Below are 60,948 nucleotides of genomic sequence, written 5' to 3' on the forward strand. Positions count from 1 at the left end.
TGCTCCGCAAACTTTTTTTTTTTTAATCCAAAATTGCCCCATGTAACAAAGTTTTTCTCTTTTACGTAATACATAACCCAACTTTTAACGTGTGGCACTTCTCTGGGCCCACCATGATTTGTGTGTTACATCCACACTGTCCATCAACTTTTCTATATTATTTTAAAGCATGATCCCAAAAATAGGCACATCCAAAGCTCAAGTCGACCACACCATAGAAAGTAGTGGGAATGGAACGACCATGGTTAAAACCTTCCCGAGGTCCACCATGAAGCTTATTTGCCATCTAACCTCTTCATAAGGTCACACAGATCTATACGAAGGGAAAACACAAAAATCAGCTTCGTCAAGGCCTTCTGTGGCCCCAAGAAGTTTTCAATTGTAGGCACCCAATTCCCAGTGTTTCTTGTAGTGTGGCTGACTTAAGCCTTATATTTGCCTTGTTTTTTTGTCTTATTTTCTAAAATGATATGGAAAAATGGATGAATGGTGTGGATAAAACATATACATCACGTTAGGCCCCACAAAGCCCTTCACTGTCCGTATCTAGCTAGATCCGGTGGAGGCAGTATACAATCCCCATATCTGGGGTGCCGAATTTTCTGTGAAAGCCTTTGGCAGGAAGTTCCTGCAACTTAGGTGGGGCCCACCATGATGTTTGTGATAAATATACACTAGGAACATACAATTTCTATATGAATGATGATAAAATACAAGAATCGTTTGTGTTAGATGTGTCCAACATGGGTGTTGGGCATGGAGATTTTTCAGAAAATGAATTGTCCTTGTAGCAATGATTACTCTATCTCCGTACGCTGCACACATGTCTCAGATCTTGACTGTTCATCTGTTTGAGCCGTATAGAGGATGCGACACATCTTGAAAATCACACCACGCTGTTTGTAGGTTCTCTGAGGATTACAAATGTACAGTTTGAAAAGGCCAATTCAACAGTCGAAATTCAATTGGAAAAATACCAATCAGAAACTAGTAACGCCCAATTGTTGTATTTTTTGCATATGGGTCCATCCGTCACAGGGCCCAACAAATGAATGATCATACATGTGTTCCCAGTACACAGATTGACTGGGTAACTTAGATATTAGTGTTAGCACATCATTAAAAAAAGTTTCTAGCACTGTATCCTTATTTGTTTGTTCTACAATTATATTTGAAATTTGTTAATATTATTTTATATAGATGCTTCCTAAGGCTCCTGCTTCCTGACATTTGAGAACCGATTCTTCGCCTCTTCAGCACTTGAATCCACTCTAGCTCCCACTTTGCGCAACTATGGTGTTGAGGGTAGCACTTATTGGACAAGCACACCAACCTCTAGAAAGAGAAGCTTTAGGTATGGATAAAGTTATTTCTCTTGGTAGGTCTAAACAGAGGAATTATATGATCATCAGCCTGAGGATATCTTTCATATCCTTGAAGCCTTACATCTGTATGAGTGGTGCCCATGGTTCGGAGATCTAGGCTATTGCCTCCACTATGAATGGACCAAACCCTACAAATAACAGTAGTGGGTAATCCTGTATCTTGATCTGAGACGATCATGGATACATACAGGTGGCCTTCTAAATTGTCCTGAGAGTTTTTGGCCATTTTTCCTACTGATAGGATCAACCTAGCAGATGCATTTGAAATAAAAACAGAAGGCCAAACAGATCTGGCTTGTTAGAAAACTTGGGGTATTTGTTTGTGATGCCGAAACAGCCAAAACATTAAAAACATTTAGGTGGTGGAGATGATTTGTTTGACTGGTTGGAAATGATTTGATCAAACATTATAGCATCAAGATTTGGACCATTCCCTTCTCCCTTATCCATGGTCGATGTGAGGAATCATTTTAGATTCAATTTTAGTATGCTTAAATAATAATTCTGTTCCTACTGATGATGATATATTAACAAGCAGAAAGCATTCCCCTCTGCCCCAATTCATGCGCTATTCCAAATATGTCATTCAGTGAAGTTGAATTGTGTAGAGATTTTGCGCCCCGCTCAAAGATTGACAGGCGTGCTCCAATTCTGATTTGCTTGTGCCCCTGAGGATTGTTTGAGAGCTTTTATCCCTTACAGAGTTGATTTAATATTCTTTTCTTGTTGAGATATCCAGTTCCAAGCTTTCTTGTTAATCATCATCATCAATCATCATAGCCTCTCTCAGCACTTTTGGTTGCCTTTACAATCAGCTGCCCACCAGACATTAACTTTCCTCTTTTTCCCAGGTTCTTGGAACTGGTCATTGTGTTTTGTATATTTATAGGGTTTAGGAAGCCGGTGTTCACTCCCTTTTCTGCTCAATGACGATTCCTTTTGTTCTTCTTTCAACATTGATCATTTATATACTATTCCAAGTCTAGCAAGGTGGATGTATGCTTAAAAACCTTGCTGTAAATATCGATTTTCTTCAATGATTGGTGCTGTCTATATTAGGTGCTTGTAGTGAACTTATCATTGATGTTTGCTTATTTTCTCTCCTGTAAGTTCTAGCTCTGCCCTTCATTTAAATCATTTATGAATTGATGGTCAAGAAAATAATGAGGAAAAAAAAAAAACAACTTTCCACATTCAGCTAAAAAAGCATTGAATGGCTACCATCTCCCAATTTTTAGCTCTTGGGGCATGATCCATCTACAGTGGGGCACATCAGATCAGTGGTAGGAGTACCAAATCATGGGCTTGACTTGTACGTCCTCGAGGCCTGAGCATCATATGATTCTTCTTAGAAGGACGCGTACGCATCCACCACAGCTAAACACCTACTTTTGCCAAATTGCACAAAGGTGCATGCACCCACTCTAGAATGAGAAATGGAACAGTAAAGGTCTGACAAGTTATCATTTCATTTTGGGGCATACTTCTTGGACAGGAGCATTTGGCCCATCACGCCATCTGCATTTTGTGTGACACGGCTAACTTTCTTAGAGCACAGATGGTTTGGGTGTATTTAATTTCTCATTCTGGGGTTCACCCAAACAAGTCATTAAAAAAAAAAAAAAAAAAAAAACCAATGTTTTGGGACATTAATTAATAATAATTTAAAAAAAAAAAAAGAGTGAACATCACTATTCCTTATGATGACTTAAGTCCAAATTTGCACTATGATAGCCAGATGAAAGAGATTGAAAGCATGATTTATGGAAACCATATATAAGTCGCTAGTCAAGAGAAGGAATGACATCATGTTTTGAGCCACTAAGATTGAGGTATGTAGGTGCTTGTTTCCTAGTCATATTAACAACCTGCCTTTTTTATGACTAAGCTGCCCTAGAGAGAGGCTTATCCAAGTGCATGCTGAGCTTCTCTTAATTAACGATAGGTGTTTTAAATGCAACCATTGATTTGAAGTTTTGATATGAACATATGTTCCTTTTACGTTTGTAATGTATTTTTCATTGATTGGTATCAGGATGCTGCTGACAGGAAAGGAGTCGCTGCCAGATGATGAATCATACGACTTGGTTATCGGATTACTCTTTTTAGTAAATGAAATTGATTCTGCTTTGAAATATTTAGATTTGACTCTGAAATCGGGTTATATGGTGTCAATAAGGGTGTTTACTGATTGTGTGTGGAGTTGTGTAAATGCTGGCAGGTTGGATACTTTGGCATCCATCATAGAGAGGTGCAAGGTGTGATTTTATTTTTTTTCTTTCTTTCTTTTTAACATTCTGTTCTCATTTCCTTTTTCTGATTCTCCATCTTGATGGGCCTTTACTCTCTGGCTCTTTCTAGGCGATGGATCAAAATAAAGCCTTGTGCCCAAGCTGGAATCTATGCAATTTCATTGCAGATGTTGCACTGCAAGCAGATAATAGCAAGCTAGCTTTCTATGCCTTGGAATTCTTGGCTAAATGGATTGCTCGTGGTGAGAATGCTAGACCCGCTGTTCTTCTTTCTGTTGATGAAGGATTGGTTGCGTCAGCATTTGGAACTGCTGGCAGGACGTACAATGCTACTCTTTTGGATGCTTCTTGGGCAATTCTACGGCGTTCTTTGCGTCAGAAAAGGGCACCAAACCCAGAATCATACCTTGGAAAAATATATGCTCATGCATCACTGGGGAATTTGCAACGGGCTTTCAGTACACTTCATGAATTTGAAAATGCATATGGAAATTCTACTGAAGCAGAAGAAGACGTATTATCTCCATTTACCTCTTTATATCCATTGGTTGTAGCATGCTCCAAGGATGGGTTTGCAACATTAGACTCCCTCTCCCTCTCCCTCCGTCTCTCCTCTCTCTCTCCCTCTCTCTCTCTCTCTCGGTGAAGAAAGTCAGCACCATTTTTTCTAGTTTTTTAGAATCTCTTCTTTATGGTTAGGGTTTCATAGCCAGCTCAATAAATAAAAAGTCTCTTGTCAATTTTTCATGGCAGAATTTTGTAATTACAGTTTCACAAATGAATTTTCCTTTAGTAAACACACAAATGCTATTTAAATTTTTCTGTGATGCTTTTGATGGATAAGAACTGTTCAGCAATCATAGGGAAAGTATGTCAGGATAATGTATATTCAATCCTGGACATAATGATGATCACAGCAAAACCTCTTTAGCTAGGGTGTTAGCTATCCTACTTAAACAACCAAGGTCCTTGGCATGGAAGTTAGATTATCAAAATTGTATGAAAGACTACATATGTTATTTATCGAAACTCGCTTCACTACAAGACTTTTGGAAAGTATGGAAGATTGTCAAACCCTCTAGAATAACTGCATCCACCTTGTCAGAATCACCTTTAGATGTACGACTGGAAAGCTTTATTTGGTGTTGACATTGCCATCGCCATCACCTGGAGGACCATGATTGCCAAGGGTAACTGTCAAAATTCAATTTCTACATCCTGTATGGCGATGGCTTGCACCTTGTTATCTTTATACTCTTGTTTTAAGCTTTCAATAACCAGTTACTATTATCTCATTAATTTTGACATTGTAACTAATTGGAATGACTTTATAGACAGATGCCACTTAATAGTTATTGGATCCCCCTTAAATGTTCTACCACTTCCCATTTCTGCGTGTTTCTGAAGGAAAACAATTTAAAGCATGATAGCAAGAATGTGACAATTACATATCAAACGAAATTCTATCTTCATTATTTTCCTGATAGAACAGCAAAGTCCAGTGCATTGTACAGCCACCACATTTGCACTAAACAATATAATAGTCAGATTGCACATGATGACATCAATGTCTGCCGTGTCGATTTTATTTGTGTGCCCATGTGTAATCAGCCAGCATGTTTCTTTGTTGGGATGCATGCATGCATTTTCTCCTATTGTTTCTCTTTTTTCATGGCTTGTTGGTAAGTCTATACTGTTAAATTTCTCAGGTGTATTTTCAATTGGAGAATTTAAGTCGTGCAGATCCTCCTTACAAGTCTGTTGCTGCTCTGAACTGTATAATATTAGGTTGTGCAAACATATGGGACCTTGACCGGGCCTACCAGACTTTTGAAGCCATCAGCGGTGCTTTTGGATTGACACCCGACATCCATTCCTATAATGCTTTGATGAGTGCATTTGGAAAGCTCAAGAAGGTGAGGATTTCTGAAATCCTTGTTATAAAGCAGATCACGAGAAACTATTCAGTTTTCCAAATGTTCTCTTTTAATGATCCCGAGCATCCATTCACACTCACAGATTCACGTAATTGTGTTGAAATTCTTTTTCTGAAAATTTGAAAGAACATTTACTGTGGCAGACATTTGAAGCTTCAAGGGTGTTTGAGCATCTGACTAGCTTGGGTGTGAAGCCAAATGCAATGTCATATTCATTGCTTGTTGGTGCACATCTTATCAACCGGGACCCAAAGGCTGCTGTCTCTGTGATCGATGAGATGGTATTTACATCTCTCCCTCCCCCTGCTCCCTCTTGCTCCCTCCCTCCCTCTAACCCGGTGGTCATCATTGGGCAGGTGAAAGCTGGTTTTACTCCCTCAAAGGAGATTCTTAAAAAGGTGAGAAGGCGCTGTGCCCGAGAATCTGATTACGAGAGTGATCAACAGGTGCAGTCTCTGGCCCAGAAGTTCAAGTACCGAATGGGCACTGAAATCCGTAGAGAAATGCTGTTTGGGCTCGAGTATACCACCAATTACCCTTAGGAGGTACCTCATACTCTTTAAACACAATGCAGTTTACTTCTGTGACTTGCTGCCAAAATTAAGATAATGGCCTTCAGTTTTTTTTTTTCTTTTTTCTTTTTTTTTACTAATGCTAGTTCCTGGGTTTAATTGCAGTGTGGCCTTTGGATTTGTTTACTCTTGGGTCTTTCTCCCTTTAATAGCAAGCTTCAAATTTGACATTTTGTTTCGCCAAGTAAGCTTGCCATTTTCATCATCTGTTCTCCAGCAAATCCATCATCAATTCTTGTAAATTACCTGATTGTACTCGATTTTTAGATGTTCAGAGAGTGGAATCTAGGATTAAAGCCTCCTGTAGTAATTTTTGTTCTTCTAGTTTTTGGTATGTTTTCCTGGCACTTCCTTGAGGAAATCTTGAGGGTAACTGAACTGCTGTTGCTTAACATAAACGTCTGATCAAATTGCATGGATATCAGCCAAAAAATTATTGGACCTGCTAATAATGGATAAGTCCAGAGTAGAATATTTTTGTTTGTTTCATCCTCTAACATTTGCTGTGATTGATGTTGATGTTGTTGTTGTCACGGTTGTTTAATTATACAAACTCTTTCCAGATGGTTGATCTCAGGATGGTTAAAGCGAATGTTTCCATAAGTGCAGTGTCCAAAATATTGTTATCATATTTCTCAACATTATATATATATATATATATATCGGAGACCCGGTATATGGAAACATGTAGCAATATCGTTGATAATATCACAGTTTCTATCTATGTCTGAGGGTAACATTAGGAAAGGGTGGAAATTTTCAATGAAACTAAAGGAGATGTTAAAGGTACATGATTACACACTTAGGACTTAAAATATTACCGAAAACAACTATACATGACGGGGTTTCCATTGTATTGAGGCCCAAACTACGACTCTCTTGCAAAAGAAATAATTAACAAATATGATTAATGAAGTATTTTTTAAGAATAATATAATAATTCAGGACAAATAAAGCACTAATTTAAAACACCCCTAAGAAGTGTCACCCTAAAATTTTTTGAGAAATGGGTCTGTTTTCTTGTTTTCTCCCTGGAATTTTGCAGATATTAATGCTGTTATGATTGATATTTTCAGTAATATCAGCTGATGTCGTTGCATGTTTCAACAATGCAGTGTATTTATCACGATATCAAAAAATATCATGCAATATTATCAATAATATAGAAAGATACAGTGCATCATGCATTTTCTATGTTACAAACTGACATACCAATATTACTGATAATATTGGTCAATACCTGAAACACTACCATGGTGAGTTGCAATCTCCGAAACCATATAGAAAACACTTATTCATGAATCTGTAGGATTGGAATTGTGGTGATTCCATTTTTGATTTTTCTTGTGGGTTTGACTCATTGACTGCAACCAGGTTTAATTCTCAAAGGTTTGCTAATTAGGACAGTATTGACCATAGATACTGTCTAAATTATGGGTCATATCTCAGGTTCCCATTTTGTATTGGCAATGGTGAATTGCTTGGTGTGTGATCTACTAGTGAAGAGGTGGCCGCCTTGGCGGAGGTATTTGAATGCAGTCGGGAACGCTTCCGTTGATGTATCTCAGTCTCCACTTGTGTATTGGAAAGCCTGTCAGACATCTATGGGATGGAGTTATAAATAGGGTTGAAAGAAAGCTGTCTAGGTGGAAGAGCTTGCTTCATTCGTTTGTTCAGCTTTTGGAGCAGCTTCCTGATCTCAAACTGTCTCTGGGTGGGAAGATTCTATGGTGTGGACTTGTTGGGTCAACTCCTCTCAAGATGATTGCCTTCAGAAAAGATCATTAGTGACTCCCAATTGTTGTGTTAATGTGTCTGAGGGAGGCAGAGATGGTGGTTCGTTTATCCATTAGCCCTTTATTTGGATGGTGTAGGAGAAATTCCTTTCTTTCTTTGGAGTATCTTGGGTGATGCCAAGGTCCATCGTAGGCCTCTTTCTAGCTTGGACCAAGGGAGGGACGGGAAAAAAAAGGTAGGGGTGTGGCATGTATAGTTTGAGTTGGGGTGGGGGGTTGCGAAATGATAGGTTCTTCCAAAACAAGAGTGAGATGGGCGAATGTCTATGAGAGGACTAAGCTAAATGTAATAGGATGTGTGTAAAGTTACTTTGACCAACGTGATTGGTTGTTGTAAAGTTATTTTTGTAGCTTGAGCATTTTGTACTCGTTTAAATAAAAATTAAAAATTAAAAAAATAAAAAAAAGAGAGAGACTGGCTTTTACTACGGAATTCTACAGAAATTATGGTTATACCAAAAAGTGCATGGGTGCTTTGAAATTTACTAGAACATGCATTCTGGAGGTTGAAATTACTAGAACACTTCCAGCAGGTATACCCAATGATGATGATCAGATAGATAAAAAGTTCAACGTGATCCAACATTGGTAGGCCAGGACGATTAAAAACAAAACAATTACATCATCCAAAAACTAAAAATTTACGTGTGGCCCACCTGATGTTGGATCCCCATGGTTTTTGGTTTATCTGATCATTATGATGAGGTGTACCTGCTGAACGGGTTGGATGTCACACAAACCACGTGATCCCACAATCCACTATTCCAATAGATTTTAGATTAGTAAAAGTAGACTGCGCGCGATTGGTCATTTCATCCCCCCGAAAATCAGAATTCATTGGCAAAAATCCCTAGGTTGATTACATGACCACCAGAGCAGTGGGTGCCCTAATGGATGGCAAAAAATGAAATAAATTAATAAATCAGAAGTAGCCATTTCAATAACCGCATATTCATGAATTAGAGCTTAGGATTCCCCAACCAAACTTATTTTGCCATTGTGACTCAGCAACGGTGGATTCCACAATTCTATTGGTTTGATTTGAGCTAATGCATGATATGACTAATTGTGTATCAAGCTTCATACTCTGGAAGGAAAAAATGTTATCTTGTGACTCCCTGTTTTTGTTAATGCAGAAGGGCAACAGTGGGTAACCATACTGTGGAGTGTTCTTTGGGCCCACATTGATATTTGTGCCAATTCACACCGCTCATCATTTGTGCCCAAATCACTTTGATTGAATGCTCCTAGCCATCCAATCAATGTATATTGCAACGGATGATTCACATTTCTGAATTTATCATACATCACAAGGACGGTTCATTTTGAGCTGGTGAAACGGAAATAGTCGAGTTACATGGGAGAGTGTTTTATCGGGTGGTGGGATGTGATTTTTTTTGCAGTCCTTTATATAGACCATGTTTGTTTTTTTTTCCTGTGAATGCACGCAATCACCCGCCAACCACATGTTCGGTAATCCGACTCAAACTCACGTCTGTGGGGAAGAAGCTCACAACTCAAAGCTGTTCGCCCATACTGTGACAGGTTAATAAGCACTGTTGATGGACTATCCACAAAAAGGTTTTCACTAAAATCATACATTGATGCTCCGACGTAATAAAGAAGAAAGTATATCAATGGTCCACATTCAGCGTTTTAATTTTATTTTAAAAAAAAAAAAAAAAAATTGGTGGATGAGATCTTCCACTTTGAAAGATGTTTGAAGAACCCTCCATGGTGGGATTCAACAAAAACCAATGCTATGGAATATAAACCATGGGCCCAAGATAAGGAATAGAAATTGGTGGATGAGATCTTTCATTTTGAAAGATGTTTGAGGAATCATCTGTTGGAATATTTGGTTAAATTAAATAGACTATTAAAAATCTAGAACTAAAAAAGAAAATAAATTTTGAGAAAGAAGACTTATGAACTGAGTCTAAGCGTGACATGAGTCACTCGGCTTGAAATCAAATTTGCTCCCCTTAGACAGCGTCCCAAGCGTAGCTGGTTTCCAAAGCAATCGACCTCCAGGATACAACGACTATGACCCGGTCTCAGCGGTGCACTCACCATATGTGGGCTCGAACACTTGCAGTTTAACCCAAAAGTGTTGAGTTAACTTAGTAATGAACTCAGCAAAATTTCTTAAACCAGAACCAGAATAACAAAGAGTTTTATAAGAGAATAAGATGATTTTTGTACTTTAGAAACTAGAACGGAAGTCCTTATATAGACTCCGAAGTGGTGCATAAGCACCCTTTATAAAAGGTTAGGTCCGTTGGGTTTAAACCCAACAGGTGCGACCAACCGGAAGGGACGCATCTCTCTGGTTTAAAACGAAAAGGAGCAAGTGCAAGTACACTCCCGCACATACAGTCCTGCGAGTACCCATATACACATCCATGCGAGTACAGACACACCGTACCCGTACCTGCACCCGCACCCACGCCCAGCCCGTCCCGTCGCGTCGCGCACACGCACACGCACACGCACACGCACACGGACTCGGACTCGGCTCGGCTCGGCGCGCGCGCGCGCGTGTGGTCAATGGCATAGATTAGAGCTATTGGCATAGCCCCCCCACAGGACCAAATTCACATGCCCCCTGAAAGGGGCTCAAGCCCTAGGCAAAAAGACTATCTTATATACAAGATAGTTTACCTTTTCAAATTCGATGTGGGACAAAACCCACAACACAAAAGTACCAAAGCTTTTCAAATGTGGAGGGAAATCACCGAAAATTTAAAAATTTAAATTTTAATATTATTTTAAAATAAAATATAACAATCCCCCACATGTTTTAAAATAAACACTTTCGGATTAAAGCGTAATAGTTGTGCAATGGTGCCGGTGTCACCATAAACTTGAACCGACATTAGAGTAAGCAAGACAGGTTTATAGGAATCAGGTGACACCATAGTCTTGAACCTGAATCCTTTTAATGTAGATCACAAGTACATGCCACTCATACAACTCTTCCTCTGCAAGTGATTCTGTGGTTCAGTGTGTTTCGGTCATACACCATCACCTGAATTTCATGAGTGTTCTAGAGAATTCGCCCAAATTCTCATAGAAAGCGGCCTCCACCTTCACAGCCATATAGGTGACCTCGATCAAGTGTATGCAACAACTATATACACCACAAAATATATGGTTATGGATCCATTAAGAGTTTTAAAAACTCATCCTTCTGCGTTGCTACTCGCACTGTACACCATAGAAGGGGCTCATAAAACTCAGTGTAATCGTTTACCTCGTATCTTGTTGTTTACCCATTGAACCTATCTCATGGGATCTCCACTTATATAGGTTGGGTTGCCGACATTGGCAGCTCATATATTAGGCTTAACCCCATTCCCTTCGATGTATCATCAACTAACCTTTTAGATAATCCTTTAGTCAGAGGATCTACCAAATTCTTTTCTGACCTCACAAAGTCAATAGATATGACTCCATCACGCAATATGTGTTTCAATATGTTGTGTCTCAGTCTAATACGTCTGCTCTTTTCATTATATATTTTACTCTTTGCTTTCGCTATAGCTGCTTGACAGTCACAATGAATAACTACGGCCGATACAGGCTTTGGCCACAATGGTATATCAGTTAAGAGATTTTTAAGCCACTCGGCTTTTGATCCAGCCTTTTCTAAGGCAATAAACTTGGATTCCATAGTAGACCGAGCGATACATGTCTGCTTGGTAGACTTCCAAGAGACTACTCCTCTATCTAAAGTGAAGACATCCACTCGTGGATTTTGTCTCATCTGAATCACTAATCCAGTTAGCATCACTGTATCCTTCTAATACAGCAGGAAAACCATTATAATGTAAACCATAGGCTATACTGCCTTTTAGGTATCTCAAAATCCTAGACAAAGCATTCCAATGCTTTTTTCCAGGGTTATGTGTATATCTACTTAGCCTACCTACTGCAAAAGCAATGTCTAGTCTAGTGCAGTTTGTTAGATACATAAGGCTACCAATTATTCTGGAATACTCCAATTGAGACACACTATTTTCTGTATTCTTCATGAGAGTCACACTATAATCATAAGGAGTACTGACAGGTAAACAGTCAAAATGGTTAAACTTTCTCAATATCTTCTCAATGTAATGAGATTGAGATAATATAATAACACCATTTTTTCTGGTTACTTCAATACCCAAGATTACACTAGCCTCTCCTAAGTCTTTCATGTCAAACTTAGATGACAAGAATTTCTTAGTTGTATTAACTAATTTAATATTAGTTCCAAAAATAAGCATGTCATCAACATAAAGGCATATAATAACATAATCATTTTCAGAAATTTTACTATATACACATCTATCTACATCATTTATATGATAACCATTTAATTTTAAAACACCATCAAATTTTTCATACCATTGTTTAGGAGCCTGTTTTAAACCATATGTGATTTAATTAGTCTACATACTTTATTTTCTTTTCCCGATATCTTATAACCCTCAGGTTATTACATATATATTTCTTCTTCTAAGTCTCCATTTAGGAAAGCTGTCTTAACGTCCATTTGGTGTACCACCAGTTTATATATGGAGGCTATCGCTATTAAGACCCTGATAGTTGTAATTCTAGTTACAGGAGAGTATGTATCAAAGTAATCTATTCCTTCTTTTTGTTTAAAGCCTTTCGCTACCAACCTAGCCTTAAACTTATCAATAGTCCCATCTGGTTTTAGTTTCTTTCTAAATACTCATTTACAACCTATTGGTTTATTTTCAAGTGGTAGGTCTACAATTTCTCAAGTGTTATTAGATATAATAGATTCTAACTCATCATTTATTGCTTCCTTCCAAAAGGTTGCATCTGGAGAGTTAATTGCTTCTATATACGTTGTAGGATCATCTTCTACTAAGAAAGTGAAAAAACCATCTTCTAGGTTAGTTTCTCTTCTAACTCTAGTACTTTTTCTTGGTTGTATCTCTTCTACTACTTTTTCGTATGCATTTTTACTAATAGATGCAATATCTGATTCATTGACTTCCTCTATTTCTATAGATTTAGATTTCATAGGGAATATGTTCTCAAAGAACTCTGCATCCCTAGCTTCTAATTGTATTAGGATCTAGAATATTATCCTTAGTTTTTAAAACTAGAAACCTATAGGCCGCACTATTTTGTGCGTAACCTATAAATACACAGTCGGTCGTTTTAGGACCTAACTTTCTTTTCTTAGTTTCAGGTAATCCTACTTTAGCAAGACACCCCCACACTTTAATATATTTGTAACTAGGAACATGATTCTTCCAAAGTTCATATGGTGTTTGTTCAGAAGATTTAGAAGGAATCCTATTTAGAATATAACAAGCAGATAGAATTGCTTCTCCCCACATATTTGAGGGTAAGCCTGAACTATTTAACATAGCATTCATCATTTCTTTTAGAGTTCTATTCTTACGTTCTGCTATTCCATTCTGTTCTGGTGTATAAGGAGCTGTAGTTTCATGAACTATTCCATTCTTTTCACATAATTCTCTAAATTGAGAAGATTCATATTCACCTCCTCTATCTGTTCTAAGTCTTTTAATTTTTATATTTAACTGATTTTCAACTTCAAGTTTGTATTTAGAAAAAGCATGTAAAGCTTCATCTTTGTTTCTTAATAGATAGACTCTAGTGAACCTAGAGTAATCATCTACAAAAGTTATGTAATATCTTTTTCCACCTCTAGACATGTGATTTCTAAAATCACCTAAGTCACTGTGTATTAACTCTAATAGAACAGATGATCTTTCTATTTGTTTAAAGGGTTTTCTAATGAATTTTGATTCGACACATGTTTCACATTTGTCAAATTCTTCATTAGATATATTAGGTAATAAACCTAATCTTTTCATTTTCTTCAAAGATGCTATATTCACATGACCTAATCTACTATGCCATAGATAAAAAGGTTCAACGATATAAACAGAACTGAATGTCTTCTTATTATTATCATTGGATACATTTATAATGAATAAACCATCGCTACAGTACCCCTTACCAACAAAAGTTCCATTCTTAGTCATTACAAGCTTATCTGAATCAAATACTAACTTAACACCAGCCTTATTAAGAAGTGAACTAGAGACCAAGTTTCTTCTAATGTCAGGCACATGTAAGACATCATTCAACATTAGAGTCTTTCCAGATGTGAGTTTCAGAAGTACTTTTCCTTTCCCTACAACTGGAGACGTTCTAGCATTACCCATGAACACCTGTTCATCATCTCTTGATACTTGGTAGGAGGTAAACATGCTACGATTCTTGCACACGTGCCTAGTTGCACCAGTGTCTAGCACCCACTCTAAGTTGTTTACAAGGAAGACTTCTGACACCACAGCTACCATCATGTCAGACTCATTGCCTGTTTCTGTAAGATTGGCCTGCGGCTTATCTTTGTTTTTCTTAAGCCTGCAGGCTTTGACATGATGCCCAAGCTTTCCACAGTTGTAGCAGTTTCCCTTTTTCTTGAATTGATTGTTTGCATTCTTCTTTTTGAGCCTGCATTCATTTGCATAATGTCCAGGTTTGCCACAGTTATGACAGTTGCCATTTTTCTTATTATTTGCCCGACTTGATTCCAAAATATTCGCCTTTGAATCTATCTCATTTTTATTTTCTTTTTGGTCTCTGATTCTATTGGTCTCTTCTATTCGTATGTGTACAATAGTGGTTTCCAAAGAAACATCATTTTTTTATGTTTCATTTTATTCTTATATTCTTTTCAGGAGGGCTGTAGCTTTTCTATCAGTGCTCCTAACAGAAACACTTCATCCAACTTAATTTCTTCTGTTGACAGTTCATAAACTAGATTTTAAAAATCATGAATCTGATTAGTGACAGGTTTATCATCTATCATTTCATAATGAAGAAAATTAGTAATTGCATGTTTCTTAGCGCCTGCATCTTCCAACATGTACTTCTTTTCCAAAGCAGTTCATATTTCTTTAGCAGACACGTAAAAAGTATACACGTCATATAGTTCGTTGGATAAAAAGTTTAGAATATAATTTTTACAATTATTTTCATCTGCTACTTTGGTTTGATATGCTGGATCTATAATAAATGATTCGGATAAAATGTATGAAACTTTAAGGGTGGTTAATATGAACATCAATTTCTGTTTCCACCGTTTAAAGCATTGTCCAGCGAACGGTTCGATTTTGGCTAACTCAGTAGAAGCATTTACTGTTACTGTAGTCATAGTCTATGTAATTCAACAATTCGATTTCAAGATTGTTGGAATATTTGGTTGAATTAAATAGACTATTAAAAATCGAGAACCAAAAAAGGAAAATAAATTTTGAGAAAGAAGAACTTATTGAATTGAGTCGAGGCGTGACTGAGTCACTCGGCTTGAAATCGAATTTGCTCCCCTTGGACAGCGTCCCAAGTGCAACAGGTTTCCAGAGCAATCGACCTCCAGGATACAACGACTATGACCCGGTCCCAGCGGTGCACTCACTGTACACGGGCTCGAACTACTTGCAGTTTAATCCGAAAGTGCTGAGTTGACTCGCGATGAACTCAGTAGAAAAATGCTTAAAACCGAATATCAGAGAGCGTTTTATAAGAGAAGAATTTTTCGTATATATGAAACTGGAATCGGTTGTCTTTATATAGACTCCGAAGTGGTGCATAAGCACCCTTTTCAAAAGGTTAGGTCCGTTGGGTTTAAACCCAACAGAGGCGACCAACCGGAAGGGACGCATCTCTCTGGTTTAAAACGAAAAGGCGCAAGTGCGAGTACACTCCCGCACATACAGTCCTGCGAGTACCCATACACACACCCACGCGAGTACACACACACCGCACCCGCGCCCACGCCCAGCCCAGCCCAGCCCGTCCCGTCCCGTCCCGTCGCGCACACGGACACGGACACGGACTCGGACTCGGACTCGGCTCGGCTCGGCTCGGCTCGGCACAGCACGGCACTATCTTATATACAAGATAGTTTATCTTTTCAAATCCGATGTGGGACAAAACCCACAACACAAAAGTACCAAAGCTTTTCAAATGTGGAGGGAAAACACCGAAAATTTGAAAATTCAAATTTTAATATTATTTTAAAACAAAATACAACATTCACATCAAGAAATCATGGGGATATTTTCTTAACGCTGCAGCATTTTTTGTTTTGTTTTGTTTTTTTTTTTTTTTTTAAATTCCCGCAACCTGTCGCGTAAAATATGGGAGCCATATAGAAGATAAACTGCATGTTTAAATCAATGGGCGATGGAAGTGAACATTCTTGGTCCAAAATTATTATACTGGAAATGTCTTATAATTGATCTAGACCGTTTATCATCTAGGCCTCACACTTGATTGACAATGAATCTCAAGAGCCACTTTAATTATGTGACACTATCAATGACCAGATTGATTAAAAAAATTTCTAGTCATTGATATGGACTGTCTTAATGTAGGCCACCTTTGATTGACCGCAAGTCTCAAGAATCATTTTGATTGGATGTTTTTTGTTTTTTTTCACACCCACCCACACCACGTGGGCACTCAATCCCTGGTCTCCGTATTCAAATAGAGTGTCTACCCCTGAGCCATGGAGCCAGACCCAAATTGTGGTCAATGTCCAAGAAAATGGATGGTCCAAGTTTATTTTATTAGAAAAGGACTATCGTTGATCTTGACCGTTTATCATGTGGGTCCTGCCGTTGATTGAGTTTAAGGATTCACTTTGATAAGGTGATTTTGACCCTCGAATCAATGGCCAGGAAAATGGATGGTTTAGTAGAAAAAGGTTTGATAATTGATCTAAAAGGTCTGATGTCCATGTTGCATTTGAGTGACCATAATCTTGAGAACCACTCTTATCATGTTATCATAACCATTTGATCGACTGTCAATGAAATGGAAAGTGGTGATTGATTATACTGAAAAATTGCTCTAATCTAGAGGAAAATGGACGGCCTAGATGTATTACTGTGAAAAGAAAAAAGTTTGCTAATTGATCTGAACTGTCTATGATATACATGTTGCATTTGGTTGACCGTGATCTCGAAAACCACTTTGATCAGGTGACCATAACCATTTGATCGAATGTCAAGAAAATGAACGATCAGGTGACCATAACCTCTCCGCTTCTATCCAGCACCACCTTGTTGTAGTAAGTCCAAATTAGTTTTAATTTAGTTTTCACTTTATCCAGAGCATCGCTGCAACAAGCCAGTTAGCTTAGGTTAGGTTAAATATCCCAATCGTCGGATACAGCAATCGTCTCATGACCGTTTGAATTTCTCACGACCAACTAAGTTGGGAAAAGTGTCGGGACTGCAGCCATTTCACCAGATTGAACTGTTGTTGGTAATTTATTATGCTTTATTTATTTTATCTGCTAATTATACTTTATCTATATTTAAATTAATAAAATCCACGTAGCCTTCTATTTTTTTCCTTCTTTTTTAAATATTTGCATTGTTTTTTTTTTTTTGAACATGACTAAGCCATCACCGTAGTAGAAAAAGTCCTTATCTCATGGCAAAAAGAATCCATTTAAAGTACTAACACTCCCCTTTACCAATCGTCTGATCATTTTATCATCAATGGATGAATAGATGGTTGATCCTCACAATTCTAGTCTTAATTCGTCTATCACGGCACATGAGGTCACTGTTCTTTATTTTGATTCAAGTCGAATATAACTCAGGCATGCCTGACACTTGCATACTCTCACACGCATAACTGAAATTGAGCCATTCATTACACGTGTGGTTGCATGTTCGAATTGAACAACAACACCTTTTTTGGTCACGCCTAATGGGCGCGATATGTTAAGTCGCAATTCATCTATAATGCAACATGGTTAGAAAACAGTGAGGCATGGCCAATAATCCTCTTGAGATCATGGAAGAACCACGAGATAAGGTTCCTCGTATAGAACCCATTAACGTGGAAGCAAGATCTTTCCATGGCAATGCTTCACTAGATGATATTGCATAAACCTTGCGTGATGTGCCAGGAACCCTACGACAGATGTATGAAAGCAACGGGAAGCAAGCAGAAATTTTCACTAGGTTTCTAGGGATGTTTTTTGAAAGATTCTCAACACCTATGAACTGCCAAACTATCGATAATTACCTAGTGAATTTAGAGGTAGAGAGACCGACTGAACTTCCAAGCGTCAGCCGGGTGAAACCTCAAGGCTTCCCTGCACCACCTCAAGTGGTTGTGAGAAGGGAAGACTGAAACAACCGTCCTCAAGAGTTGAAGTTAAAGAACTAAAGTATTGAAGATCAAAAGGAAACAAGTAACTGAGATGGAAGAACATCGATCAAGAGTTAGAAATCAAATGAAGAAAATCAACAATTTTCGATGCAATCGATCAACCTTCGATTCGAACAAGTGACCATCGATTGGACATTGATCGATCGAGAAAACCATGAAAATCCTAATTTGGTTGCTGGATAAAATTGCACATCTTTGATTCAATTAAAGAGGAGTTCGATTTGATCAAGAAAACACCGAACTTTTGAAATTACTTGTTTGACAGTTTCTGACACTTTTGATTTAATCGAAAAGTTGTTTTGTTCGATCAATGGATTTCAATTGGAATCAATCAATTGAATTTTTCAAAGTTGGTGGGAATTTTTCTTGTTTAAGAAGGCCCTCTAAACGTGTTTAAAGACATCCTAGAGCTTGGAGAGAGGGGGGGGGGGGCAGTCTCTTGTCGTTGTATCCGACATCCCTTTTTGCCTTCCTTCTTTAATTTTCATTTCAGTTTTAGTTTGTTATGTTTTTTTCTGTTTTAAGGTGTTAGCTATATGCATGGCTAATCTCTTGGCAAGGCTAAGGAGTAACCTTTTAATAGATTCTTATACTTATTTCGTTTTAAATTCAATGACAATGGTTTGATTAATGAATTGATATTGTTTTGATTGAATTCTTAGTATTGGTGAAAGTTTTAATCTATAAAATCCCTTGATCTATTATTAACTCCAGGTAGAATAGACGCTTGGAATCCCCTGCAATCAAATACTTAGTTCTTTATGTGAAATCAGTCAATTGAGATTCATATCTTGTTTGGATATTCTAAATTGGTTTAATAGTTCTATATTTTTATTGGAATTAATCATTATTCAATTCCAATTGAGTCATCAAAGTTGAATTCGCGAATTACTATAAGGGTTTGTTAAAAGTGGATCCATGAATCCTTAGTTTGCATTTATTAATTGTTTCTACATTATTCCAATTTCCCCTAACAAGAAAAGTCATAATCATATTCGCTTTCAGTTCTAGTAGTGTTTTTAACCAATTCAGTCCCTATGGATCGGCCTCTATCTTACTAAGTATATGTCCTATTTTGCAACCTTATACTTAGGGTGGTTAAACAAGTTTTTAGCGCCGTTGTTGGAGATTGTGTGTTAAGAACACTTCAGGTTAGTTCCTAAGGTTTTTGTTTTTAGAATTTGTCTCTATGTTAGTTTATTTTTGTTTTTAGAATTTTTGTTTCTAGGCTTTTTTTTTTAATTCATTATTTACCAACATTTTCTATATGTTCTGTATGATTATTTTTTACTCAAGTGTTTTCCCCACCGATGACATCATTCTCTTATTCCCTCTTAATTGCTTTCTTAGTTGGCTATTCCTGCGTTTTTATTTTTTTTAGGGTTAGGTTTTTAATTTTAGTATTTTTGTGTGTTCATGTCCAAGTAGACACATGATCACACACTTCGTCTTTTAAGCGAAGGAGGTTTGTTTGAAGGACTGTCCGTTCACAGTAGAACTAGAAAACACTCAAGAGTACTTGTGAATCAACTATGATTAAGAACGAACCAAACCCTGATGAGAACGGAGTACAATCAAATGGCCAGCTTAAAACATGTTCTTTTAGCCATCTATTTTGTTCAGCACACTGGCCCACCTGAAGTGGGTACAGCCTGTATTTTGAGCCCGAGCATTAACATTGCAGGGATCACCCAATGGGCCCGGCTCAAAAAAAAAAAGAGAGGCAGAAATAGCAGTCCCGCACGTACCCTCAATGGAGCTTTTGTAACCCCACAATTGCGTACAATGAATACCACCTACATGGCCAACAGATGCAATATCCAAGCCATCCAACTGTGTGGATGTTCTTACGCAAAATAAATCTGATCCACTTAGCCATGATTAGTATTTTTCAGCAATACATTTGTTCCGTAAACAGTGGCTTGGACCTCATTCATGGGCCAGAGCATCTGCATGGTATGTTAGCACATGTAGCGTGCACAAGCGCTTCAGCAAAGCTTTCATCGATGTACTCGAATGTAAACCACCAAGGTTCTTACATCCCTTTACAGTTGAGATCAGCGACCTTGGTACGACATTAAATTCTACTAAAATGGAAGCAGACAGTGCAAACTGTTCGATAAAATTCATGCATCATGATACAGACATTCGTACCATACCACCAGATGAATTCATATACGGTGATCGGCAACATGGTATTGTCAAACTACGAGTAAACACAACAGAAATGGATTTGTACTTTCATTCTTTCTTTCTTTTTTTCATTTCTTTCTGTTTTTTTTTTTCTTTTTCTTTTTCTTTTCCTTTTAATCCATGGAGTGTTTGATCGTTTTAAAGGAAAATGGAGTGCTAATACAAACACAAAATGTCAGCTTTTTCTGATGCAAAAATTCACATGCACCATACCTCCGGGCCTTGTTATCACACCCTTTACCAATGGAAAGGGGGTGTGCAGAATCAATTTTTATTGCTCTGATTTGCATTAAGATGCAGTGGTTGCAGCAGCCTTCTGAAAATATCAAAGATAATATAGTGAGCATAAGCTAACAATTATTCATAAGCAATTGCAAAAAAATTGGCTTGCATTTAACCGCTACTTGTTAGGAAGCTGTCCAGATCATAGTTAAAAAACCCAAAAACCCAACTTGACTCAAATGTTTGTCTGAGTCAAGTCGGACTCGAAAACTCAACCTAACTCAACTTGATAGTTAATAATTATGAATTGAAAAATATTGGCAATAATAGAGACTACTTGAAATAGTTAATTTATATAAGTAATATAAATACGGAAATAGACATCAAAGTGTAGCATAGTTTCTTGGTGTAGAACATCCACTTACGTATTTATTTAATTTTAGTTTAAAAATTGCCTTGTCACTTTGATGGAAAGTGAAGAGGAGTTGGCCCGGATCAGATTTCAACCACACGTTTGAAAGTGAAGAGGAGTTGCCCCAGATCAGATTTCATGATTGAAAGTGCAGAGGAGCGTACCACACTACATAAAATACTGGAGATTGAATGCTAACCATTTAAATGTTCTTCCCATAGTGTGGTCCAGTTGAGCTTTGAATCTGTATCATTTTTTGGAGGCATGCTCTACAATGATCTGGCCAAATGAATGGACAGCGTGGATAAAACATTTACATCATGGGGGGCCCACAGAGTCCATCTCGTTTTCTATACCTAAAAGTTGCTGCTGTAAATGACATACAGCATCCTTTCCATCACAAATTCCTGTTGCATGTAATTAATGCTTAAAAAAGTGTAAAATACACTGCAATTACCAAACAGGCCCTTAAGTTGATCGAGTTAGCAAGTCAACTCAGTGAGTCTTCCTGAGTCAGGGTTGAGGCTTTATCATAACCAAGTTTCCTGGTAGCTCTCCCCAAAATCTCACTGAGCTGAGATTGAAGTCCAGCCGACGAGTTTTAGAATTTGGCCTACATGAGCCAAGTGAATCTTGAAGTCCATGGGTTGGACCCGGGCTCGATTTTAGGGTGCATCTTCCAAGTGGCCCATCAACTGGGACTGGACCTAACTAATCTAACATTGTTGTCTTAGTGTTTGGATGGTGGGCCCAGCCCAGCCCTTTTAACATGTGTAACTTTTTTGAGCCCCATAATGATTTATGTTTTAGATCCACACCATCCATCAATTTTTACATATCAATATAGAACATGATTGCCAAATTCCTTCATTGCCAGCTGAGCTGGTACTCAGGTAATTGGCTAATGGGCCAGACACGAACATGCTTCAGACCAGCAACCCCGACTGAATTTACTGCTTAGATATAAGCACCAAAACATAGCAAACATGCTGTGTAGTAGTTGTAGTGTGAGAGGAAAGGGTTTTTACAGTTGTAAATGATACTCATTTTTCTATTACTGAGGCTAGAAAAGGAAAAAGAACTGGCACTTGAATTGATATTTCAAATAAAGTGGAACAGAAAATGAAACCATACTCGTTTTTCCTCTTCTATGTTTGCCTTGATTAGGGAATAGATTGCAACACCCGCAATTGCTATGATGGTACCGATGCCAGTCTGCTTGGAGATCCTATTGCCTGCATGGTTTTACAAGCGTTAGAACAGACGAGAAACCTGAGAGCACAGATTCATGTTTCAGTTGTTGGTGTCCAGAAGCATAGCATGGGAACAGTGAAAATGGATACGTTAAGGGTGAGTTTGGTTGCCCCAAATATAATGAAATTTCACGATATTTGGTGCAACCAAATGCACCCTAAAGAAAACTTATATATATATATATATATATATATATATATATATATATATATATATATATATATATATATATATATATATATATATATATATAGAAAAGAAATGTGGGAAGTGATTGCCTCAGCTGCAGGTAGTCAATTCTCAATAAACATTACCGGCTACAGGTTTCAAATGGACATCCGCTACAACATGTGGTGTCCACTTTAATTGAAATACAAGCAGCATCTGTCAGAAACTTGGCTAATTGCTTACAACGGATGCAATGTTATTCAAGTAATCTTTATTTATCAAGCATTCACCCGGTCACTCGTAACCGAGTTGTGATGCTGTGCTACAGATATGTCTACATTGATGTTTGTCAACCAAGTGAGTTCACTGTAATGAAATCCCAGCATATTAGATGAGCATGTTTTATTTTTGATGAACTTAGTTTGGGTTTTAGGTCTTTATAGGTAATAAGGTTTTAGTGGAAGATGGAATACAATCTAAGCTCCCAAGTAAATCTTAATGGGTTCATAACAAGATCACCATGTGTCACTCTCTAAAGTAATGAAAATATTCACTATGATGTCAAACTAATGGGACTGTAAATGGGCTGGGCCAAGGTCTGTCCAAGCCAGCCTTAAAGAAAAACCTAGGCCCAAGCCTGGACTGGACCTGTGAAGGGGCCAACACATACATTTACAAGCCCGACTACACACTTTTGTGCAGGATCTGGGATGCTCATTAAGTACTACTCCATCATGCATGATGGATGAAAAAATGCCCAGGCTCAGTCCAGGCTGACAAGCTCTTCAGCAAAGCCTGAGCGCAACTGGTAATTAAACAGGCTTAAGTTTTAGGCCTCAGGCCTAGAATTCCAGCCCAATCCCAGCCCTAGGCAAGCCAGGCCCAAGAGCCCAACATGCCAGCCCAGCCCATCGACAGCCCTACTAACAACAAGCCAATGATTCAGACTGATAGGGTGAAGACAGGTGTCAGAATTAAAGTATCTGTAGAAGGAGAAAAGGGGATCCCATGACATGAATGAATAGGCAAGAGAGATCACAAAGGCTGTTAAAGCTAGCCTTTTGAGAGTTCAAACTGTATTAGTGTTTTCCGTTTCTGTTAAAGTGGCCTCGGTATTATTTTTCAACTTGGCTCTTCCTTGTAAAACTGTAAGGTCCTTACCTCTTCAACAAGCGTTTTTTTCTCATGTCATTCTTCTAGAAAGTCTCCTGACTTGGTTCCAAGTCAAAGATTGCATCAGAGTTGCTTGTCATCTCAAAGCGGAGTTGTTTCTTCAGCAAATTTCTGGAGATTAGTTTTTGTCACTTTCTGTGCTCAAGTTGTATGACCCACTGATGCTCAAACAAGCAGCAACCGGCAAGCATGTACAATATCTCATGTAGGCGCTACACATTGGACGGGCCACACCCCAAAAGTTTGACTAGTCAGACAATTCTAACATCGTATTGGAGAACTTTTAGTAAAGAAAATGGACATTATGGAAAGGTCAACTAGAGTTTCTCTTACCCTCCATTTTTCCTGAAATTCAGACAGTGGGTACGTGGATAAAGAGAAGACTATTGTCTTCTTCTCAAAAATAGCCCTTGAATCCACAAGGAGAGAAATCTCTAAAAATAACAGATGAAATTGATATTATTGATGAAAAACTGTTTACAAGGCCCTTTCATATGATTTATATAAGCCCTAAACACTAAATTTGTAACTTTCCCAATATAGTAAACTTCCCAAAAATAGTCAACTTAGTAAAAATAGTAACTTCTATACTAACTTATACTCGTTTCCACGACTCAAACAAGGACTTTAAGCTATCATAGGACTCTCCAAACCCTAAAATACCTGAAAATAGCTATTATAGGAACCAACTCTAGTAAAATTTAACTTATAACTCAAAATTTAACCCATAAAATAATTGAATTTTGTGAAGCTGTTTGGGGGCCAAGGTCTAGAGCTTATTGATAGCTTTCCACTGGTATATTATACTCACGGAACAGATAACAGGTTGCAAGATTATGGCTGTCAAAAGATATAGTGTGCATTTAGGCCTTTTTGCTCAATCGGGCCCCTCCAGCCCGAGCCTGTGCAATCTCAGCCCTCCATTGAATCTTCCTCTACCCGTTCTACATCAGCCCCCTCCACTTGAAGAGAACTCCTTGAGTTAATCAGTGGTTGCGTATGACCCATTGGTGAAAGATACTCGAACAAGTTTGCAACAAGAAAGGTTTGCGATATCACCATACCCTCAGGAAGATCAACAAAATAGACATGATCATTGATCTTCGTGAGTATATGATACAGTCTAATATTCGTGTTCTTCCACTTGTTGTACTCCTAGGAACTACTCCTTTCTTAGGTGAACCATCACTAGATTGCTGTAACACCCCGTATCTTTGATACTCGGGTGTTACCCCTGATGACCCCGATTATTGAAATAAAAGGCGATTAAGAAAGATAACTTAAACTTTACAAGTGTAGGTCGGGGCTCCCGTTCGACGATGAAGCCAACCACCACGGTCCAAATAAGCCAAGTCGAACCCAACACCAGCCGAAAGTTAAAAACTCAACAAAACCCTTAGATTTAAAACAGGCTATGAACAAATCAACTGAGTCACTTTGACGCAATACACCCATTAACAACCTTGGGAGAATAAAATATGACCAACAAGGTACTTAAAACCCCTTGAATCCCGATTCAACTGTCAGACCGAAACCTCGGACCTATCAAACCTTTAGATCACGATATATGGGCAAATGAGGCCCTGAATAGTATGATATGGCCCACTTGGGCCTCGGCCCCGCCCCAAACCGGGCTAGGACCTTTATGACTGGACCCCAAGACAGTTGATCGGGGCAGATCAAGCACCAGAGTCATGGTGGGCCCCCAAAGCCAGGTGCACGTGCACCCCAACCACTAGTGCACGACGTGCACGGAACATAGAGGATCGGTCAAAGGTCTTGTTTACCGACCCTTTTTGCAAATTGAGAAGAATCCTCTCCCGCCATTTTCATCATTTGAAACAAATGGCTTCAAACCCCTAAGTGAGCCACCCTGATCGTTTTCCGAGCAATCCAGACCATCCATTTTGTCGGTGGGGCCCACCCCAACAAAACCATATAAGGATGAGGGGCCCCGAAAACAAACGAAGGGAATCGATCCCTGACCGTCCGTTCTATCATGAATAAACAGAAGGCGAACAGACCACTGAAGTTATGGGGAGAGCCGCGTCGGTTGGATTTCCGATGTGCAGATGCTAGCTCTCTCTCTCAAGCCAAAAAATAGCCAAACAGGGAGAACTTACAAGCCACATTTATCTATTTTGAGAAAAACAGAGGTAGCGACTGACGGCCACTACCTAGGGATTCGCAGGACCCATCCCAGCCACCGGATCTTTAGCTCCATGCTTATAAATGGGGAGGTTCAACCCTCCCAAACTCCACACAGGAGAGAAGTAAGAAAGGAAAGAAGGAGAGAAAACAGAGAGAGAGAGAGAGAGAGAGAGAGAGAGAGAGAGAGAGAGAGAGAACAGTGAAGGAAGGTGAGCTCGGCTCGCACTGTCCTCACTCAGTCCGTGAGAACGGACCAAGCCGAGTCAGTGTAAGTCTGCAGCCACACCACTCCTGTGGAAAGAGAGAGAAAAGAGAGAGGAAGGTGTAGGGGCGGTGGGTGCGTACAAGTCAGCTCAAGTTCGGACCCAACTGTGGAAGGTAGAGCCCTTCCCTCCATTTTTCTTAAAGAGAAACTCTAGAAAACCTACACTAAACTCCATTACACCTAACCTTGGCTGAAAAACACCCATCAACAAGGACCATTCAGGGAGCCAAAACAGGCTCTGTTTGAAGGCTGAATGCGGCCAATGAGTAGGACCCTGTTTTAAGGACATGTTTGGGGCCAAACAACGGCATGAAGATGGCCCCAGCCGAGGGCTGAAACCCAGTCCAAGAACAGCTCCCAACACGAGCTCGGTCGGCTGCAGCTCGGACTGACATAAGTCTGAAACTGAAAGAGATAATGTCCCATTTTGGGCCGTCCCTTGACTGAAAAAGATGGCTACCACCGTGCCCCGTTGTGCATTGAGATGGGTTGAAAAAACGGCATGGAAGTGTGCGGTGATGGAGCCAAAACAAGGGCCGGAAGTAGCATCAAAAACATTGCACTACTGGGGAAGAAAGCTGTGCACCCTAACAGTGAAAGGAGGAGCAGACTTTGGGCCTCACTAAAGTTCAACTGGGCCTTGCCAAATGCAGGTGGGGCTCACAAAAGACTAAGGGGCTGCCTTGGTTTTGGGTCTTGCACACGTGCAGGTGGGCCGCACCCTACATCAGCAGGTGGGCCTCACCTAACAAGAATTGGTGGGTGACCACAACTTGATGACGTGGCACATCCTGGCTGTCCATCAAAGGACGCCAGGCCACTGGACGTTTTTGTGAGGAAAAGAAATATATATATATATATATATATATATATATTTCATATATGCATATACATATAACACGTACATGTGAATATTTAAGTAACATTATATTGTAGTACCTCTGGTATATGAACAGCATGGTGTATGTGGACTGCATCCTGGCCGTCCATTCCAGGTCATCCATCCATGGGAGTCCAGTGATGGACATTTGAATATATATATATATATATATATATATATATAAAAGTACAGGTACATGTATGCATATATGTACACCTGTACATGCATGCAAACTTTAATTTATATTATATAAGGTGCCTCTGGTATATGAGATCCATCAAAGCAACGTGAGGTACGTGGATTACATCCTGACCGTCCATCATGGTCTCCAACGTTAGGCCTTTTATAACATATGCACATGATGTGCCCATGTTGGACCCACGCTAATATCATGCTCAAATAAATATCAGATGCATGTGATATATATAATATTTAAATATCAGAAGTATGTGATATATATATAATATTTAAATATCAGAGGCATGATATAATATTCTAATATATCTTAGATGCACGAGACGTTGAATATTCATATATTAGATGCATGTGGTTGGCCCCATGTGGGACCCACCTGACACCATGTTGAATCCAGACCGTCCGAGGTCTGGACATAGCCCACCTTAATACATTTATTTTATCCAGACCATCCACCTGTGGACGCCCAGCTCTGGACATGATCACTCAGATCCATAGCTCAATCGGCAAACTGAGTGGAGATACCTCATTTCAACGCTGGAGGTCTTGGTATCGATCCCTAGTAGGGGGTGGCTAACAGAGAATCGGGTGGGCTACTCCTCGGTGCTCCGTGGGCCCCAACCTAACGTATGTGCTTCATCCAAACCATCCATCCATTTGGTGAACTTGCCCTAAGCCTTGAGGAGAAAGATAAAGGCAGACTCTTGTCAAATAGACCACTGCCTATTGAAATCCCTTGGGACCACCTTGACTGAATAAATATATGGTGGGCCTAATGCAAGCCTAAATGGCCTTATTGTTGAGTTCTTTTGAACTTTTGTACAAGGCCATAGAATCACCTGACCAATATAAGCTATAATTTTTAAGAAATCCTTTGAGTGAACCCAGACCACAAGGAGACTCAGACCAAGTCCGTGAACTCTACCATTCAGGTGATGACTTTCCCTTTGGGCTTTCCATTTCTAAATTAGCTAAACCTAGTTTGTACTAAATCACCATTATTGTGATACTTGCCCACATGCTAATTAATCCTTGATCACTATTCACATGACTTAGTAATATATCCTCATCAGTTATTAATTCATGATGCTTCCTGACATGCCTTATTTGAAGTCATATATTGTCACATGTTAACATGATTTGCCTCTGTACATAACCTCTTGATGCGACACATGGAAGATTTCATGATTGTATGCAAGCCACAATTGGGATGTAATTAGACAAATGTGTGGAAAATAGGGACCTTGAACTAGTGTCATTTTGATGAAGGTATCCTATTAAAACATCCCAAGGTGAAGGACCTCATGAGCCGGGGATGGTGGTAATGAGACACTATGCTCGAGTTGTCGGTGTACACTGGGTGACGAGCCCCCCGTAGTGACCATTGAGTAACCTAAATTAGCTGATTATAACTGGATTAATAACAGCTGGCTAATCATGCATTCATAGCATATTGGCGATAATGGATGGCTATTCTGGATGCTATAGCACGTGCCCTAAGGTTGTTGGGGCATCGTTTCGCTAGCTCCCAGACCATCGACCATCGACTATCAACCCCTGTCCGACTGGATGATCATTCTCAGGTCGATGATTGCATGGGTGACGAGCCCAAGTCCAGTTGGATGTGCATCCCTAGGCCGATGTGCATTCATGCATCCATACATCTAATAAGACTGCATATTGTATGTTTTGGATTATTGTTTAGTTTCCTTTTAACTATATTTGCTAAGGCGACGATGTGTAATCTTGAGGAGAATTTACACTGAACTAGCCACTCATCCATCAACTATCCAACCGTACAGAACATGCGGGGACGGATGTAGAGGGCATCGGTGTCGGCCTTGATGATGTCATCATGGAGCAAAAGGAGGAGTATTATGAGGACGAGCCGCATCAAGTCGTAGCGGCGTATTTTGGTGTTAATTAGTAGCTCTATATTTTGTTTTCAATGGATTAGTATTTTGGGAACTTCTGGAATTTTGTAACTAAGACCCCCAGCTGAGCGGGTCAAATATTTGGGCTCTCATGGATATACATGCTTCTTTTGGCTATCGCACTCTGAGTTTACATTCCGTTGTTTCTCTAATTTATAAACTCCCGGATTTCTAAAGACAAGTCTCGTACTCAGGTTTTAGAAATCGAGGTGTTACAATTACCTTCTTAGAACAATTTGAAATGCTAATCTGTCTAAGGGGTCTTCTGGAATAATCTCCTTGAGTTCTACATTCACATTGATTTTTCTGGACTAACATAGGCTCTATGCCATCCACCAGTAGGAAAGACTATCATTCCCCTTGGGAAGCTTCGGGTGGGTTTTCCTCACCCATAAGAGCAAGGATAATCTTTCCCATCTTTCGAGAAGATATAGATGTTGTCCCTACCTCTATGGGTAGAGTCAACGTCATGCTACCATAGCTATCCAAGTATCATATGGCATGCTTCCATAGCAAACACATCGCATACAACTTCATCTTTATAATTCCATCAGTTGAAAACGGAACTAAGCATCGCTCAATTACCATGGTTTTACTGACCTTCTTAATCCAACCAATTATGTATAGAAAAAGGTGTTTTTCCGTCTCCAATTGTACCTTGTCTACCACTGCCTTGGACATTATGTTCTTGTTGTTGCATCCATCTATGACCACATCACAAGTATTCATCTTTCTCATACTTTAGAGTGTACATCGCAAAAAGAGGCGCCCATTGATCTTTATAAGTTCACTCCTCTTCTGTCTCTGTCATGGGTTTGTTGTCCCACTCTTCTTTAGAATTTGACTGATCCTCACCTGCCTCCCTTGAGTTAGTGGTTGGGTTAGCCATGTCTTTAAGAGTACTAGTTAAGATCGATGCCCGGGTTGACTACACCTCTAATACTTAGTCGGCTTGGGTGGAGCATAGGGGTTCTAGGATGTATTTATGGTACTGGTTTGATGGGGATTAGCCCCCCTTAAAGTTTAAGCAAGAGAGAAAACTAATGAGAATGATGTGGGCCCCATTAACAAAGACATGCCCATAAGCTTTAAGACCTATAGCTGCAAGCCCAGGAAGACCCATGATTGTCCAAAAGCCCATAGATTGGGCCCATAACTCTACTAAGCCAGTAGGTCATTCAACCTGTTCAAATCTTAATTGGAAATTATTTTCATTCAAGGATTCTCTAGAAAGTCAAAGAGACTTTGTTTTGAAAGTAGAGTTCTATAAAGATGTTTTCAGGAAAATGTTGTTTGGGACTAAGGTTTTAGTTATTAATTCTCCTTGAAACTAAAGTGACTTTTAGTTTTCCTAAGTTGTTGGGTAAATGTAGGAAAGTTCTATTAAGTCTATAAAGCAAGAAGTTCATGCCATTGTAAACCATTTTAGATTTGAGATTGAATGAATAGTTTGTTAATGGTGAGAATCCATTAAATTTTCTCAATGAGACTCCTAGAATACCTTAGTGACACCCTTAAGGTATATCATCCACTCTCTCTTTTTGTCTCTTCCTGCCCAATTTTACCTCTCACAAGTTACTATCCAAACCTTCAACACTTGACTTCAAGCCCTAAAATCTTCTTCATAAAACCTTCTAATGCAGGACACATGATTTAATGATAGTGTGCAACGTGGAGATTATAAAAGAGTCCATAAAGTAATTAAATTAACAAAAGATACTAACCCACTACATAATTAAAATTAAGCAATAGGAAATAAAATCTGATTCAACCTAAATCACATGCCCTCATGTTAAAAAATCATATAAATCAATTAAAACTAGGCCCGATGGAAGGATAGAACTTCCAATTTAACATAAGCATGTTCCACACTCAAGGGACTAACTTGTAAGTTCTATGATTAGGGTTAGGAAAGAAAAAATCTGAATTTTGAAAAATTAGAGTTCATGGGAATTGGGTATTTTGGAATTAGGATTTTTTAGAATTTAGAGAAAAGATGAAATTAGGGATAAATTGGGTGAATTGGTTAAGGGGATTGATGGATTTAGGTATTGGTAGAGGGGAATTAAGGTTTTGGATGAAGGGAAGAAGAGAGATGAAGTTTTGAGGAAAATACATCTTTTTTTATAAAGGGGAAGAGAGAAGGAAGATGATAGATGGAAGCCTCACGCCTCCATTGAATAGAGAATAGAATCACACCACACCCAAGCTCTAAATCACATGGGAGTATTCTTCAAATCACATAAAGAAGAGAAAACACAAAGCTTTTTTTTTCAAAATAATGGCATTAGGGCTCCACACCACCCCCTTTTCTCTTTTATAGTCTCATAAAAGACCTTTTACAAAAAGGCGCTCTCAGATAAGATTCTCGACATAAAGACGCTTAATAAATTAAAAGTTATTTTTAAATTCCTAATCTCAACACAAATATAAGCTATACCAAAAATAACAAAACATGTAAACAATCTAAAAAACTGAACTATATTGTGAGCCATGAGGGTTCACGATCAAGATGTCCTATGATGATGATCCAACAGCTTGATCATTGTGTCCACCCGATCCAACGGTCCGATGTGTCCATCAAGCTCTTATATGCAGCCTTTGTGCATCTTTCCAGTGTAGGGGTCTTCAAAGATGCACGAACATGCACATGGGGTTTTCAACGTAGCTAAGAATGTGAATTGGGCAAGTGGACCCCATGTAATAGTCATCTAGCCATAAGGAGACTAGCTTAACCCTCCTCTAGTATGGTGCTCGGATGTCCTCAACACCTTCCCCTATTACTCCTTTAAACTCTTCATTCCACCCTTTACCACCTCCATCAGCCCCTCTTAACCCTCTTCAACTATAACAGACCTCTTTGGGTGCACATCAATGGAGGTCATTTAAGAGGTCTGTCCTACATCATGGTTGCTCCTCCCTGTTGCTTGGCTTGTTCACTTCCTAAATCTCAATTCGCAACAACGGAAGGCCAAGAACATCCCCTGGCAAGACTTTTTCCTTGGGCCTGCATTGTAGCCCATGAACGTTCAACAATGACGATTTCCTCCATTACTTGTGTCACGCCCCGGTTCTCAATACTCAAGCACTCAAGGCTCTACAACCGAGTCGTAGGCAGGCATTGTCAAGCCCATGTCCTAGTGACCATTCCATTCCGTAGGATTTCGTGATCCTCCCAGTAAATTCTGGCGACCCGCGGCCCGTAGACTGCATTTGTGCGCGACCCTAAGTCACATCCTTTAAACCCGAGTCGACTCAGCCCGAAACCTGTGCCACTGCAACCACGCTATCGCCGCGGTTCTGACGCCACGTCTCGTGCGCCAATCCGACGCTTAGATCATAAAATGTGGCCCGCGCATTATTATGGTCGTTGATCGCTTGATTGCAGGACCCACCTATCCCAGATATGATTTTTCCCTAGCAAGTAATCATGATGATGACATCACCCTAGCCTATCTAGGGTAGGATGATGTCACCCTAGCCCATGCCTCTTACAAATAATGATTTCTTTTTTCTTCCCCATGACTTACACAAGTCATTATGGTCTTACATGTAATCATTGCATTTCTCTCTCTTTTCTCCCTCTCTCCCTCTCATTCTCTCTCACTCCCTCCATTGCTAGAGCTTGGGACGTCCAAGCAACCCCCAAAATTTTAGCCCCTTTCACCCATTCAACCCATCAATCCAACCATCAAGACCCCATCTTAACCATTAAAAGATCATCTTAGGAGCATTGGAGCATGGTGGTGGAAGAAGGACATCAAGATCCAAGGTGGGTGCTCTCTAGAGCTAGATTTCATCATCTCCCTTAGATTTCTTTCTTTCATTTGCAAGGAGACTTAAAGGGCCCACTAATCCATGGTGGAGATCCTCCATGATCCCCTTGATGTGGCCTTTGGCCCATCTTCTTGCATGCATGAGCCATGGAGAGTCCATTCTCCATGGACCCCACCATGATGGGTTTTTCTTTAATCCACCCCTCATTTGCATGGTGGGGATGGCATCCCCACCTCAGATTTTTATTTTGTTATGATAGGCCCGTGCATGCATGGGACCCATCTTGATGTATGTATTGATGCTTGTAACAGAGGGGCCCATAGTGGCAAGGCCCCTCCATCGCACATCTCTCTCTCTCTCTCTCTCTCTCTCTCTCTCTCTCTCCTCATTTCATTTTTTTATGGTAATGATGTGTGTGGCACACCTGATGTGATCAACAATCCACACTGTCCAGATTTTTCTGGACGACCAGTTTATGGGGCCACCTTGCTGCCCATTTTTGGGCCAGCCCGGATGAAGGAAAACACAAATACCGACTCGATTCTGGGGCTGCGTGGCCCGCTCTGGTGGACCCCGCTGTGATGCATGTATCTTAAATCCACGTTGTCCGACCGTGGGGCCCACCTTATTGCCCGTCCAGCGACAGGCCCATTGGCCTGACCGCCTAGACAGGCCCAGATGAAGAGAAAACGCAAATATCAACTCTATCCAGAACTGGTGGGCCACACATGTGGACCCACCTTGATGTATGGGTCCAATCCACCGTCCACGTGGGACGGTGGGTCCAACGCAGCAGCAGCTGCTACTACTTAACGTCAGCAAGTTCTGGGGGCTTGATCGTGAGGTATGTGATATATCCCAACTGTCCGTCCGTTTTTGGCTGGACGTGGGACCCACCCCACACGTGCTGGGGGGGGGGGGGTGCACCTTGATGTATGTATTCAGTACCCACACCGTCCATCTCTGGGCGGTGCTGTGTGGGGCCGACCATGATGTATGGGTCTCATCCATGCCGTCTGTTTGCTGGACGGGTGGGGCCCACCTTGATAATGTGTTGTATATCCAAGTCATCCGTCCACTGCTGGGACGTGAGGCCTGCCATGATGCATGTGTTGTATATCCACACCGTCCACGTAGGGACGATGGGACCCACTTGCAGTACGAGTGGGGTCCACCAGGATGTATGTGATCCACACCGTCCACGTGAGACGTGGACCTCGCAATGATGTATGTGTTGTATAACCACACCATCTGGGCATGGACGGTGGGCCCCACCTGTTGTGTAAACACAAGGCCCACCATGCTATGCGTGCTTCATCTATGTTGTCCACTTGTGCGGCCCACCGTGATGTATGTACCCCCCTTGCTATAGGCATTGTTTATCCTAGTTGTCCATCCGGTGGGGCCCATTTGGAATGTGCAGGGCCCACCATAATATGATGTATTTGTGGCCTTTGATTAGGCCCAATGTGATGTATTTGTGGCCCATCTGGAAAGGACCAATCTGATATGTATGTGGCCCATTGTGATGTATGAGAGGCCCATTTAGTGGGGCCCATTGCGAAGTATATTAGGCCCTTGAGTGAGGCCCATTATGTTGTGTATGAGGCCCTTGTGTGAGGCCATGGGCCCACTATATGTTAAGCTCTATGTGGGCCACTCCTTGGGAGCAATGTTGGTTAAATGTCCACATTGATGGGCAATGATGGTTAAATGTCTACATTGTAACCTTCCCATAGGCCTTTGTTAGGCCCATTCTCATCCTTTTCTAAGTGGGTAGACCCTAATCATTGGGCCCCATTGATATTTGCATGATCCATCTATTCGTATCGGGCTAACCCAAATTGTTGGGCCCTCATTGGTTGCTTGTAGAATTATTTCTTTTAATCTTGGGGTCCATCTAGGACTTATTTGGGCCCCCTAGGGCATCTAGCAGGCCATATGATAGTATGGTGAAGGAAGCCCGTTCCAAATCCTTAGGATTATTGGTAGGCCATCTAGGCCCAACCTTGATATGAGGAGAGTTCATCATTACCATAGACGGAGGCATCCGTGCTATCGGATTTGGTATATTCCACAGTTGAGGACCGATCTTTATGTTATGGTTTAGATCGGCTGTCCTTCTATGTACCCCACCTTGTATATAGGTCGATTATCGATGCCGATTATGAGTATGTGATAGCATAGCATCATGATACATGCACATGCATCATCTACATGCTTGTTATGAGATGTGGTTGACCATTGCATATGCCATTGGGCAGGTTGTTTATGGGACTCCCTGATAGGCGAAGTTGTCCCACATGAGCGCACGGTATGCGCAGGATTGATGCATGATTGGACTGCATGACTCATGCATTTTGCATTATGTGATTATGATTATTGTACGGCCTACTGACATCAGGGCTGTAGCCTCCGCAGATATAGCGTGGATGATATGATTGGATACCAGAAATTCTTATTAAGTACGGGGGCGCGAAGGATGTCCCAGGGTGAAAGTCCTCAAACTCTTATGGTACCATGGAGGATGCTCCAATGCCTAGACCGAGTGGAAGTATGAGCACATGAGGGCCGAATATCAAGAGGTCGTATCTCTCACTGTGTCGTGGTCGGTTGAAAGGGGGTGTAGCCTTACCCGCCCGAAGATAGGGGGCAATTGCTAGACTGAGTCTGACTAGCTCGTAAATGGGTCCGCTACCGACATGCCGGGTAGATATTGGCAGACTACTAGTCAGGCGGGTAGTGAGGTCTCTTCCGCTTGCACGGTTGTGCGTCCAGTGTGGGGCAGCAATATGGTGTATAGTGTACTAGACCCCGGTGATTATCCCGATAGAACTGTACTGATATATGATGCTCCGAAGATGAGCTACAATGATGTGGATTGGTATGCTTGAGTCGCATCTTGCACATGACATTGGTTATGTAGGCCTTGCATCGTATGGCCTTGGTGTGGCCGGTAGCATTCATGCCTTACATCGCATGGCCTTGGTATGGCCAATAGTATTCATGTCTTGCATCGCATAGCCTTGGTACGGATGTTAGCATTCACGGACTTACTAGCATGTTTCCGCACTACTCTGATATTACATACTTGCATTGCTACCTTGCGCACACACTTTCACCACCCTCTAAGCTTTCTATAAGCTTATGCACGATAGATGCGTGCAGGTGACGCCAGGACAATCGTAGCTGAGCAGGAGTGTGCAGCTGAGCTTCCAAAGCCTTTTTGTTATCATTGTATTTCCTTTTATGCACATTGTATCTCAAGTTTTTTTAATCATAGTGGATTCTGTGATGATGTTCTGGTTATTATTCGTGGGTTATGCTTATGGTTATGCTTATTATGAAAGAAATTCATGTTTAAAATCCTCCTTGTAAGATTCCAGGATCGGAACCTGGTATGTGGGTGCCAGGAGCCGAGAATGGAGTACTACGGAGGTTGTCGTCGCCGGATTCGGCAATTGGGAATTTTGTGAGCCCGATTTCCGAGTTTGGGGCGTGACATTATGGTCTTGCAATTGGCCTCTCTGATTATGTCTCCACTATGGTCGCCAACTTGAGAGCTTCATTAAGGATCCAGATGGCCTGCATCATCATCCAATCTCCCTATACAGTCCACTTGTGAACCTTGCTACTTATTGTCACTCAATCTCTGTTAAATCGTTAAATGAGAATAAACAGCAAAATTCTTTTGCATAATCCTTCATCGTACAGCTTCCTTAATGGCAATTTTGGTACTATTGAGATAATACCTTAACGTGGCCTACTAGCAAAAACCACGCTTGCATCAACTTCTTCATCCATGGCCAGGTTTGTATCGGTGCCTCCAATTGCTGCAACCATGAGAGTTGGGAGTTGCTCCCACCATACTGAAGCGCCCGCCATTAAGCTTATACGCTCCCAGCTTTACTTTCTTCTCCACAAAGGATCTCCAAGCAGTCGAAGAATTTCTCTACCTCATGAGCTAATCGAGAAGGTCCTCAATGTTAAGCTGCCCATTGAAAGAAGGGAGATATACCTTAGATTGGTAGTCCCAATCTTGTCCAGTGACTCCTTACCCCCCTTGTTAGGATCTCATCCACCTCATTGTCAAACCCATTACCATCATGTTGGGGTCTACGATATGGCGTGTGTGGTGGATTTGTTGGACCACAAACTAGCCAATCGTGAGCCCCTTCAATGGTCACAAGCTGTTTGTTGCCTTAGCTCTAAACGCGCTCAATGGACTCAACCAACTGAGCAATTATTGCATGCATCTCTTGCATGCATTGCTGGTTTTCCTATTGGAAGGCAACAAACTTTGCCTCAAATAATGATTGATTCTCTGGAACACTGCCCACAGGATTTTCACCGCCCATAATGATTGATTCTCTGGAACAACGCCCGCAAGAGATCACCATCTTTTCTCAAGAATAGAACTTAAATCCACACGGAGAGAGAAATTTGTAAAAACAATAGATAAAATTGATACGGATGATGAAGAAGTCTGTTTACAAAGCCCTTTTGTTTCATATGGACTTATATAAGCCCCAAACACTAAATTTGTAACTCTCCCGAAATAATAAACTTTCCTAAAATAGTAAATGTAGGAAAAATAGATATAAATGACTTCTAAACTAACAAACTCTTTCCCGCAAATCAAACAATGACTTTAAGCTATTACAAGACTCTAAACCCTAAAACACTTTAAACTTAAAAAGTAGCAAACTCTACTAAAAATAGTAAATTTTAACTAAAAACTCAAAATTAACCCCTCTAAAGATTGAATTTTGTGAAGCTATTTGTGGGCCAAAAGCCGAAGGGAGCCAACAAACTTTGGATTGTTGGCTAGGGCGTAGAGCTCGTCGAATGGTATATTTTGCGCATGAAACATATAACTATTTGCAAAGTTATGGCCTTTGGAAGGTATAGTGCACGTTTAGGCCAGTTTTATTTTTTTCAAATGGGGCCCCTCCAGCCCCAATCTGTGTGATCCTGGCCCTCCATTGAATCATCCTCTACCCATCCTACATCAAAATCCTAAAGTTTCTTTCAAAGGTTAGGATCATGCATTTGGTGTGAATCTTGGGATACTCATATAAAGATGGGCCTACTTATTGGAATTTTGGATCTCATACATGTTCGCCACGTGTGGAATGCAAGTGACTAACAAGTAACAAGCGAGGAAAGTGGAAAAGATTCTAGGCTTTCACCACATTTTGACTAAGGACATTGGTTAATATTTCCAAACTGATTGGCAGGTTTTTCATTAATCTAATTGTTAGATGATGGCACCAGAAGTGTGTGATGGTCCATGTACTTCAACATTGCCACATTTCCACAAACAAAACAAAAAGGGTTTCAAAATATTATAGTGAAAGAACTGAACATGGGTTTACAAGTATGTATAGCTCAAAGAAGGGGAAGGAGATCAAGTAATTACCAAACACCACGATAGAAAACCCAATGACGAATACTCGCTTCAGCACATTTCCAACTGCATGTGTAAGGGGTGCAACTCGTTCTAAAGTGTTCGTAGCAATCTGCAACCAAAAAAATCAAAATCAAAACCAGTGAGGAAGGCTGAAGACAACAATAAAATGATCAGTAAATAGAAAACTGGAGGCATAGGATGAACAATAGGTCAGCCAAAAGGAAGTAGAGAACTTAACAATCTCAGCAAGTTTTTAACTCATGGTGAAAACAAAACAGAAGGAAAAGAAAAGGATGACTATAGGATAGAATAGAATGCTTGGACAGTCACCTGATTGTATAGATGGTAAAACATCCCGATCCAGAAAAGATCAGAAATGAACTTATAAAGACCCACTTTAGCAATTGCATCGGCAAAACCATACTGCATCAGCTGGGGTCCTTCAATCTGAAAGTACACAACAAGCTGTCATCTAAATCCACTGAAAGAAATGCTTATTGGATGAAGGAGTATCTAACTTCAAGTAAGCACCAGTAATGGTCAGAAATTCTTACTATTATCGCAGGAGGGATGCAAACGAGGAGGGCAATAATTGAAATATAAGCATACACATTTGTACTGTCCATACCAGTCTGTCAAAATATGAAGAAATAAGATTAAAGACGGAAATAGAGGTGGAGAAAGGAAATATCATTACTTGCAATACTTTGCTCAGTTGCCAGCTTAGGCTAGAGGCCAGCCTTGAATAATCAGTTTTTCTTTTCTTTTTTCTTTTTCAGTTTCTCGTTGCAAATAGTGCATCTATGTGGGTCAGCGTATGTTTCTGTGTGTGACCTGCAGGTAGATAGGTATATGACCTTTCGGCTTCCCAAAACACCTAAAGTATTCCACAAACTGATTTACAAGTCAACCTAGGCGCCCCCAATGCAGAATCACTTTGGTAGATGGGATTCTTATGGAGATAAGGGTCATTGGAAAGGAAAATGGCTGAATACACATCCCTGGGAAATTATCATGATAAAACTAGAGAAATATGACCAGTGACAAATGTATTCTTTAACATAAAACACAAGCAATTTGTGCTAGATATCTGCCTCCAGGCACCAGCCGAACAATTCGATGGAGCCTACCAGCACATGCTGAGCTTAGTGTTGCAAGTACTGTGAATGCAGTTGGAACAGTCATACCATGGCTTTCTTTGAATAAATGCTTCTGTATGTAAAAGCAATATTTGAAATCATTGCACTGATGAAACCAGTCCAGTTGAAGGAGAGTTCAGTCAATGATGCCATAGAAACACCTGGAATACAAAGCCACAGAGCAGATCAGAGAATAATTTCCTTTCTCCACATAATAAGATGGCAAATTGCAAGGTAAATGAACCAAACATAAACAAAGAAAAAGAAAAAACGTCAAAGGGTTACCAATCACAACAGGGGCCAATGACAGCCAGAGAGAGAAAGGAATTTGATGACCCAAAATAAATTGGGAAGCAGCGGCATTGAAGAAAGGCTCCAAGGCTGTATAAGAGCATCAAGAAGATGATTAATTAGTTCAATAGGAGGAAAAACCTATGCACTCCTTATTTACAACTTGCCTTAGCATATGCATGAAATCCTCAACATAAAGGATCCAAAATGGTAAGTTTGATCGACGTGCCAAGACAAAAACAAACATAAGAACAAGGACCTCTGGTTCGGCAAAAGTATCTCCTATTATCCATTATCTACAATGTGAGTTCAAACAGAAGCCTTCCAAGAAATCAACAACAAATTTGGAATGCTTATTATCCACCAATTTAATAACTGAAAAGTTATAAGCTTAACATCTTTGCCATTTAAAAGTTGCTTCCAACTTGAAACTGTTAAAGCAAGAAGTTCCTTCAATATCATGCTTGAAGCATGTTGGGCTACTTTAGATCAGTCTTTTAAATATCGATGATATCAGCTGATATATCCCACGATATATCTTGTATCCCACCTGTGCGATACAAAACACACAGGTAGTGCCAATATATCCCACATATTCGATCCAATGAGCATTTTCGATTTTCAATCCATGTTTTTGTTGTAAATCATGTTAAACCAGTGTCAAATGGTTACAAATTTATGATTCTTCATGTTTTCCATGAAAAATCATGGATTGGAACTTCGATTTCGAGCTTTGGGGGAGATGGGTCAAGTTGCGGAAAATTGAGAAAAATCAAAATGTCTTAATTTCTCGCAAATTAGTTGCAATCTTTGTATCCAAACACAAAATTAAACATGTATGTAACCTGATCTAGTGATTCTTCTTTTGCTTTTGAATGTATTGCTTGTGTTTCCAAACATGTCTTCTTACGTTTATAAATTATAAGAACAAACCTTTAATGTACTTGCATCAGTTCAATTGGAAAGTGCATATATTAGGATTTAGGACCCCATACAAAGGAAACCCCTATTATGTGCACTGTTTTGTAATATTTGATTTTTAAGTGTGTATTGATGCCTTTTTCAACAATCTCTGAAGTTTCATTGAAAAAATTGACCAATTTCCCAATGTTCCCATGTTTCCCAACAACAATGATACATTACGCGATATAACCCGTAACAGCTGTTACGGGCCTTAAAAAAAAAAAGAAGAAAAAACTTACCTTTCTTCTTCTTCTTCTTCCTCTTCTCGAATAGCCGCGGCCCTGCTGCGGTTGCAGCCATCCTTTTCTTCTTCATTTTCTTCTTCTTCTTCTTCTTCTTCTTCTTCTCTCTCTCTCTCTCTCTCTCTCTCTCTGTTCTTTCCCTCTTTCCCTCTTTTTTCTTCTCTTCTTTCCCTCTTTTTTCTTTTCGGTTTCCCTCTCTCCTTTTTTTTGTTTTTTTTTTTTTTGTAGGCGTAAGCTACTGTAGGTACCTGTCACGCTGAGACGAGCGCTGACACTCCTCGAGCTCCGAGTTGTACGAACGGTTCAAAGGAGATCAAAGTTTTATGGGCTCCACAGTGATCTATTTATTATATCTACACCGTTCATCTATTTTTAAATATTATTTTAGAGCATTACCTAAAAAATGAATTGTATCCAAAGATCGTCTGGACCACACCAAAAATAGCAGCGGAGATGATGATTTTCACCGTTAAACAATTCGTAGGCCCACCGTAACCATCCAATTTGTTCATAAGGTCAAAAAGACCTGAATGAAGAGGAAAAACAAATTTCATATTGATCTAAAAGTTCTGTGATCCTAAAAAAGTTTTCAATGGTAGACGTTCAATCCCCCATTGCTTTTTGCAGTGTGGTCCACTTGATAATTAGATTTGTATTATTTTTCGTGTCAAGCCTTAAGACGATCTCGTCAAATGAAAGGACAGTTTAGATATAACATATTCATCATGGGGGGGCCCAAAAAACTTTGACATGTGTGCTACACTTCACAATCCGAGTCCCGCCTAATTTGGGGCCTTAAAAAATTGTACGAAAGACATATATTAACTTAAAATTTACCAATTAAATTATAAACTGCAATTGCTAACTCACAATGCCAAAATCAAATTATTTGAATAGTTTTAATTGTCATTTTGTGTACTCTTATTTTTTAAAATAGGGCCTTGTGATTTTTTTCATGATTCACTATCCAATAAATGTCCACTAATTCATAAGTGGGATAATGACAATAAATTGCATGAATTTGAGGCTAATTTGGGGCATAGATTGGTCCTCCAAGTCAGCCTGAAATTGGCAACGTCATCTACCTGAATTTAATTTCATTTTTTTAAAGAACTACTGGGAGAAAGATATTAAATTGTTAAGTATATAAATTAGATATTTAGAAAATTAAATATATACTTTTTGTAGTCATATTCAGGTTACCTGAATCAGACAGTCCGATATGACTTCTCACCAAAGAGTGGACCGTTACACCACCATAAACATGTTCCAATTTATAAATGAATGCATATTTGGAATGCTTAGAATATTCGGGATCCCTTATATATTTTTGGCAAATTTACCTTCCTCCCCAATTCCAATTCTGCCTTGTGTTTTGAGGCTATTCTCTATGATGCTATATATTAGGATTTAGGACCCCATACAAAGGAAACCCCTATTATGTGCACTGTTTTGTAATATTTGATTTTTAAGTGTGTATTGATGCCTTTTTCAACAATCTCTGAAGTTTCATTGAAAAAATTGACCAATTTCCCAATGTTCCCATGTTTCCCAACAACAATGATACATTACGCGATATAACCGATATATCCCATGCGATAACCGATGTGTATCCGTATCCCAAGGGAGAGATACATTACGCGATAACGATATTTAAAACATTGCTTCAAATGAAGATTTAGCATATTGAAACATGGACAAGCTACTCGCTAATAGAAACACGCAAGTACACTCCTTTTGAGCCTTCCAGATAGGAAGGAAGCAAAGAAACATGAAGGAAAAAAAAAATCTCCGGTAAAACTTTGAACAAAATTTATTCCATCGTAAGAAACCCTAGGCAATTAGAAGTGATGTAACATGTACCGGAAACTGTCTCTATCAAATGCATAACTTGCTCAGGTTCTTAAAAAATCCAAATCTAAGAAGAAATCAAGTCCTACAATCAATTAAAAAAAAATCAAAGAGATGATAATCCTTAAGAACAACATGTCCCCCATAAACTATCATGAATTGAACAAAACAAACAAAACCCTTGTGCAATAGGAAAGAACCACCAACGCCACATCCATAGGAGAAATTGCTCCAATCACAAGAAAGGAAAACAACATAACGCAAACAGGAGTAATTTTTGGACCAGGTTCTTATGTGAATCTTTCTGAACTGGTATCACCTTCAGTATAAAAGTGCAGATTAGGAAGAGGTGGTTCAACCCTAGATCTTCCAACAGCTCAATGTATAACAAAAGTTACACTTTTGTCCCATTCTTTAGATCTATGTTTTAAAAGGTGAACTGGACCAGACAGTTCAACCTGGTTAGATACTGCAAATACGACTGTGCAGTGTATAAAATGAAGTGCACATATTAATCTTTCATTAGATCTGCATGATATCAATGCAGATATCTGCTTTAATAAGCAAACTTCAGTCACCACAAAATTGCATACCTTTGATGGTGTGAGTAAATGACACGGCAACAGCTGCAAATGATACATTCGACATCACGTGCCCAAGCGCATGACAAAACGCAACTGGAGTGAGGAGAGCCAACAGATCCTTATCAATTGGCTGCTCAAACGGGGAGGGGGGGCAACAAGACATTTGAAGAACATAAGCTATAATGCCCCTTAGAGACTCTTTAAAAGAGCAACCGAACAGGTGGTCTGAAGTTGGAACTCACAGCACGTTTTGGTAGACCAACAGCCCAGCTAACAAGACAGTATACCACTCCAACAAGGAGATGCACAACAGAGACAAAACTGCACAAAAAGAAAACTTTTCTGAAAATCTCACCCACAATCCGCCATTTTATATAGTTGACATAATCCACAAGATCAAACGAAAAGTGTTATCAGCAATAGTAACAAAGAGTTTGAACTATTCATTTGCAAAAAACTGAAACATCTTTGAGTCTACAAGACGTAAAGATGCACTTGGCATAGATACTTACTATGGATATGGGAAATAGTTATACACCTTCTTATTAAGTATGTTGAAAATTACATTCAAGAAGTACCTGAAGCAAGAACAACCATGATTGTTAAAAACGATTCACATGCAATATATTAGCAATGGCAACAGAGTCACAAAGTAGCCAGAACAAGAACTATTTGTGAGAAGACTCCAGAAAAATATTGAAATGTTAATAGACTCCATCACCAAGTTATATTATATTATGCTCAAACGAAACAGCTGAGTTTTTGGTTTGCCAGCAAAAAATGGCAGGGTCGACCTTTGGTATTAAGCTATTGATCTGCGGACCCCATCATGGGATGATGGGCTATGTGCCAATACTCCCCTGTCAGATGATTTAAGTGATCCAACAAAAATGGACAAATGAAACAAAACGTCCACATTTACTGGGGCCCAATCGAATAGTTAGGATCATCCAGCAGACTAGGTGCTTGGGGTATCACCCATCCACCACATAAATGATCTGGATCACCACAAGGTGTACCCAACCATGCAGTTTATCAGGGCCAAGCAAATGCTCGAACTGTGTCTTTCCTAGATCTCTAAAGAATGATATGTTTGAACTCCATTTGGCTATTCTAAAATTTCCAAATACCCTTCTTCTCATAGGTAAAAGAGATCCATCGACTGTATACAAGCATGCCCATGCGCACACCCAAGTACCTTTGAATATGCAGATCCAGATGATGACATTCATGCATCTCAAAGTCAAAATCCTTGATTCATTCAGAAAAGAAGTCTTTCCTTATTGTTGAGGATATTGACATCGTTGATGAGCTACCCACATTCCCACATCTACGATGAGAAGGGTATAAGATATTAATTAATATTAGACAAACAAAACCATGTAACTAGTAAACACTTTCAGTTCAAAATTCTAATGGACTCAAATGTGGGAATACTCTCCTTAAAATAATTGCGATACAAAATATTCAAAAATTTGCAATGCACATTCCACACTAACAAAAACAACATACATACAGATCCAAGGTATGCTAAGACCACATGTGGTAGAGCTTGCCCATCCACACACGAGCACATATGCCTATATGCAAGATCCGTGATTTCCATCAGGCATATTCTGCCTCAAAAAATCAGGCCATTTAACTCAGGTGAGCCACAACATACAGAATAAATAGCTAAATGATTTTCTCTAGCTATACCCTGTTCTATACATTGTGCCCCAGATGAGGAGTAAAACAGCCTGATTTTTAGTCCAAAAAATCTGAATAAGATGGCCATCTGATGGAAAGATCAGATCTCGCACATATTGGCAAATGTGCTTGTGTGGAAAGGCAGGGCTTCACTTGCATGTGTGCTTGGAGAAACCGTACTAACACATCTGTACATCATTTTACATGCATACATACATGGTTGCTCATGCATACAAACAATGCCCCTTGGAGCATTTGAAGTAGCATCCTCCCATATCGCAACCATACACAGATGGACCAGATTAGGATTATTCATTCAATCGGTTCCACCACCCAAAAAAAAAAAAACTGATCAAAGATCCTAATTGACTCATAGACAGAATACAAATGGCCATTATAAGACAAATTTTGCAACAATGCACATGCAATGGGCAAAAGATAACTGAATAGATGGTTGGTTAGGATCTTCCAACCTTGGAAATTTTGGATAGAGGCAAGTGAAGCCAATAAGTTGGAAGATGCCAATTATCATATGTGTGTGCCACAGTACATGTATGGATGAAACTCTCATCCTCCTCAGGGCACAATAGTATTTCCACAAACATAGATGATGTTACATATATACACATGGTCTTACATATATACATACAAGGAATTCAATGATATATAAATGATATTGACATGCATAATTAGCTGCATGGACACGGACACAAACACAAGTACATGCATACATAAACACCAGTACATACACAGAACAGGCAGATACAATTAATTGCATGAGCATGCGTTCATACACATGGCTGCACATTTAAAAAAAAAAAAAACAGGAAAAAGGAAAAAACACATAGCATAACACGGTGTTAAATTTTTGGAATCATGAATAAATCAGCGAAGTAATTGATCAAGATTTGGGAATTTTCAGGAAAAATCAAGAGGAATTCAGGAAAATCAAGAATCTTTTCTATAAGATTTTTTCTTTAAAATGTTGAATAAGTCACGAACAATATTCATGGTATTTTCAAATAAGCCGCAAGTCATTAACTATTCAAGAAATCAAGAAAATAGTCGGAAATTTTTCTTTCTATGAAAAAAATCACAAATAACTCATGATACTTCTAGAAATTCAAAGAATTTCGTGACAGATGGATAACATTTATAACTACATGCATACACATACAAACATGTGCATGCCTATATACATGAATACATAGATACATGATGACTTACCACATGAAGAAGAAAGAGCCAGTAATCAGAGCTGGATACTTCTCTGCAAAGCTCTTGGAAGGGTTAGCAACCCTGCCAATTCTCATTAATCAAAAACCGCATCAAGAACAGTTCTAGAAGAAAAAAAGGAAGATAAAAATTAAAATTAAAATTAGACATAAAAGTAGGCAACGATCGTGAATTCCTACCCCTCGATCTCGTGGCCATCACCATCAGCAGCCGCTGTCGCAGACACAACCGGAAACTCAACAGGCCGGCGCCGCCTCAAAACGGGATTCGGAGCCGAAAATCTCAAAACATTGCCGGAAAGCTCAGCGAAGCGGTTTTCCGGCAGCGGAGAGAAGGGGAGGGATGGGAATCGAGAGAACCGCGTGCGGCAGCGTAGAGAATCAGCGCGAGGCAGCAGTCTGGCAGTAGACAGGTACAAAGAAGATAATCGAGAGCGATGGGTTTGAAGCTGGAGCGGGTTTCCGACGGAAGCCATGGAAAAGCCTTTGAAATCAAGAAGCGAAAACCCCTAAAATTCAAGAATATGGAAGGTGCGATTTCAAGAAGAAAGAGAAAAAGGCCCTAGAAAATGTAAGATGAACGAGATTATATATGCTGAGATTACAAGTGGTGTATGAGAGAGAGAGAGAGAGAGAGAGAGTGGTTAGTGTTGGAGAGGAATCGAAGTTATGAGAGGAGTTTTAATGGAAGATTTTTTATTTTTTTTAAATGCATCTGGATTCTGTCTTTTTCCTCTTCTTCTTTACTTTCCCGCCAGTGAATGGAAAGGTTCTCTTGGCACACCGGCCGATGTAGAACACGTGTGAAGAATCTTATATAGTTACAAATCTCGTTCTCGGAAATTTCTCGGCCTGTAAATTTATCGGGAGATTTTAAAAGTGCCTCCACTAGCCGATGATCCGAGGAAGTAGTTTTGAAGAGGTTAAATGGGGTACTACGCATGTCTAGAGCTCGGCACATGCACGGGCTCTGAGGGGCCACCGTAATGTATGGGTTTTATCCACACCGTCTGTCCATCTTTTCATGTCATTTTAGAGTACAATACAAAACAACGATGTAGATCCAAGGCTTAAGTGAAGCAAACCCTTGCCGTTGAAAACTTTTTGGAGGCTATAGATTTTTTGGATCAAGGTTTTTTTTTTTTTTTTCCTTTCATTCAGGTCTAAATGACCTTATGAACGGGTTAGATGGAAAATAAACATCACAGTAGGCCTTAGGAAGATATCAACGGTAGGCATCATTATTGTCACTGCTTCCTATAGTATGGTCCACTTGAGCCTTGGTTCTGTCTCATTTTTGGACTGTTACCTTAAAATGATACGAAAATATGAATGGATGGTGTGGATAAAAACAATACATTACGCTGCCTCCCAAAGGCCTTGCCTGTGCCGAGGTCGGACAGCTCCGGTGGCACCTAATCAGCTTCTAGAGATTACATTGCTGCGTTGCTCTGCATTTTATTTACAAAAAGTGGAAAATCTAAGGTTGTTCAAGACCAGCATCGTGTTATTTGGTGCATGGTATTAGTTGGGATTAAGTATTAGGTGATATGGAATTACCTCTGTTCCCATATAAATTACTTCTCTTGTCGAAGAATTGCATTAATCCTAGAATCATATGTTCCAAAGCTAATGGTAGATACCGCGGGATTTATGCACGGTGGATTTTATGTTATATGTGTACAGGTGATTACCATTAATTATGAAATGTAGTGTATTAATCACAATTTTTTAGTTTACCAAACACAAGCTTCACTTAATACAAAGTTTTTTACAATGGAAGAATGTGATTCTAACCATGAGATTAGATGGTGAAAATACATGAGATTGCCATACATGTAATCATGGTGCAATGGTGGTGCTAATGCCATCTAATGCAATTCCATACCATTTAATATTGCTGCCGAAACAGGTCACAACTACCTAGCGGGTGCACAAAAATATACGGAGTATCCAATTGTAAGGTAGGCTGCAAACTATTGTCCCTTAAAAAGCACTTTGGGCCACAGATTATCATTCCTTAAAAAGCACCTCTTAAATTCTCCCTTCAAATTTTAAGGTTTTTCTTTGAATATTATTAAAAAATAAAAATATTTAAAATATTGATTTTAAATGACAGATAAATTTAAGAGATTTTACCACAAAATGCCTTTAGTATTCATATTATTAGTAAACATAGCCTCCATGAATTTATATTCCCTGCATTTTCAAAGGAGAAGTTGCATTATCACCGGCATCTTTTCTTTTTCTTTACAGAGTTGAGAATCTAAGATTATTAAGCCCATGGGTTATGTGTATGAAATGGCTCATATGGTATATGTCTGACATCCAACACAGCTAATAGGTGCACACAAGCAGGATCCAATCACAAGTGAGTCAATTCATAAAAAATAATCACTCGAAACATCCAAATTCAAGTGTAGCCCATTTGGTGATTTGATTGGCTTGATTTTTATTTTATTTTTTGTTCGTGTGTGTGTGTGTGTATCACCATGGCGGGGTGCATATGTTGGATGGTTGAGATGTTATATACATAACATGTGGGCCTCACAAGTCTCCACTTTCACTAAGTTTTAAAGGAAAATTGGGAAGAGAGCATTTTTATCATTTCTTTCCCTAAGAAGTCTCTCCATGATTCCTAATCATCCAAGCATTATTTAGTAAAATGTTGATTCTTGAGAGATTTTACCATAAAAATTACTAAATTTTAATTTTAAATATAAATTTCCATTACGAACTTCTTAAGTTTTTTTATTATCTTCACAATAATATCGCGTTGGAACAATATATTTTGAAGTATTACCAAGATGTGCATGGTGAAACCCACTTCGACTAGCAGATGTGTAATTTAATGTTAGGCCTAGAGGCTAATTTGTGATTCAAGTGGACCACACCAACAAAAACCAAAAACAGTTCAGACTAAGATGTCTACAGATGATTTTTATTAAGCCACTATGATTGATTATATGAAATTCACTCAAAGTGGGCGCGAATGCAGAATAATTGTTACGATTCAGCAAAGTGGGCACGGCCCTAATGTAGGTTCCACCCTGATATATGCTTTATATATCTATGTAGTTCATCCGTTTTCCAGCTTATTTTATGGCATGGTTCTGAAATTTAAATAGATATAAATTTTAGGTGGACCTCACCAAAGGAAACGGTGGTCATTGAATGCCTATCGTAAAAAACATCCTAAGGTCCGCTGTATGTTTATTTGCCATCCAACCTTTTGATAAGGTCACGTGGACCAGGATGAAGGGAAAACAAATATAGCAAGTTGATTCAAAACTTTTGTGACCCCGAGAAGGTTTCAATGGTAAGAATTCAATCTCTACTATGTGGTCCACATGAGATCTATATCCGCTTCTTTTTATTTTTTTCGTTTTTACCTTTCCATATAATAAGCTGGAAAATTGGATGAAGAGCATGGTTATATAATGCATACATCAAAGTGGGCCCCACAATCAAGGTGGCAACCACCTTGCTGGATCTGCATTGCAGGTGATCTCCGTCCCTTATCAGCCGGGCTCTCATTGGAGCGGATCAAGTGAGGGTAGGCAATGGCTTAGAGGGTGAGGCCCGGACTGTGGAGCCAATCTTAAAGCATGTGTTGTATATCCAAGCTGTCCATCAGTTTTTCAGCTCATTTTAGGGTATGGTCCTAAAATGAAGCAGATCCAAATATCAAGTGAACCACAAAATAGGAATTGAATGTTCACCATTAAAAAAACTTGGGGCCTACAAAAGTTTTGGGTTAAGCCGATATTTTATTTTTCCTTCGTCTACGTTATCAATATGTTGGATGGAAAATAAATATTGCAATGAACCCAAAGAACTTTGTAATAGTGGCGGTTTGATTGTCACTGTTGTGTGGTCCTCATGCGACCAATGAACTCCCCTAGAGTATCAAATAAATCCTCCTACATATAATGGGATGGTTTCTGGCCATATATCATTAGAAAATCTTGCCCAAATTAAAAATATTTATTTTAACTTAATAAATATATTTAAAATTTTAAAAATATTGCCTAAGAAGTTGGGTGTTATACACGTGAAAGGGCGTTGGAGAATGTTCGGTCACTGCTCGTCGGAATGAACCTTCATCTGTGGAACACATGCCAACATGTGTAGCACGTATGTTTGTGAGGTGGGGCCATAGAGGACATGGGCTAGCTCTGAAACCATCATGTTCATTCAACAAGTGAGCCACACTATATTATAAATCTAGACCATTGCTTACATTTTTTTAATCGTCCTGTCCTTCCCTGCATGACCTACTTACTGCATGTCCAAAGGATGGACACCAAATAGTAAGCTTGGGTTGTCATTAAATGCTCGGGGCATTAAATGCAAGGAGTCATATGTGGTGTGGTCCACTTGAGCCTTGGATTTGCCCTTTTTTTTCACTGATAACTTAAAATGATATGAGAAAAGGGATGGACGGCATGGATAAACAGATACATCACAGTGGCCCTGGGCAGGGGTAGGAAGCAATCCACGTACCCTGTATCAGGGCATTGGGAATCCTGGAAACTATAGTGCCTGTGTTTGGTTGGCATAGGAATCATGTGTTCCATGCTGCTTATTTATTTAAGAAGCTTCCAGCTTAAATGAATGTGTAGCGCCCACCATATCACCTAATCAAATACAACTCTCCAATATATTGCACATCATGATCAAATTGCCGAGTAGATTGGATGTTGCCAACATGAGTAAATTTTCATGAGAAACATTAGCAACATTTCCAAACTTTTTAAAGGGCACAGAGGGTGACCCATGGTTGATCCAAACCGTTCAATGATTCATATAACTAAGACCAAGACATGGTGCGCAAAACAGAGAAGTGAATCGCAGTTTGTGCAACTATAATGATATGTTGATTGAACAAAAAACAAAGCTAAAATGGTTAATAAATTGATGGTCCATAATTCAACCATTATGGGAAAGGAAAGTTGTGTTCATCCCATATATCCAATGGTCTGAATGATAAAGTCTTCAATCTGTATATGGAACAAGGTCTTGATTGATCGAGCAACACGGCCAATTGATCAAGTGAGCCCTAAATTATACAGATTGGTCTTTGGATAGTTTTGGATAGTCTCAATCGATTAAACTGTCAGGTTGATCGATTGACAAAATTCAAAAAATACTTGTAATCTCTTTGAAATTTTTTGCGCATGTTCGATTGATCGAACATGTGGTGCTTGATTGATTGAGGATTACTTGACTAATGGTCGATCAATCGATAGTGCGCACAGTTCTGCATAATTGCGCAATCAGTTTCCTATTCCGCGACTCTTACTATATATATGGATGTAAATTGCGATTAGGGTATTGCTAAGAGGGATTAAACGTTTCTAAAAGGGTTTCTAAAGGGAGTCCGGGGTTTTCTAAAAGGTTTTACATCAGTAAGTTGATATATCTCTTATAATATTGCTTTCATAGTGGATTTTGTTGTCACTTTGTATCGTGATTTTTTCTCGTGATGATTTTTCACATAAATATGTGTTATTTGTGGTACTTGTTTGCATTTATCTTTTGATTATTTGATTCGATTTCAAGGTTTGCTTCTATGGCTCCCCAATAATAACCAAAGGGAAGATCGGTTAGATCAATGATTACTATTACGTAGGGAAATGAAATACCCTTATGGGCCATTTGACACAATTGATTTGGGAGGATTTGAAGAGATTTGAGGGTATTCCAAATCCATAGGTTATTTGGTAGGATGGATTTGGGGGTATTCCAAATCCAAGGGATTTCAAATCCTCACTTTTAGTGAGTTTTGCAATCCCTCTCTACGGCTAGGATTTCTAACCATCTTTTCTTTTTAGCTCATTTTTAAAGGAAGGGAGTCACGTGTACAAAACATGTTTCACTAGCATACTATACTATTGTGCACATGGCCCACTGATGATATACCAAAGCAAATAGATTATCAACTGCGATACTAAAATTATTTTAATAGAATGATCTGGGCCCTCCAAACATTGTCCACGTAAATCAATGGTTAATTCTTCGGTTGTGATCTAATGCTTGTGGCCCCTTTGAAGCTTGGAATTTCATCATTTTCAACCAAAGAATATATTTCAATGGCCTTATTATAATTATTATGTCAAACATCTCACACAAACACCAATTAGGGATGTTAAAGTTGATTTAGTAATTGAAACAAACTCCTATAAATATACTACATAATTTAATTGCATATTTACTTTCAGATTATAGGAAATTTTGAATCCAGGTACCAAACAACCAAGAATTATGAATTCAAGGTATTCCAAATTTAAGGGATTTTCAATCCAAGTACTTAAATAAAACCAGGCCTTATACCGGCCCCTACCTTTCGGCCTTTTTACTTTTAAGTTTAACGAAAGGAACTCCTTTCATACCATAAAAGGAGAGAGTTGTAAGAGTATTGGAAAATTTTTCAAGTTTTCTTATATTTAAATAGAGGGAATCAAAGGCTTAGCTTCCATAACAAGACTCTCTTGAAGTGAGTGCCACTTGTACATATGTGGCCCGCCCACTGGCGGTCATATAAGTGGGCCCCACAGTGACCCGAATCTAACAATTGTGTCATTAAAAATTACTGAAAGTCAAATGACAAAAATACCCTTAGATCATATTGACACTTTATAATATTGATGTTTTTATAAGAATATATGTGAACTAGTCCATGTTGGTCATTTCATCCTAACGATTTTATCTTAATTAGCTGGACACTTTAATGCAAGGGCCACATGCATGCATGCACATAATCTATGCAAGGTGTCATGAGGTGCATGCATTACATGCACTAGAGCATGGGATGCGTGTTGCTTAATAAGTGATGAGTATTTTCATATGCATGCATACTGCTTGTAATGTATGCTAATATATGGATGAAATTCATGTTCATTCTCAAGTATATGCTCATGAGATGCGTTGTTTGACATAGTAAGGATTTGAGATATACTTTCTTAAGATAAGATCTAATCTTGATTTTAAAAATATTTTGGGGTGAAATGATGAAATATATCTTTTGACCATTAAAGATGAACTTTCAGCTTTTTAAAACTAAGGACCTTATATAGCTCACGATACATCTGTGGGCTTTATAACATATAAACTGATGTGTTACCATTCATTCAAATGACTTTAACATAGCTAGGGACCTAAGGTTGGTTGGCAGAGTGGTTTTATAGGATTCGATAGTCAACGTGATATGGAATCTTCCCAGAAGTTGAAAATGCTTGATGCATGTATAGTGGTCCGCCTAGCCACTACATGAGAAGAGAGGTCTGATCACCTTTCTGATTTTACGGTTAAAATGCCTTTGAATATATGGCTTGGAAAGTTGCAAATGTTGAAATTGATGTCTTAAATCAAGTCAGTTATGATAGACTATTCGATATCACCTTTAATAACATCGAATAGTGCTCAATCCCATCGAGATTTTTCAAATTTTCTCCAGTTGGTCACTAAACTAACTAGACATCTTTTCGATGCCATGATATCAAAGGTTTGTTCAATGCAATCGGAGAAAAATAAAATTTTCAATTTTATCTCTGAATAGTTTGGGTGTTAGTTCGATACCATTAATATGACTTTGATACTATCAAATGATAAGTTTTGATGACATCGAAGTGTGTTCAATGCCATTAAACTATTTGATGCAAATTTATGCAGAACTGCGATTTTGCGAAATTTATTTCCGATTTCGTTTGAAATTCCTTCTTAACTTATAAATATGGATGTAAATATGATTGAGAGAGTATCTTAAGGTTTCAAATTCATCCAAAGTTTTCAAAATATGTAATAAATGTAAAATTCGAGGTTGTTCAAATTGAGTAATCTCTTTCTCTTTGTAATTTCTATTTTTCATAATAATCATCTGTCATTTTGTGCTGTAGTTTTTTCCCATAACAGTTTTTTCACATTAAATCACTGTTTTATCTTTGTGTTTGCTTTTGCAATTAAATTACTCTTTTAGATTCATCTTTGTGTACTAGGTGTGATTGAATTACTCTCCTAAATTCATTTCTGTGTGCTTTCGTGGTCCCCCAGTAGAAATTCACTTTGTGTGCTTCCGTAGTTCAAGAAATTTATAATAATAATAATAATAATAATAATAATAATAATAATAATAATAAGTGAAAAACTTATATGGGACCTACCCATTAGTTGTTGTTCAGAAGTAGGCCCCACAGCCCATGTCCAGCACAGAGGACTATTAAATTGAAAAAAAGAAAAAGAAAAGAAGTAAGCTTGAATTTTTACATTGATACGGCGGGAGCCTCGAGATGGATGGATAGAATAGATCACGCTTGCAACAGTAAACAGACCTGGTACGTGACCAAACCCAAGTTGGATAATTCATCATTGGCCTGGGCACAACCTAGGGAGCATAAACTTTTATTTTTCTCATACAAATTTGACGGACCAACGTTACCCAATCGAGGGGGCCATACATAATGTACATTGAGTAACCATTGGCCTTCCATTGCTTTTTTAGAGTGTGGCCCACCTGACGAGTGGATGTGTTTGATTTTCACGTACAATTATCTTCAAGGTGGGGCCCACGTTTTCAGTAGCTTAGATGTCGAATGCACGTAACACGCTACGGTCCATTTTTATAGATGTGAAAATTCCTTTGTAGTATTATCTCGTTTTGGATGGATATGATAAACAAGGGAAGAGAGCGTCGATAGCTACAATGCCACTCTATTGGAGCCATTTTTGGGTGACTTTTTCCCTCGTTGTCATCAACGAAAGGTAATTTTATTATTGATGGAAGCACCAAAATTGAGAAACCGTTCCGCCCCGTTCATTAGACTGGCCGTTCCATGCTAGTCCATGGCGCTAAAATCAGTTAGAAAGGGAACTCATGTGGGCCACACAACAAGGAACAGTTGGGAGGGGACAGACAACAAATAAACCTTCCCCACTATTTGTGAGGCCCACTGCTGTGTAGATTCCATCTAATCCATTCATCACACGGGCCCCACCGGGATGAAGGAACACACAAAAACTAAGTCCATTCCAATTCCCATGTGGGGCCATACCACGTGGTTTAAATGTCATATACATGATTTTACATTGTTCCCTGCGTTATGGCCAACTAAGTCGCCCTAAGTTTTCAGTCTACAGTTAAAATGAAGAATAGAACATGATGAACAGAGTGGATTAGACGAATAGTTGTCCTGTATCACCACAAGTTGTGGTGGTACATGTACCGTGTGAACTCACCAGGATACCGTCTATTGAATTTCAAACCGCCAAGATGTCGAGCTGTACGGCATCCAAGCCACCGATAAGGTTTTTTGCGTCCTGAAGATAATTCGTTCAAAATTGAGCTGATCCATTCATCAGGTGGGGCCAGAAATGTATAAGCAGGTGCATCCATTGCAGCCCGTTGTTTTCTGCGGTTTTGACTGCATGGCCCACATGATGGATGGATCACATGATCTGCAGCTGTTTAACCTTAAGTTCAGTATCCAATCCGCTCCCTGTCTATATATGACACGTCAGCTGCATGCAAATCAACGGATGATATCTTTGCCGTCCATTATTATTATGCACCCACATGTGTGTACAAGATTCACACACCACCACATATGCCAGCGTGGTATACAGGTGCAATATCCAAGCCGTCCATCAGGTGAATCCACCGGGTAGATGTTCCTACCCTAAAACGAATGTTTTATTTTTTTTTATACCTTATTTTTTACCGCTACTGGAAGAGCACGTCAAAAAGGACAATGACAAAGCCCCATAAATAAAAGATATGTGAAGATATGGGAAAGTTTTTGTTAATGAAATTACATCGGTGAGTTTGGTACCTTAGGTCTATAGAAGGAACATGGTCGAAAATTTTAAATTAGAACTTAGTTGAGAGAAAAGCAGAGTGGTTACCAAAACAGGTGTCCAAAAAGAGTTTGGAAGGCCGAAGTGGTGCCAAAGCAATTGCTATAATCGATTGAAAATGGAAAGAAGTATCTAAATGATCATCACAAGAGAATCTATAAATAATAAAGGAGTTCAACGAAGCAAAGTATCTCATACCAACGTAATCAAATAAAGAAATCTATCAATTATCATTTATATTCCCTAGTATAATATATCTTTTATGTTCTTTACCATAACGAGTAGTCTAATTTGACATTAGGAGTAGCAGTAATCTAGTAGTTGTAATCATTAGCTATAATCCAAGTGTACGCTCATATGTTGGACGTTTTTTATAGAAATAAAAATAATTCTTTTATAAATGAGCTTTGCGATTACTCCATGCGGTTGACTACAAGTGTTTACCTTTTTGTTTGCTTTTGTATATGAAAGTTCTTTTGTACGGAAGATAATGTGCAACCCATTCTCAAAGGACGAAACATATCATCTGATAATTGCCTGATCAATTTAAACAACATCTTAGGAGAGGCTAAATAGGCAGCTGTTCTTCTCAGATCTCAGTCATATATAATCAATTCTAACATATATGCCAATCTTAGCGCTCGGGGTCAGAGTTGTTTGGTTGGAATCCAGTTGCACAATCAGTTATGGCATGCTCACACACATCACACACGATCGAATTCTGAAAACTAAGAGGCAATAGTTTTTTGGCACCCCCAATGGGGAACCTAATTTGGTAAACATATCCATGCTATATAAGTTTAAATAATTAATCCAACTTAAAAAATATAAGCCAAAGAGTTACCTGAAACTCTTTTGGGACAAATGAGCCCGCAACACCTCCACTTGAGGAGATACGGGTGCCACCAATACCTAAACTCTAGGTTCACCATCAAACCTAATGCCTAATCCTCCAAACTAGGAGGAGCATCCTCATCTCGGAGCGACCCTCTTAAGACAATATTAATTGGGTTGCGCGATATGCAAATGAGAATCTAACATATATAGTAAGAGTCCCGGAATATACAAGAGCTAATATCAACTGTTTGTCCAAACTATATATGCTCTGATGCTAACTGTAACACTCCGAATTTTAGACCAGAGTACATAACCCGTTTCCCAAAAAATCCGACTTTGCAACATCGGCCAAGCCCATAATGGTCGCTCGGTCGTGACAATGTAATAAGACTCATTTAGGAGTACAGTGTCCAACCAAATGGCCGATGATTGCCTTGATCGACTTATAAAAAACCATACCCTAACTAGATTGACAGATATTATGAATACCCCAGAGGCTATAGATTCCCCAAGTTTGCCTTGTTCTCAGGGGATAATGAAACCTCAACCATTGAACACATAGGCCGATTCACCGTGCAATGTGGTGAGGCATCGCGAAGTGATTTCCTGAAGCTCTGGTTGTTCAGGAACTTCATTTACATGATATAATATTAACCTACTGATGAATACAATCCAAACTTGGGCCAAGATGAAAGAAAAGTTCTACATGCAATTACATCGAGTTGAATTGAAGGAATCCATGGCGACCTCTCCAGATTGAGATAACGGTCGGAGGAGCCAGCCAAATAGTTCACTGCCCATTTTAAAAGTTCCAAGAACTGCTGTTTAGTCATTTTACCTGAGGCCAAGTTTGTTAGGTTAGCCCTAGAAGACATGTATTTTGAGCTTCGAAAGAAGTTCGAAGGCATCCACTTCGGAGACCTGTTCGAGTTGTCGACTAAGGTCACCAAATATGAGCAAATCCTCTGAAAGGAACAATGACAGATGATTTCATCCAAGGGAACCTATTATAGGAATTCATACTACAATCTGATCGTAGCGAATGTAGTTCCCGTGTGGGCGGACGAAGAATACAACACATGCTTTGAGACACTTGTGGACAAGATAGGGGTCGCCATCAAATCCAATGCTCAATCCTTCAAACCAGGACCGGGCATCATCATCTTGAAGTGACTCTCTTTAAACAATATCGATTGGGCTATGCGATTTGTAGATAGGAATCCAACGTATTGCGGAGCAAGGGCGAGCTCAGGCATAGCAGGCGCGAGCTCAAGCAGAGCAATCGCAAATTTAGGCAGACACTTTCAATAGGTGGATGGCCAACTATACCGAGATTTTGAACCGAATGGTGGTCAATCTTTAGAAGTTAGCTCGACTGTAATAAAAGGTTGACCTTGGCCCTTGTGATCACTAGGTTGTGGCATGACAACCTGGCAAGAAACGATACATGTGTTAGTAGGCAACCACAAGTGTAAAAGCTTGGCCAAGAATTGCATCGCACATTGACCACGAACCACACTTGTGTAGCTGATGCACAGAGACAATTCAGTCGACCAAGCTACTCCCTAGCTTGGCTAGTTAGATCAAACCTAGGTTTTCTTAGAGGTTCGAAAGAACAAGATTCTATCAGCAATAAAGAGCGTATCAGCCTCATGTCAACCAGTCTTGGCTAGCTCCACTGAGGCATAGAATGGTAAAGCATCGCCTTACTCGGGAGGAGGTTTGGAAAAGAGTGCATGTCACGAAATTCCCAGTTGTACCTGAAGGGATGACCCATACTTAGAAGTGGCATTAGCAAATACAACAAGCTACTAAGTGAAGAGAAATGGCCTACATGAAGAATGAGAATCATCCGGTGGCTATGCGGCCATGTCGGATCTAAGGATTCCCGGCCTAGGGTTTAAAATGTTTTTCCTAAATTTCTGATGCTAGGGTTGCATCCGAATCGAGGATTTTCAACTTTAAGGTGAAGATCTGCCCTCAAGCTTTTACCTGATGTAACACCCTGTACTTTCCAATTCTCGGGTGTTACCTTTTAAACCCACGATTATTGAAACTCAAGACCGGTTAATCAAATGACTTATCTTAACACGTACAGGGTAGGATTTTCAAGTGACATTGAGACAATCCGCCATGACCCTGGAGACTCAGTTTACACTCCATGCCAATCAAGGAGGTAAGCATGATCGGATGACTTAGTCCAATCAGTTTCTAAGATAACTTGTGTTAGCAATATTCTGAAAACTAAATCCACGGAAGTTAGTAGATAACCAACAAAGTATCCCTATATTTTAGACACGTATTTAACCAATGGAAACAAATATCGAACCCATCTGACCGTTAGATCACGTCATATAGGCCAAATACCACCCCAAGTGGTGTGTAGAGGCCCACCTGGGCCGCATCATCTGCCTAAAGTGGGTCGGCAACACTTTGGGTTTTCTTCTCTCTCCGAACGTGCTGCACCACAGCATGCAGCGGCATTTCTTGACTATTGAAATTTAGGTGGGCCCTACGATTATATATTTCTCATATTGGAACATCTATAGTATAAGTCTAAAAAAAGACAGATTTAAAGCTCAAAGTAGACCACACCACATCTACAGTATAAGTCTAAAAAAGGCAATTTAAACCTCTAAGTAGACCACACCACTTAAAACAGTAGGAATTGACATCTAGCATTAAAAACTTTTTAAGTTGAAGAAGGCATTGAAACAACAAAGATCAGCCCCAACCGTCCATTTCCTTCATGTACGGCTGAGATTTAATAAGAGGGGCCATCAGATGACTTGTTGGGCAAGCCAACATCCCATGGACCAAAGGTTATCAGCACTCCTCTTTGCCAGCTGAGAAGAGTCTTTTCACAGCCCAAAATTGGCTGACAACTAAGAAGGAAGAAAAAAGAGACTCTCCTTTTGGTTAGCAATAGTTGTCACGCTTGTGACCGTCCAATGGACCATGTGGCTTCATCTCAGCCCTCCCAAGTGGAAGGTACGAGATGAGATAAACAACTCTCTCATCTCATGAGATAGAGAGGAGAAATCGGAAGATTCTCATGAGATGGAGCCAAGCATCGCTTGAGGTCCGAAAAGTGGACCCCACACCACTTATGTGACCCATCCAGACCGATCAAATGGTCTGGATTACCCTAAGAACGCTTGAATAAAAATTTACCATTGTTGGGTGGGTCATCTTCCTCAAAAACTCACCCAACCACCAATTTAAGATGGGCCCCACCTAGCCTAGAAGTTGTACCTCTAGGTAGCCCTGGATGCCACCAATGCATCCCCAAACGTGGATGGGCCCCATGCAAGCTCTCTCTTCAATCCCAATCATTGAGTGTGGAGAGTTTTTGCCAACCGTTGGCCTCTCCTCTCCCTGCCTATAAAAGGGGAGGTTCAGTTCTCCCAGATTTACTCAGAAAGTGAGGGGAATGAGAGAAGGAAAGGAAAAAAAAAAGAGAAAGAAAAAGAGAGTAAAGGAGTGGACGTGATCAGCCAGGTAAAACGGCCCAACTCCGTTTGTGTTCTTCTTCCATTTCTCCTTCATTTTTCTTATGAATGTCATCCATGATTGATGGGCCACACACGCGTGGACCCCACGTGATGTGTGGGATTTATCTTGACCATCCATCTGTGTGGACCCCACGTGAAGTGTGTGTTATATCTCAACCGTCCATTCCGTTGACGCCAACGAATTCTGTGGGACCCACCGCACGATGTATATGCTTCATCTATACCGTCCATCAGTGGACCCTATGACGTCAACAAGTTCCGTGGGACCCACCAGATGTATGGGTTTCATCCACGCCCATGGACGGTGGCCAGCAGGCTTGGAAGCTATTAAAAAAATGATATAATAAATAGTAATTATATGTATATATATATAAAACAATATATGGTGGGTCCTACGTGGAACCCACCTGTGAAGAGGTTGGCTGGTGTACGTATACACCAGCTATATAACAGCTGTGGTGACGTCCCAAGTTCTGGGGGTCCCACGTATGTTGTATATGCTCATCCCTGCGGGTGG

At 39.4% G+C, this 60,948-nt stretch overlaps 2 protein-coding genes across 3 annotated transcripts in view; one reads left to right on the top strand and one right to left on the bottom strand.

The window, feature by feature from the left end:
- The window catches only part of LOC131219317 (pentatricopeptide repeat-containing protein At1g26460, mitochondrial), a 10,398-nt gene extending 3,763 nt beyond the window's left edge, over positions 1-6,635 (top strand). Inside the window, exons 2-7 of one of the 2 annotated variants that reach the window (XM_058214380.1) lie at positions 3,421-3,643; positions 3,747-4,225; positions 5,346-5,553; positions 5,718-5,855; positions 5,931-6,119; positions 6,252-6,635. In XM_058214380.1, the coding sequence (XP_058070363.1) occupies positions 3,421-3,643; positions 3,747-4,225; positions 5,346-5,553; positions 5,718-5,855; positions 5,931-6,116 (1,234 nt within the window). In that variant the 3' untranslated portion in view covers positions 6,117-6,119; positions 6,252-6,635. Of the gene's footprint in view, positions 1-3,420; positions 3,644-3,746; positions 4,226-5,345; positions 5,554-5,700; positions 5,856-5,930; positions 6,120-6,251 lie in introns of those variants that run through there. The other variant, XR_009158109.1, reaches the window with a different exon arrangement.
- Positions 6,636-20,284: 13,649 nt separating this feature from the next.
- Positions 20,285-46,951, bottom strand: LOC131219318 (triose phosphate/phosphate translocator, chloroplastic-like). The gene is made up of 12 exons (XM_058214381.1): positions 46,408-46,951; positions 46,220-46,291; positions 43,816-43,881; positions 43,546-43,624; positions 43,313-43,433; positions 39,658-39,753; positions 39,421-39,533; positions 38,788-38,865; positions 38,564-38,680; positions 38,243-38,342; positions 22,158-22,258; positions 20,285-20,705 (listed from the first exon to the last, which is right to left on the bottom strand). The coding sequence occupies exons 1-12, from the start codon at positions 46,701-46,703 to the stop codon at positions 20,679-20,681; spliced, it is 1,266 nt and encodes a 421-aa protein (XP_058070364.1). The 5' UTR covers positions 46,704-46,951; the 3' UTR covers positions 20,285-20,678.
- Positions 46,952-60,948: the final 13,997 nt, after the last annotated feature.

Source organism: Magnolia sinica, chromosome 11 (assembly GCF_029962835.1).
Source record: "Magnolia sinica isolate HGM2019 chromosome 11, MsV1, whole genome shotgun sequence".
Classification (NCBI taxonomy): Eukaryota; Viridiplantae; Streptophyta; class Magnoliopsida; order Magnoliales; family Magnoliaceae; genus Magnolia; species Magnolia sinica.

What these genes read in the sequence shown, in the direction of transcription:
- LOC131219318 (XM_058214381.1), bottom strand. Translation starts at nt 46,703, where the DNA reads ATGGCTTCCGTCGGAAACCCGCTCCAGCTTCAAACCCATCGCTCTCGA. An exon ending in ATTTACTCACACCATCAAAG is followed by an intron (nt 39,754 to 43,312) that starts GTATGCAATTTT and finishes GCTCTTATACAG; the next exon opens with CCTTGGAGCCTTTCTTCAAT. An exon ending in ATTGGCCCCTGTTGTGATTG is followed by an intron (nt 39,534 to 39,657) that starts GTAACCCTTTGA and finishes TTTGTATTCCAG; the next exon opens with GTGTTTCTATGGCATCATTG.